General features: G+C 46.4%; 3 protein-coding genes across 6 annotated transcripts; 1 reads left to right on the forward strand and 2 right to left on the reverse strand.

Moving 5' to 3' along the window:
- Nucleotides 1–2,831: 2,831 nt before the first annotated feature.
- On the reverse strand, nt 2,832–4,394 carry LOC100717662 (protein SET). The gene has a single exon (XM_005004841.4). The coding sequence runs from the start codon at nt 4,377–4,379 to the stop codon at nt 3,516–3,518; it is 864 nt and encodes a 287-aa protein (XP_005004898.1). The 5' UTR covers nt 4,380–4,394; the 3' UTR covers nt 2,832–3,515.
- A 22,667-nt stretch (nt 4,395–27,061) lies between these two features.
- Nucleotides 27,062–37,094, forward strand: Zdhhc22 (zinc finger DHHC-type palmitoyltransferase 22). Its single transcript, XM_003472444.5, has 4 exons — nt 27,062–27,080; nt 27,362–27,495; nt 29,212–29,751; nt 34,560–37,094. The coding sequence occupies exons 3-4, from the start codon at nt 29,226–29,228 to the stop codon at nt 34,823–34,825; spliced, it is 792 nt and encodes a 263-aa protein (XP_003472492.1). The 5' UTR covers nt 27,062–27,080; nt 27,362–27,495; nt 29,212–29,225; the 3' UTR covers nt 34,826–37,094.
- A 12,012-nt stretch (nt 37,095–49,106) lies between these two features.
- Nucleotides 49,107–68,994, reverse strand: Cipc (CLOCK interacting pacemaker). Of its 4 annotated transcripts, none has more exons than XM_005004835.4 (5): nt 68,818–68,979; nt 62,393–62,472; nt 61,309–61,496; nt 55,546–55,715; nt 49,107–52,341 (listed from the first exon to the last, which is right to left on the reverse strand). In XM_005004835.4, the coding sequence occupies exons 3-5, from the start codon at nt 61,442–61,444 to the stop codon at nt 51,448–51,450; spliced, it is 1,200 nt and encodes a 399-aa protein (XP_005004892.1). In that variant the 5' UTR covers nt 61,445–61,496; nt 62,393–62,472; nt 68,818–68,979; the 3' UTR covers nt 49,107–51,447. The 4 variants fall into 4 exon arrangements, with proteins under 4 accessions (XP_005004892.1, XP_005004894.1, XP_023421888.1 ...); XM_005004837.3 differs by having other exon boundaries at nt 68,732–68,818; XM_023566120.2 differs by lacking the exon at nt 68,818–68,979 and adding an exon at nt 68,534–68,564.
- Between the last annotated feature and the right edge of the window lie 1,692 nt (nt 68,995–70,686).

The raw sequence follows: 70,686 nt of genomic DNA on the forward strand, positions 1-70,686 counted from the left end.
TTTGGTTTTCTTTTAATGTCCACAGGATCTGTAGTGATGCTCCCTCTTTCATTATTCATAGTCCTAATTTATGTCTCTTCTTTTCGTCTCTTAATTAACTTGACTGGAGATTTTTTTTTAAAGTTAATATTATTGTGAAAAAATCTACACAACATAAAATTTACTACCTTACTCATTTTTAAATGCCTAGTTCAGTGGTATTAATACATTTGTAATGTTGTACAATTGTTACAACTATCCATCTCTTTTCATTTTACGAAACTGAAATCCTATACTCATTAAACAGTAATTTTTAATGCCCTCTCCCCCTAGCCTCTGCAAGCCATCATTAAACTTTCTGGTCCTGTAATTTTAACTACTATAACTATCTCGTGTGGGTAGAATCACTGTATTTGCCTTGTTATGGCTAGTTCACTTTATTTAGCATAATGACTTAAAACATATTAGCCCGGAACTAGTCCTCAAAAAGGTTCCTGTTGCAGTGAATTGTAGTTCTCTGTCTACCTGCCTATCTGTGTCTCTAACTTGGGGGGCAGTGGTTTGCCCTGTGACCTCACTTTCCTGTGATCAAAGAAGAGCTGCTGCTTTTTTCAATTTTTTTACCTTTCTGCTGGTTAGGACAGAGTGGCCACTTCTAACCTCCTTAGATGCCAGGAACAAAACCTGGAAGACCCAGTTCCTTTTTTGGAAGTATCTGTTTCAATCTTTTACCCATTTTTTAATGGAGTATTTTTTTCTAATTGATTTGAAGGATTTTATGAAAAAGATTTTCATCAGTTATAGAGGTTACGGTCACTTGTTCCTGCTTTGTGATTTGCATTTACAATCTCTTTATGGTGCTCTTGAATAAATAAATTCTTAAAATTTCAGTTTAGTGGCTGGGGATATAGCTCAGAGGCATAAGTTCCTGCCTGGCAAGTGTGAGGTCATAAGTTGTATTCCTGATAGCAAAACAAAAAAGCAAAAACAAAACAAAAAATTTCAATTTAGTAAAATTTATCTATCTCTTCCTTGCAAATTACCACTCTTTTTTACCATGACTATACAATAGTTCCTTTCCCAGAGGACCTAAAGAAATTATCCCTTGCTACTTTTTTTGTGTGTGTGTATATGGTATTGGGGGGTTGAATCCAGGGCTTTCACATGCTTGGCAAACAGTCTATCACTGAGCTACATTCCCAGCCCTTTTTAGTTTATTTTGAGACAGGGTCTTACTAAGTTGCCTAGGCTGACTTTGAACTTGTAAGCCTCCTGCCTCAGCCTTCTGAGTAGCTAGGATTACAGGCGTGTGCCACCACACTCAGCCTCTTTCACTATCTTTTTAATGTCGTGATTTTTTTTGCATTTCATGTTTGTTATGGTTTGTATCTGGATGTCTCCCACAAACTCATGCAGCTTATAGATGGATTGAGAGGTGATTAGATTGTGGAGCTTTTTATTATATGTGGTAGTATAAACAAAAACTTCTTTAGACAAGGAGATTATACAGAAACCATTGTTCATTTTCTGTTAGTTGATTCTAAATACCCTGTAATACTGTCATTCTCTTGAATGGTTTTACATTGTTTTGATATATTTGATGCTACAGCATACGAAGTTATACTCAAAGATTTCAAGGAAAGAGACAATATGGTAACTACTTTTATGTCGGGATTATCTTGTGGTGAAACATTATTTTGCTTAAATGGTTATGTTTTGATCTGCGCTGTTTTGCTGTTAGGCCCTCTTTTATCTCAATCTCCATTTTATTATTTACTTTTTTATTTTTATCCTTTTAATTAAGGGAAAAATAAATTTAAAAAATAGCAGGATATATTATAGTAACCCACTTTGATTTACTATTAACTTGATTTGAAGCCCTGTATTGCTCTCACCATCTTGTTTTGACTGATGTTCCTCTCTTCTGTTTTGCTTGATAGTACCAGGTTCGAAAGTTTAGGCTACAGCTGTGAAGATAGTGGGATTCATTAAGACGCCCATTCTGGTTGACTATTATCTACTTTTGAAGACCTGTAATGTCTCCAATGTTTTGATTTTGTTGGTTTCGTTCTTTACTGTTTTGTTCAATTTTATTATAACTGATGATATAGGCAATTCTATTAGAGATAGTGGGAGGCACTATGGTAACCATTGTTGATCACCTTGTATTATGTTTTTACATTATCTATTATGTCCACCCTTTTGATTTGACCAACTCTGTTCTGTTATGTCACATTTGGTTTTACTCTCTTCCAAAAAAAGTAATAAGAACTGTGGGAGCAATAAAACCCAAAATGTGTAATAGTCATTGTACAAAAGAAAGGAAAAGAAAGTGCTCTAAATGATATAACTGCATGTATATTTAAGTGTATAAGATAGACAATGATATTACTGAGCTTTGTTGGATCATTGAACAGAACTGTTTGGTCTCACTGTTTGAATGTTCACTATATAAGCTTTAATTTGTAACTTAAACAAATATTTCTAAGATGACAATATGTAATCCATTAACTAGTAAAAAAAAAAAAAAAAAAGATTGTGGAGCTTATCTCTGACTTGATGTTAGGAGCTGGGGCTTGGTTTAGAGGCAAGTCACGGGGGACATGACCTGGGAAGGCATTGTGTCCCTCCCAGCTTCTGTCTTTCTTTTTTTTTTTTTTTTTTTTGTGTACACATGTAGTTTTATTGTAACAAAGCAACTTGTACACTTTGAACGTTTAAAACTGCGCATCACCTTTTCCTTTCCAGTGAAAACAAAAAAGGATTTTAAAAATAAACCAACAAAATTACATTAGAGAATGTCAATTCCAAATAAAACCCTACAGGTTCTGATTCTCCCCGAGTGGCAGGGCTCAAGTCATCATTAGGAGATAATTTTATTTTTGAAAGTGTCATCTTAAACTGCAAGGATGTCTGTTAACATCACAATTAAACATGCCAAAGGAGAAGCCATGTTGTCAAATGCCCGCTTAACCCACCCAACATCTCAAACCCACCCTCTGCTGACCTTCTATACCCCATTTTTTTTAAGTTTTTTTTAATCTTTTTTTAAACAAGAGAAAGTAGACAGGTACATGTTGGTAAATGCTAACTGTCCATATTCACATAGAGACACAGTGTAATCTCTGAGCCCAATATACAGAGAAAGGAGGAAAAAAGCTAGAATTCTATGCACTACTACACAGGGGCCTAGCCCCCTCCAGCTTCCAGCAGAGTGAAGGGAGTGGAGGGTTTTCTTTTTTCCCACAGAGCACGGTGGTGGTGTTGATTCCAAAAGTGAGTGTGGAGACAGGAGGGGATCAAAATGAATTTAGAACAGAAGGTTGTAGAGATCCTTTTCCCACTGTGTTCCGTTCAAGGTTTCACCCCACAAAGTTGAGAACCACGGTGTGTGAGAAGAGAGACCTCAAGAACAGGGTGACTGAGCACAAGAGGGGAAAAAAAGACTGTAACTTGCTCCCAGGGACTGGAGAAAATTAAAATTAAAATTTTAAAAAAAGGAAAAAACAAGAAGACTGGAATCCATCAGTGTTCAATTAGTCATCTTCTCCTTCATCCTCCTCTCCTTCCTCTCCTTCGTCGTCATCTTCATCTTCTTCACCCTCATCTTCATCTCCTTCTTCATCAATGTCTTCTAATCCTTCTTCTTCTTCATCATCATCATCATCTTCTTCTCCTTCCCCTTCCTCATCATCCATATCAGGAACCAAATAGTACTGCAATGGATTTGGCCAAATGTCATCTTTGATGACCTCTCCCAACTCATCCGCGCCTGCATCAGAATGGTCAGTAAACCAAGTAAAAAAGCTCTCAGGTTCTTCATGCTGCCTCTTCCTACTGGCTTTATTCTGTGTTTGACTTGAACGTTTCGTCAAATCCTTTCCAGATTTCCATTTGATTTCAGTGGACTTTGAAGATGGGTCACCACTCTCATTCAGATGAAATTCTTTGGAAAGAACTTTATTTTCGAAGTAAGGATTTTCATCAAAATAAAAATCTATTCTGTAACCTGATTTTATGTCTTCAAATTCTGTCACTTCAACTCTGGTCAAATAATGCAATGCTTCTTCATCTTCTTCCCCAAGCAGTGCAGACACTTGTGGATGGTTAACAAATGTTGTTACCCAAAAATTGGGGATTTTGGCGATCAGTTCTGATCTCTTTTGAAAAAATGGTTGGCGGAGTTTGTTATATTTCTGTTCTACTTTCAATATCTCCTCACTGGCTTGTTCATTAAGTCTGTCTATTTCATTTTGTACTTCATCAATGTGTTCAATTGCCTCTTGTTGTTCTTTTTCTCCCTTGGGCAGGCCCGGAGAGGCCGACGCTGCCTTGGGGCCCGGAGACTGGCGGTCCTTCTTGGTCGGAGGGGTGAGCAAAGACTGGCGCTTGGGGGCCATGACACGAGGGAAGTCCCAGCACCAGGCCCAGGGTCGTCTCCGGCCACAGGAAGCCGCTCAGGCACCGCTTCTGTCTTTCTTTGGTTTCCCAGCCACTGTGACCCAAGCAGCTTCTCCTCCACCACACCCTTCTGCCACGCACACCCACCTTGGAGCACCAACCACAGACCTTAACTGTGGGCCACAATAAATCTCTTGCCCTTTGAATCATGGCTGTTGAGTATTATGTCCCAGCCACAGGAAAGTGACCTAGACAGCATTTAAGCCTAAAATCTCTAAGCTGGGATATTTGTGGAAATGGCATAATAAGTAACCTGAAAAGTCTGTTCCCTTACTTTCAGAGCAAGAAGTGCAAAACCCAGCAGAACCAACTCCTTTGGCACTCTGGAAACTAACCAAGTGCTTCCAGCAACCAGGGGAGTCTTTCTCCAGGGAATGAAAAACAAAACACCAAAACAGCTGAATCTCAGTAAGAGAGACTTCTTTCACTTAACTGGTGTCAGCAGCATCCTACAGCCAGGTTTTGATGACAACAGCCTGTGTTCCCAGGACCATTAGTGAGGGCAAGCAGAGGTGACCTCTTTCCCAAAATTAATGCTGTTTACTTCAACTTCATTGGTGGCCAGAGGACTAGAGAAAAGGGCTTGCCTTTCACTTAACTGGGAACTCTGGGAACCAGGCAGGATTGATATTGATAGGGCGCATACATTTGTCAAAAATTTAAGGCAAATGAATTAATCACCGTCTAGGGCACTGGATAACATTTGGTGAAAACAATAGCCTGACTGAAAAGCTTTACAGAAAGATTCAGAAATGAGATGCTTTGGGAAATTAAGAATTGCTGGGCGTGGTGGCACATGCCTGTAATCCTAGCACTTGGGAAGCTGAGGCAAAGGATTGCTGTGAGTTCTAAGCCAGCCTGGGCTACACAGTGCATTCAAGGCCAGGTTGAACTACATAGCAAAACCCTGTCTGAAAACTACCCCCCCAATTATATATTATTTAGCATAATTAACAATTTCCTTGCATGACATTTTCAGATAATTCAGGAATGGTTTAAAAAAATAGAACTCTTACTCTCCCCATATCCAAAATAATTTTTAAAAGGCAAATAGTACTTTATTGAATAGAAAATGCCATATTTTTTAGCTAGTCCCCCATAAACATTTAACTCTCAAGTTTCTTCCTTTATTGTTTTTATTATAAATACTAGTGTACTGATTTTTTTCATCTTGACACACATTCTCATTTGTTTCCTCTAATAAGATTTTAATATCCTTATAATTACCTGGGTGATATAAAAATTCAGAAATTAGCTGAATATGGTGGTGTTTGCATGCAATTCCAGCACTCTTAAGAGGCTGAGGCAGGTGGGGCTGGGGATTTAGCTCAGTGGCATAAGTGCCTGCTCTGCAAGCGGGAGGTCATGAGTTCGATTCCCGGTACGGATAAAAAGGAAAAAGACCAAAAAAAAAAAAAAAAAAAAAGAGAGAGGCTGAGGCAGAACAATCATACATTTAAGCGCAGCCTGGGCAACTTAGCAACTCAGTAAGGATTTTTCTCAAAATATAAAACAAAATCCTTTTAAAAGATTTGGGGATGTAGCTCAGTGCAAAGGTTCTGGGTTCAACCCTCAGTACCACAAAAAAAAATTTTGTACTGGAAATTGAACTCATGAACTTGCACTTGCCAGGTAGGCACTGTATCACTGAGCTATTTCCCTGGCCCACAAAAAAAAATTTTTTCTCAAAAATTACAGAACTACTTTTATCTGAGACACCTGGAGCCAGTACATGGCTAACTGAAAAAGATAGTAAAGGAAGAAGTCATTTAACAAGAGAAATTTTACGAGTGATTTTAGATGATGCCGGTGTTAAGCTATTCCAGAGCTTGGAGAGGGGAATAAAATGCCCGTGTTATTTGGTAGCCCACATAGCATTGAAAACAGTATGCAGCAATGATCACACATGCACACACGTACACACGTGCATACACACACACACACACACACACACACACACACACACACGCGCGCATCATTGCTTAAATTTTTCTGCTCTATGATTACTGCCTGAGCAAGCCGGAGCTATGGGACCAGGACAGGTTGCTTGCAGGTGGTTTTTGGTGCACCTCATCCTGCAGCCCACCCATAGGAACAACCCAGTCCCATAGGAAACACATGCTTTGGAAGCAGTACCGGGAAACGCATCTTATCCCCTTCCGCAGGCTGGCTTCCTCACTTTAACTATTTTGGTCATTGTCACCATGACACAGCAGCTGCTTCTGAGGTGTCAGAGTTCTGCTTCAGCTTACTCACCAACCATGAGCCAAGCAATCTGCTGAGTGCTTTTGATGTTATTTGTGCATCCAGAAAGTCTTTCCAGGAAGATGCTGCCTCCCCTATGTTGTTAAGATTCTATTTGAAATAAAGTTTTGACATATGCCAGGTAATCTAGAGGGCAAGCCCATGTGCAGGGCTAGGCGCATGCTCACAAAGGATTCAAACAGGTCCTCAGCCCTCACCTCTGCACAACTTCAGTCTCTGTGCAAGGAGAAACTGGAGAGCAGAGCAGAGTTCTAAGCTGCCTGGATGAGTTCATAAGGCACGCCTTAGTGCACACACACACACACACACACACACACACACACAGCCTGTCTGCAAAGACTAGCAGAGTTTTGTTGCTCCTATTTTTGTTTGGTTTGGTTTGGTACTGAGGATCGAACTCATGGTCTTGCACTTTCCAGGAAGGTGCTTGTGCTAAACCTTCAGCCCTTGTTGCTCCTATTTAAGGAAATCTCCGTTCAGTCACTAGCTGATCATAAGCCTAAGAGAATACAGATGTCGGTAGCCATAGACAATAAAAATACATAGCTCAGAAATTAGTTCAGAAAAGACACTAAATACACCATAAAGACTACAAGTAGAAGAAACAATAAACTCTTAGGAGAATAAGAATCTGACTTCGTGCATTACCACATCCAGTTTCTAACAAAACATTGTAAGACGAAAAGGAAATAAAAGTATGGCTTAGAGGTAAGAAAAATGGCAATGGATAAAAACAATGAACAAAGAATCCCAAACATTGACTTACTTTTTTGTGTGGCTTTGGAGATTGAATGCAGGGCCTTTACCCTAAGCTACCTTCCCCAGGATTTTTTAAAAATAAGTTCTCATTAAGCCACTAAGTTTCCCAGGTTGGGTTCAGGCTTGTGATTCTTCTGCCTCGGCCTCCCGAGTGCTGAGAGAAGCCATATGATATCTACCTTTCTGCGTCTGTTTCACATAACATTATGCCCTCAGGATCCATCCATTTTCCTACAAATGTCTCGAATTTCTTTATGGCTGAATAAAATTCCACTGTGTATATATCCTATACTTTCTTTATCCATTCATCCATTGATGGGAATTCGGGGTTTTTTGTTTTTCTTTTTCATCTAGATTTCTTTCCAGAGCTTAGCTCTTGTGAATCATGCTGCTATGAACATGCATATGCACGTAACACTATAGTATGATGCCTTTAATTTTCATGAATTACCCAGGAAAAGTATAATGGGATCAAGTGTAATATCAATTTTTAGCTTTTTAAGGAATCTCCATATTGGGGCTGGGGACTTAGCTCAGCGGCATAAGCGCCTGCCTTGCAAGCAGGCAGTCGTGAGTTAGATCCCTGGTACCGATAAAAAGGAAAAAGACAAAAAAAAAAAAAAAAAAAAGAAATCTCCATACTGCTTCCACAGTGGTTGTATTAGTTTACCTTTAGACCAGCAATGTAGAAGGATTCGTTTTCCCCCATATCCTCACCAACGTCTTTACTGACAGTCATTCTGATTGGGGTAAGATGAAATCTCAGAGTTATTTTGATTTGCATTCCTCTATGACTAAAGATGATGAACATTTTTTCATTTTTGGTTAATATTTTTAAGATTTTGACCATTTGTACTTCTTTTTTTGAGAAATGTTTAATTTTACCCTCTTTAAAATTAAAAAAAAGATAAGTGTCTATTTAATTGATTTGTCCAGTTTTTGAATGAGTTGTTAGGAGGAGTTAAGCTTTTCCTATATTCTAATTTTTGGATATGCTTTCTTTGTATATTTATTTGCATATTCTGTCCTTTTTCTTTTCTTTTCTTTTTTCTATTCATTTCTTTCTTTTTGCATATTCTCTTATAAAAAATAGAATCACTGATTTCTTACATGAGGGCCAGGAGGAACAGGATGAAAAGTTAAAAGCATCAAAGGAAAAAGCTATCAACTAAGAATTCTATATCCAGCAAAAATTATCTCTCAAAAGCAAAAGAGAAATCAAGATATTTCCAGGTCAATAGAAGCAGGAAGAGTTGTCAGGAGTGGACATGTCCTATAGGAAATGCTCAATAAAACCCTTCAGGCTGAAAAGACAGGACACTGTAATTAGGTTCCATGTTAAAAACAAAAATGAACAGGTCTTAAATCATCTCACTTATATTATCTTTTATGAGAGGTCAGAGATTATCACATTTTGCCCCTTGAATTTTGTGTCTATTTTTCCTGAATCCTAAAATTTTTCCTCTTATCAATGATCTTCAGGAAAATTTTGGTATGATTTTCTCTCTCTCTCTCTCTCTCTCTCTCTCTCTCTCTCTCTCTCTCTCTATCTATCTCAGGAATCAAACTCAGGACCTTGTGTTTACCGAGCAGGTAATGTACTGCTGAGCTAAATCCCTGGCCCTGGTAAGATTTTCTTTGTGCTTGACATTCATTTATATTTTTGGATCTGTGAGCTTATTTTTTCATTGAATTTGGAAAACTTTTAGCCATTTTTTTCAGATATGTTCCTGTTCCACCTTCTTTCCCCAAGAGTGTAATCACACATGTACTGCTCCAGTGACTACAATTGGTCACTGGGGCGCTTAGTTTTTCAGCCTCTTTGCTTCCCTGGTTCTCCTGAGCCTCTTTAGGAGTCCCCTACATCCTGATGAAGAACACAAAGCCCTTGCCTGGTAACTCAAGGCTCTGTAAAGCTTCCATTTTTCTATCAAATTTATTCATGCAGTTGAAAAATAACAAGAGCTCCAGGGTCTCATCAGCACCAAGGTCCAGGAAAGTGGACAGCCCTCCTGGGCAGGTAGGAGAAAGTGTCAAGAAGTCCACCAGGGCTGAAGTAACTGTATTGGCAATGTTTTGGTTTTTTTCTTAAGCTGCAAGAGTGCTGGTTTTGTTGTATTTTTATATCTTTTTGTTTGCTTTACTATATTTTCTTTAAAAAACACAAGGTTATGAATCTGTACATGTTAGAATCCTTGGAAGTGGAGATGAAAGACTTGAAATAAGATATTTGAGGTAAAAAATCCGTCAGGTCTAGCTGAGGCCACCATTCCTGTTCCCCAAAGTCGTTCTCTTCCTCTTCTCTGCTGCCTGAAACAGCCCAAGACTTCCCCTGGTAAAGTGACCAAGGAAGCGGCGTGGACGCCCTTGGGCCAGCTGTGAGGTCCAGTGCTTCTAAACGGACACTGCCTGTTCTCTGAGCACATAGTAGCCCAGACTTTGGTGCCAGCATATTACCAGTATGTGGGGAAACGTGGCCGAGTAAGTGATTTCATGCTGCAGGAGCAGCTCTACTTCTCACATCCTTCCAGATCTCCTCCCAGCACACAGCCTCCCTCTGTCCCTCAAGCCCCTCACGGTGTGACCACTGGGAGCCAGCTACGCAGCTCCCTGAGGAGCAGTTCCTCACTCTCTAGCCCCTGACCAAGGCCCTTCCAGACAGCACCAACAGTACTAGTAATCACTAAGAATTATACTTTACTCCCTTTATTCTCACAAGGTAGATACTGTGATACATCTCGTGTAATCCTCAAAACATCTCCAGTCAGAGCCATTGCTATTATCATCTAAAAAGTCATACAGATGAGAAAACTGAGATTTAAGAACCTGACCAAGGTCAGAGCCAGGTATGCCTATAATCCCAGTACTAGGGAAGCTGAGGCAGGAGGATCACTACAAGTTCGAGGCCAGCCTGGGCTATGTAGTGAGTTCAAGGTCAGCCCAGACAACATGGCAAGACCCCCAAAACACAACACAACACCTGGCCAAGGTCACACCAGCCGAAAGTGGTTGGAAACCAAATTTCAACTGAAAGAGTAGCTATCAGAAGAGCATCCTCTAGAGGAATAAGAAAGAAGAAATCACTACTGATTTAAACCACATCTCCAGCCTTTTGGGGGATGGTTTGTTTGACATCAGTGTACACCAGGAACAAATGCTGAAGATTAGATTGTAGGTGAATATTCCCTTCATGAAAATGCTTATGATATGCTGTTATGTGAAAAAGACTATCAAATAATACATGGAACATGATTTCATTGTTGTAAAAGCAGAAGCACACGATCTAAACTGATCCCATTCCCATTTTGGACAGTGAGGGTCGGGATGTCACAGGGTGCCCCTGTTTGTAGCAGGGTGCTGCTCGATTCAGGTCCTACTCCCTGAAAGTTGAGGAGCAGAGCTCAAAGTGGGAAAACTGAGTGTTGAGCATCGCCCTCTGGGAAGAGAAGGGAGACTTCCTGTGGACTGTAGCACCTCCTGAAGCACTGCTCATCTGCCTGACCAACTCTGCTGCTCCCATGTCGCCAGAAGCCTTCTTTTCCTGTTGTCAAGCAGATTAGAACTGTCAGGGCCATCAGTCACAGGCAAGACCAACTGCAGGATTTGGGAATCATAAAATAAAATAAAGCATAAAATAGCACAAAATAAAACTGAATGGTCTCTGGTTGAAAATGTGCGATTTCCAGACAGCAGATTAGACCCAGCATAGGTGCCTCGGGGTGTGGGACCCCATGCACCTGCCGAGTGGCTGCTGTGCAGATGCCCTGGTTTCCTGTGGGAATGGAGTGCTCTGGCTCTGCCCTGTCTTTTCTTCTAGAGGGGTGGGCTATAAGACTTACTCACAGAGATGGGGTGCCTGTGAGGGGAAAAGATGGTGTCCCGTGCCTGAAGGAGGCAGGGATAAAGAGGAAGGGCAGAGGTGCTGGGTGTGGCGGTGATGCTGGTGGCTCCACTTTGGGTGGCCCGACAGAAGTAAGGGGTTTCCTGGGGGTCTGGTCAGCATGGGAAGGCATAGGGAAGTGATTTCAAGGGTGGATTTGTGACTGCTCTAGCTGAGGGGGTGGTGGGAGAAATCTAATCAGTGTTGCCCTCAACCCTGCAACTCAACCCTGCACCCCACTTAGAGGCCTGTGCCTGAGGGCAGTGCTGGCCAGAGAGCAGGCTGTGTGGCTCCCCTTTGGCTCCAGCTCCCACCCCGCCATTCCCACTTCCACCTCCGGTCCCGCTGCTGCCCAGCCTTGCTTGGCTCTGAGGCACACTGGGCAAGGGCTACCCTTGCATATGGTGTTTCTACTGGACTGTTCTTTAGACTGGATTAGCCTGGCTGTTTAATAACCGAAGAGGACCAGAAGGCTAGTGAGTCTCCCAGGAATACTGTGCAGAGACAGAAGAGGGGCTCTGACAAAGCATAGTCAAAGGTGGCGCCCAGAAACAAAGCAAAGCATTTCTTGCTTAAATCCTGTCAAACTCAGACTTACCCATAAGTCAGAACCTGTGAATAGAAACTCAATCGAGGGTCAGGATTTTATACTGTGGCAGTACTGAGAGAAGTGGCCTTCTCCACCCAGCCTGCCCCTGGGACTAGCCCCTGCACTGGTCACCTGCCCTGCACGACTGGCCTCCTCAAGGTCTGTCCAGCAGCTCCCATTCCAGAGCAGGGACAGTGGAGCGTTGGGGTGGGAGCCGCAGGGCCAGGAGCCAGGTGCAAATGAAAGTGGATACAAAGGGGCAAATAGGGAGCTGTCGTCTGGGGTCATCCTGGGGTTACGCTGGGGACAGGACTGGGGATGAAGGAGGCTGTCAGGGAGGGGTGCGGTGAGAAGGGGGGGATGGCAGCTGAGGCACTAGCCAGGAGCTTCTGTGTTTTGTCTGCCTGGCTTTTACACGTGTGGGGACAAAGCCTCCCTCTTCTGGGAGGGGCTCCTCTTTCCTGGACCTGAGATTTGTGGTGTGTGAGATTGTGAGTGAACATGCGTGAGTGTGTGTGTGTGTGTGTTGTGTGTGTGTGTGTGTGTGTGCACGCGCAGCACCTCTGCCTCCCTCAAGGCCCTGGTGGGAATGACTCAGCAGCACAGGCAGGCCTCTCCAGTCTGCCAGCTCTGTGCAGCCGCCGCCCCACAGCCCATCCTGCTTCTCCTCCCTGCAGCACCCACTCAGCTGCTCCAGAGGCGTGACTCTCTGACCCCAGCCACTAGGGCAGAGGTGGGCGAGGGGTTGCAGCCCCCCGCTCAGTGCTCACCCCGCCCTTTTTAGTTGCTTGTCTAAGTATGGGGTCCCCTCAGGTCTTGGTTCACCATTTCCCAGTGAGGTTGCACTCTGACTGTCCTCATTCACAGATTCATAAGTTGGGCAGGGCCACCGGGCCACCAGGCCACTGCTTATTCATGCCTAGTGCTGACAGATATGCTTGTCCACAGGGGTAAAGGGACAGGTGGGGACATTCACTAAAGGACTGCAGCAGCAGAAATAAAGAGAAACAGCTGGAAGCAACCTGTGCTCATGGGGAAGGATGTTTTATGTAAACCACGGTGCATCTGCAGGGCAGGACCCCAGGCAGCCACTGGAGAGGATAGAAGCTGGCTGTGGGTATGGTATGGAGCAGTCGTGGGAACAAACGCTGGACAGGAGCACAGAAGGCTCTGGGGTACGTGCAGTGCGTGCGGCTTGCCCACAGCCAGAGAGGCCACCATGGGGACAAAGGACAAGTGCGCTCCTGGACCTTAACTTAGGACCTATGCTGGTTTTTGACTGGTCTCAAAAAACAGGTGCTTTATGAAAACCAGGATTCCTAAACCTGCCTTTGTGATGGATGCCTGTAATCACAGCACTCTGGAAGGCTGAGGCAAGAGGATCCCAAGTCCAAGCCCAACCTCGGCAATTTAGTGACCCGGATATTGTCTCAAAATTTAAAGAATTTAAAAAGGGAGCCAGGGATTTTAGCTCAGCGGCATAAGTGCCTGCCTGGCAAGCACATGATTGTGAGTTCAATCCTGGGTACCAAAAAAAATTTTTTTTGAAAGGCTGAGGATGTAGGTCAGTGTGAAGGGCCTGAGTTCAACACACGCACATGCACACACACACGCATATGCACACTGTCCCCACCATAGTGTCTCCAAAAATAAATGAGATGAGAAAATAAACTTGTTGGAGATCATCACAGGATACAGGACAAACTCCCTGAGCCTCAACCTGTTACTCATTAAAAGCATGATTTATGTTTTCTCCTGAGGGCATCAAGGGACTTAAAAGCTACTGAGAGAGAGACACAGGGAGACAGAGAAAGATCACTTAGGCCAATAAAATGCTCAATAGGTTAAAAATGGCACAAAGCTTGGCCTTTATTTTGTGTCTGTTTCCTTTATTGCCTTAAAGTTTGGGTCAGATCCCTGCTCAGCTCTGCCTACAGATATGTTCATCATTTAAGAGATGTCTGTCTAAAAACTGCTGATACAAGTTTGATGAGCCCTATATTTATGTAACTTATCTCATCCTTCAAGATTGAGGGCACCAAGGTAAGAGAGTTAAGAAGCCTTCAAGTCCAGGCACCTAGACATCGAGCCACTTGCATTCCACCAGGAGCTTCCTGTCTCATGGAGATGGGATTGTCCTCTCAAGCTATAGAAGCCTCTCTGGAGCTGTGACACTAAGCTGAGACAAGATCCACCAAACCCCAGCCCGCCGCAGAACCCAAGACCTTGTGCCTTACCCTTTGTTTACGGCTGGGTCTCATTTGTCAGGGCTGCCCTCCTCGGTCCTCAAGCTGAAATCCCTTCCCTGTTTTCTCTCCCTTTCCAATGAAAGCTTTGCCTGCAAATTCATGCTACCGCCTCAGTTTTAATTTCCATTATCTCAGAAGCAAAGACCTATGCTAGCCAGTAACAAACACAAGTCTAGATGATGAGAGGAAGTAGTGGCGGTTGTTTGCTCCCTGGCCATGGGGACAGGAAGAAGACCCTGCACACATGGCTGAGCCAGGCTAGAAGGGGCCTGGGATGTCCCTGTGCTAACCTGCTCTAGCAGCCCTGGGACCAAGCGTAGAGGTGGAGTGGAGGTCTGGAGCAGAGCAGGCCAGGAGCCCAAGGAGCCTGGTGAACTGCAGGCATGGAGATGCGGCGTCCTTGGCGGAGCAGGGGTGGGTAAGCTCTTGCTGGGCTTGAGAGACTGGAGAGGACAGAGCTGGCATCCTGCACAGCAGGTCTTAGGCTGTAAAGCGGCTGCCTGAGGCAGTGGGGGCAGTGGTGCCCATAGTTCTGTCTCTCTAGTTACTACCTAGACCACAGGCCAGGCTCTTGGCTTGCTGATGACATTTCCAGTATGGGCAGATTTCTCTCCCTGCTCCACCCTGGGAAGAGGGGGAACAGTGATTGCTGTGCATGGCTCCTTGGCCCCTGCTGTCTCCCCACCATCTGACAGCCTGCTGGGAACTCCGTCACCAGCATTGTACCTGGAAAGGGCAGCTCGAGAAGGTGTCACGGCTTCAGAATCAGAAAGCTGCTTCCAGTCCCAGGCTGCCACTGCTAGTGCCAGGTGACTAGGGCCAACCACCAGGCAGCCCTCAGGAACCTGAGGACTTAAAAGGGGCCCAGAGAACAAGTGGGACTGAGGGGCCATGGCCCCCAAGGGTGTCTCCTGAGCATGGAGAGGGTGCTGGCAGGCAGGATGACACATTTAGCAGCAGCATAGATGTCTCCTTGCCTAACTCACCAAGGCAACCATCACCGTCCTTGCCGAGCATCTGCCGCTGTCACAGCCTCCCCCTCAGTCCCCACCCTGGCACCTTCGCTTGAGCCAGACACCACACTAGAGGGGATGGGCAGTGATGGGGGCAGAGGGCCATCTCAGAGCCAGAGTCGGTGGTGCCATAAATGGACTGGCAGGGACCATGGGCAGCCAAGAGGCTGGGATTTACAGGATTGAATATTTGCAATGACAATAGAGCATGAATGTTTATGTGCAGAGAGGAAATTATTCTACTACTGAATTAGTGTAATGCTTGTTCTGTGATGTTATGGGCTTGGGATTATTGTCCTGGTTACTTTATGCCAAGTAGGCTGCTGGGTAGAGATACTCCGTAGGCTGGAGATGGTGCCTCATAGCCAAGATGTGGTAGAGGATTCTCAAGGTTCATTAACAGTCACTCTTCTCCCCCCTTCTTCCCTAGGAATTGAACTCAAGTTTTAACTGGGAATAGAGGCACTGGAAAAAGACCTACCCCCCCCAATCATCTTTGCATCTAGTTTTGATCATGTGACTATGTTCCAGCAAATGGAAGTATGAATAACTTCCAGAGAGTGTCCTGGAGGCAGAGACACCCGTTTTCTCATGCTTCCTGTTCTACATTCTGCTGATGAGATGTTGACTTGATGGCTAGCATCTGAGCAGCCTTTTTAGACCATGAGTTGGAAGGTACATATAGAAAATGATTAAGAAGGAGGTTGAGACCCAATATCATGAAGGACCAGCCCTGTGCTGCCACTTCAATAGGAGGCTAAGAAGTACATCTGAGTTTCAGGGAACAGGGAGCTAGAGAGAGCCTGGGTCCCTCTTGACTCTGTAGCGTGGCTGTATTAGCTCTGCAAAGCCCACCTCTGGACTTCCTTTGCATGAGAGGAAACACATACCTGTCTTGGGCAAGCCATCACCTCCTCAGGCGTCTTTTCATTTTCCAGCCAGATCAAATTCCGAGTGAAAGCCAGGAGCCAGCTCCTCCAGGGTGAGTGCAGGGGAGTCTCCTAAGCTTTTCTCGCCCTGTCCCTGGACACTGCCCAGTCATGAAGGAGCATAGGAACTAGGAAAGGAGGGGTCAGGGCAAAGCCTCTTTTTCCAAAGGTTCAGAGGAATGAGATGAGTGTGATTCTAAAATGAGATGGAAGAATTGGAGGTGTAGTTCAGAGGCAGAGTACGTCCTTAGCCTGCACAAGGCTGTGGGTTCTATCCCTAGCAGCAACAAAACAAAACTGCAACCATATTAGCCACACTGGCCCCTGGAAGACTGCAGCAAGTTGAGGGGAGAGACTGGCACAAAGCATAGTCAGTGCTCAATAAACCTGCTGGCTGACTACCTGATGCCCTGTACCAGTGCACCCCTCCCTCCATGGTGCAGCCTGGCCTCCCGGGCAGGCTGGGCAGATTTGGGTTTTCTCAATGGAGAACAGTTCTCCGGGACAAGGTGCTTCATAGCCAGTGACACATGGCCATGCTTGGATAGCACAGGATCCTTACAACTCAGACAGGGGTCATGACTGAACTTTCCAGAGAAGAAAGGAAGAACCCGGAACTTGGAGGGTGCTCACTCAAGACCAGTCACTCTGCAGTGCAGGAGTGGAGACTTGAACCCAGGGTTTGAAATGAAAAACTTCACCTACCTGGAACAAAGGATGAGGATGAGGCTCTGACTCCAAGGCACCCTCTTCCTAACTGCTGAGCCCAACAGAGGCCCTTGGTATGGCCTGTGACACCCCAGGTGACAAGGGAGGGAAAAACTGTCAGGCAATCCCTCAGCAGCTTGGAGGGCCAGGAGACAGACTGACCCAGCACTGCTGATAGCCCAAACAGTGCCTTTGCGCAAACAGAACAAGAAACCGGAACTCGAGGTGCTTTACTGCCATCTACTGGATAATTGTCATAATAATAATTCAAATTTATGGTAAATGTGAAAAAATTGATACATCCCTAGAATCATAGTGTAGAACCTGAACAATATATGAAGCAGCCCTAGATGCACCTTTTCTCACCTGAGAGCATCAAAAAAGACCCGCCACACACCACAGAAGCTCCCTCGTGCCCCCCTTCTTCCTTTGTAGTCCCTGGCTCATCCAGAAGCACATGGAGCCATCTGCCTGCCCTAGTTTCACCACCTAAGGCCCAGCAGAATCCATGCATTCTTCCACCCACTCCAGGCACAAGTCCCAAACACCTACGCTAGGCCAGGTCCTTATCTGAAATTTTTCACTGATTACTAGCTGCGAGCACTTGAACATTTTCTTAAGACACTGGCTAGTCTTCAGTGTGAAAGGATAATAACCCAGCCAGCACTGTAAGACTTAAGCAAGATTATATATATAATCTTATTGACTTTCATCATAGCAAGTCAGTGGCCCACCCTCAACCTACTTTGGGCACTGTTAGATTTGAGTTGTACTAATGCACATGTGGCTGTCCACAGGGAAGACAGGCTCTGGCCTCAGAAACATTTTCCCTCAGAAACAACCAGGAAACTACAGCACAAATGCATGCATATAAAGTGCCCAGTGTGAAGCTGATCTCAGAGCACAGTAGGTATCATGGGCACTGGTCTCTCTCCTTTTCCTCCTTCAGCCCTGGCTGGACCTTGAAACTAGCTGGGGAGGTTCAGGGTCCCTTTGATTCCCATGGAGGGAGAACAGTTGCAAGTTTCATTTATGTGCAGGAAGAGGCTTGCTGACTGCCAGTGGCCAGGCCTCTAAACATCTCTATTCAGGCTCAGAGGAGGGCCATGGACCCTGGAGCTGTAGTTTCTTCATCCATAAAATGAAGTCAGTCCTATTTACTTTGTACTCATTTAGGTAATGAAAGAAGTAACTGAAGGGTTTGCAGCCATGCTGGAAACAAGCTAAACACACAACAAATTATAGCTGCAACCTCAGTGCTTGGACCCAGGGGGCGTCTGGAGCCAGCTGAGGGATTCTATTCTCTGCCATTCAACTGTCAACCAATTAGGGAACGTGCTTGAAAATGCAGGTCCCAACGCTCATGAGGAGGCAGGACTGAGCGCCTCACCCTACCTCACTCCTCTTATGGGAGGGAAGTTGGTACACACTTTCCAGAGGGTGGGGAGGCAACAGGGATCCTTTTGAACCAGGCACTCCATTTCTAGGAATTCAGCCAAGGAAATAGTCACAGGCCCCTCAGAATGTTGTGCTAGGACACTCATTGCAGTGTTGCTAACAATAGTGAGAAACTGGAAACAATCTAAAGTTAGAAACACACTCAATACACATTTTGGTTGGATGCCAGATGGTCAAGTGCTAAAATCAGTATTCAGCAGAAGCCAAGACCAACACCTCCCACCATCTTCATGCAGCGTCTTTGGTAAAGGAGTGAATTTCAGTAAAATGTTATCAGACATTGTTTGTGATGCCAATAAATAATCAGTGGGTTTCACCACTGGTGTTTGACAGTCTAATATTACAGCTCAAGAACAGCATTTTCTCAGTATTAGCAGAAACTGGATTGCATCTATGTTACATATTGTGCACAATTAATAAATCAGTGCTTACATTGACTGATACTAGTGGAACAGTGTGGCACCTCATTTTTTCTATTAATTTCTTCTTTTCTCCATATTCTGCACATTCCTTCCCATGTTGGGTTAAATATGATTTGTCACAGAAATACTGATCATAAACTATGGTTAACGTTTAAATTAAAAATTAAATAATTATTGCAGAAAAGACACACAGCCGTTAGGCCTCCCTCACTTCGAATATTCTTATCCTGTTGCTCTTGCCACTTTCTGAAGGAGTTCTGGGTCTTCTTTTGTGAGTGCCTTTTTGAGACTGTCTCAATATTCTAAACTAATTTAAAATGTTTACAGTAATTTCTGTCAATTAAAAACATTCCAGTGGGTCTTCATCCACCTCCCTCATCAGGTGTGGCATTGTGAGGCTTCTGGCTTTTCCCCAAAGAAAAATGACCGTGTGTGTAAATGTTTTGAATCCAATCAGGAGACTGAGAAACAGCCACACAGTGCAAACAAAGACACTCAGGAAAGAAGACTTCCAGAAACGCTTCAGAAAGTGGCAAGAATGGTGGGCTAAGTACGTTCAAAGAGAGGGGGAGTATTCTGAGGGGAATTTAATGGAAATGTATCTTTTACTATAATACTTTTCTTACATTGAGCATCTACTATTTTATCATATACCATATGTAAGTTTCAGGGAATTTTTCTCCTCATGAAATTATTATTATTATTATTATTATTATTATTATTGATATTATTGGTCCCAGGGATCAAACTTGACCTTGTGCTCACCAGTCAAGCACTTGAGACACTGAGCTAAATCCACAGCCCTTATGAAATTATTAAGTTGGTTAAACTGACATATTTATAAAATTTTTTATAAGATGTAAATAAAGAATTACAAATGGGCTTTTTTAAAAGCTAGTTTTAAATAGAATAAAGTACCTGAAACTTGAATTATTAAATTGGTTAAGTTGACATTTTTCTTTTATGTTTGTAAGATATAAAGAATTATGAAGGGTTTTTTTAAAAAGCTTATGGTTTAAAAAGAATAGCTGAGACTTGAAAATAATTTATTACTGGCCATCAATATGTTTCCTTCTACATCTAAACACAAGTTTTTAATAATTCTTCTGTACATAAACACAGACTAGGAGTGGCCACATTTTACCTGTGCAACAGTGAATATGCACATGTACCTTAACTGACAGCTAGAATTTCAAATACAGCATGAGAGAAGATATTTGTTGCAAGTTATCTCTAGAAGGTCACCCATATTTGGAAGTGATCATTAACATAAAGTCAGTCACTGCGCCTGCTGCACAAAGGCTACAGACCGTGGTTTGACCATGCTCCAGTCCAGGGAACCAGAGCTGATGCTGAAGTTTGAACTTGTTATTTGTCCCTTCAGAAGCCAAAACTGAAGGTGAAATCAGAGACTATATTTTGACCAGATACTAAGATCCAAGTCATACTGTGGACCTCAATTCTGCAAGAGAGAAGTATCTTAGATGTCTATTACAGTGCTGTTGCAGACATGGATGAGTAACACAGAAGGGGTGTCTATCACTGAATTTTAGCAGCTGGTTATAAAAGCATATATGTGTGTGTATATATATATATATATATACCCTGTGATTTAAAAAAAAATCACATGGAGTCTCTTTTTGTCACCCTGTTCTCTTTCATCCAGGGCCAGGTTTAGAGCTTATCCAGAGAGCAGATGGTCAGGGATGCTGACCAGAGCTGCTTCCTGTGCTTGTGTCCACATTCACAAGAGTGAAGGTCTTGACAGGACTAAGTTGTCCTTTGTAGGCCAGGCAGAGGCAGAGGCCAGTGGGAGGGAGATCAGGGGCCGGCCCGCTTTGACCAGCGTAGCAGTGGACCCTCAGTGACAGGAGTGCCAGAGGTGCAAAGCTACAAGGGTGTCCACATTCCTCCTTTCTCGTTCTCAACACACCTCACGAATCTTAGCTGGTTATGTAATATGACCTGTAAGTAAGTTGACGTGTAGCCATGGAACTAGGTTCTGGTCAGTGAGAGATAAATGCATGTGTTAAAGGCAATTTCCAGAAAATGTCCTTGAAGAAAGAAACCCCCCTTTCTCTTTTCCTTTTTGCTAGCAGGCACGTACATGTTGGCTGGACAGGAGCAACCATTCTGGACCATGAGGCAACAAGCTCGGAATGACAGAGGGATAAGATAGAGTCCAGGCCTCGTGTATCATAGAGCCTGAGCACCAATCCTAGATCAGCTCTCTTAAACTTTCTTTTTGTGAGAATAAAATAAACTTCCATCAGAGTTTAAGCCAGTGTTTTCTTAGGTTCTGTTACATGCTGTAAAACATATCATAGTTAATTATAGTAGCTGTCATTTGGACTCATGACGCCAGCTGCTCTTTTTACCTATGTTATCTTGTTTAGTCTATGAGACAGCTCCAGCTGGCTGAAACAGTGACCAGCCCTGTTCTACAGATCAGGAAGCAAACACCACAAGGTTGACTGACCTCCAGTGCAGCAGTGCTGAGATGGGGTTTTGGGAAGATGACTGGATCATGAGAGATTAATCCATGGATCAATGGGTTCACTGTGAGCCCTCTCTAGCATACTGGCCCTGTCTCCCATGTGATGCCTCAGATATACAACCAACCGTGTGCCAAAAGGCACTCACCAAATGCCTGCATCCAGACCTGTGAAAATGAACCTCTATTCTTTACAAACTACCAGCACTCAAGTATTTTGTTAGAGCAACAGAAAATGGACTCAGACAACTGATTTGCTCCAGATTGTACAATGATTGACTGGCAGAGTGGAAATCTGCCATTGGCCCCCAGAATCTGTCTTTAAATGCTCTTTGGACTCTTCTGACTCCTTCGAACCTCCTGTCTCTGCTTCCATTCCCTACGGCAAGACTGTTTTAAACTCTGCTCCCCTACCCATCCCACTCTTCATCTCCTGTACAATGCTCACTTCTCGTAATTTGTTTCACTGGGAAAAGGCTCTGACTGGCTGGGTGGTGTATACATTTGTAATCCCAGAACTCAGGAGGTTGAGGCAGGATTGCCACAAGTTTGAGTCTAGCCTGGGCTACATAGTGAGTTCAAGGCCAGCATGGAAAATATGGTGAGGTATTGTTTCAAAAAACACAAATTAAGAAGAGCCTCTGACTGACAAATATGCACTGAAGTGTAAGATGTCAGCGTCAGCATCAGCATAATATGCTATTTCCCCATAAGGAAAATAGGTTGTTTATTCCTATGTCAGTGTGAAGGATGATGTGGGAGAGAAACAGCCCATTCAGTGTGAGGACTTGAAATCAAGTCGCCTGGATTTTATGCCTGTCGTCAGCAAGTTCTGCAATCTCAGCAAACCACTGAAGCCCTCCATTTTCCCATTCTAGAAAATCACAGGGTCTGACTTTCACGAGGCAGAGAGGATCTCTGTGAGGGTGCAGTGAAAGAACCCACAGGCAGATTCCTGGGCCCCCAGTGCCTGGCACATCATAGGAGTCAAAGAGTAGGGATCTTTTGCTGAATTCTGTTTATCCGTTGCTCCCCCAAGCCTGTTCTTTAAAGGTCACGTACTGAGATAGAATTTATTATTTATTTATAATTATATTTATTTATAATTTATTGACTCAAATATTTAGAGAGGTCCCCATGTGTCAGATTCCATGCTGTCTATAGGCCACAGAAAAGAGGCTGCCAGGTGAGTCCCTGCCCATAGGACGGCTGAAGAAATGAGCATTCAGATGAGGTGATCACAGGGCGAGCGCTGTGCAGCAGGGAGGGTTCTGTGGCAGGGAGAGCTGGGGGCTGTGACAGGTGGAAAGGGCAGGTGTGACCAAGGTGACATCTTTGCAACTGAAAACTCATGAATGAACTCTGCAAGCTGGTGAAAATTCCATTTAATGGAGAGGGAATTTGAGGCTCAGCTAGGTGAAGGAGCTTGCTCAAGATTACACAGCCAGTGAATGGGGACAGAGATTCAAACCTAGGTCAGCAGACCTCAAAAAACTCAGGCCTTCTGCACTACACCCCCCACCCACTCACCTCTCTCCGGGGCCCTGAACCATCTCTGCTAGGGGGTGGGGCTCTGGACCATCTCGGCCTGCTGCTCTCTGACCACCACAACATATTCTAGCGACCTCCAAACAACGATGGGCACTGCAGTGACCTCCTCTAATGAAGATGTCAGCCCTCCGCTTCCTTCCCCGCCATCCTGGACACCTGGCATTGCCGGGCTCTCAGCAGAGACAGCTGGTCCCCTGCGCCTCCTGAGGTCCCACTGTCAGGAAGACAGAGCCGTGATGCGTGTCCAGCCCGGAGCCCTCTCTCCCCAGCCCCCTCGCTCTCCCTCGTCCTTCTCCTCCCACTCTCCTCACTTCCCGCGCTGTACTCCCTCTTTCTCCCTCCCTCTGGCTCCTGCATGATCTTAAGATGAAAGGGCCAATTAATCTTGCTGTCGCTGCAGCCACCACCACCACAGAGCTGCATGCGGGTCCGTGGGCATCGGCATCCCTACCAGGGCTGCCTAAGTGGTCCCTGGAAGCCGCAGCTAATTGGGGAAAGATTGCATTCATTCTCCCACAGCCAAAGCATTGCAAAGGGGCCTCTTCCAAACTGACCAAGATTTCCAGCCTGCTGTTTCTAGCTTGACATGTAGGCCTGGATGATGAGTGTCCTTTACTGAATCACACACACACTCTCCAGCAGCACAAACAGCAAAGAACTTGAGGGTATCTGATTAACATGGTATAGGTTTACATGTTTACTTCTTTTTTTTTTTTTTTTTTTTGTCTTTTTCGTTTTTTTATCGGTACCAGGGATCGAACTCATGACTGCCTGCTTGCAAGGCAGGCGCTTATGCCGCTGAGCTAAATCCCCAGCCCTAGGTTTACATGTTTACTTATCCTTATATATTCATTCAGTCCACCAATGTTTACTGAGCACCTACTATGTACCAGGTAGATACTATGTCTCATGGTGGACAAGTGATGTTAGAGACAATGCAGAGACGGTGGGATGGAGGAGTTTTGGAGAAAGGGAGATCACACAGGTCTTTTACTCTGGGGAAGTATACCTGTTTCCTTTATGCAAATATCATGTCCAGGAAAAGTTAAGTACCAGTGAGATCTTTGCACATGAAAGCATATTCTAAATCAGATATAGGCAAGGCTTACAAATTAACATGAGCAAACCTCTGAAATTTAGTTTTCTCATAAGAAAAATGGGCTTAATACTTCTTGTTCCAAGCAGCTTACAGGGCTGTTGAGAGACTCATGGAATGAAATTTTAATTTTGTGGAGCTACTGTGTAACCTGCAAAGCACTTTATTACATCAGAGTAATGTAATTGCTGTTAATGTGAAGGTAGAGTTGTAAATTACCACCTCCAAATAGAAATTCGGTGGTAATTCAATTTTCTTGCATTTGGTTGGCTAAAATGCAGATTATATTTACATGTTTTCCGAATCTGGGCAGGCAGGGATGGAGTCTTACTAAGCCTTCTGAGGCTCAAAGAGTACTTTACAGTTACCCATGGCTATGATTTGCGGGTGGCAGTACACAGTAACCTGTCTGAGGATGTCTCTTATGATCTTAATTTCAGAGCACCAGTTAACCCTGAGACCCCCACCTATATTCACCCTGTTTCATCTGAAACCAGAACGTGAAAATGAAACCCCTCCACCAATCTTCTTCGGTGCAGCCTTGTGTCCTGGAACCTTTTCCATCCAAACATTGGAGAGGTGTAGGGCCTGACTGACACAGGGATGGAAGGTCCTCACCTAAGACAGAAGCTGCTTGCTCCATGGAGTTTCTTCCTTTGCACATAACCTTTGTAGCAAAATGGAATGATTGCCATTTGGAAGAGGAATTAATTTTTATTCAAGCAGCATCACTAAACAGCAAGCTTTACAGGCATGCATCTCCAGGAAAATGCCCAGCAGCAGTCAGATGCCTATCTGTACCCCTGCCTCCTTGGGACCTCCTGCAGGTACAGTCCTGGCTCAACTCTGAGCATATATAACAGGACCAATGGAGAATGTGGCGTCTAAATGTTTTTCTGACACTGTTTATGGAGGATGAGATTAGTGAGAATGGGTCATGGCAGTACACAAGATCAATGGCAATCGGGGGCTAGGGATTTAGCTCAGCGGCATAAGCACCTGCCTTGCAAGCAGGCAGTCGTGAGTTCGATCCCTGGTACCGATATAAAGTTAAAAAAAAAAAAAATACAAGTAAAAAAAAGATCAATGGCAAATGCGTCCTCCCCAGACATTTGGAAGACTTCGGGGTAGAGACTTTCCTTGCAGAGAGAGACCAAAATTGATCTATTAATCAATACACTCCCACTCAGGGCAAATCAGAGGAAAGCCTAAAATGTTTCCAAGATAGGCCAGGAGCTCTCAGGTTAGTTGGAAAGAGAAGGAAGTCTTTTGGATAAAGACAAGAACCCAGAAGAGAGACAGGAGGTGAGAAAGGAGCACCATCCAATCTCCTGCTGAGACTTAAATTAATCATCTCACTTCATCATTACTACAAAGCGACACCACTGTTTCCCATTTTATGGACAAAAGCACAAACAACAGAGGGAAAATGACTCGCTCAAGTTTGCATAGCTACTAACTGACAATACAGCGTCCAGTCTTAGTCTGCTTAACTCTGGGTGGCTGGTCACAGTGACACCTCAAACTGACCTCCTTACTGATTTGGTCAGAGATGAGCACCAGTTTCAGAAGAACAAAACATAGAGCTGGGCTTCCTCTCACTCCATTCCTTAAGAAGCTGAGAGCTGTAGACCTGGCGCTTCCAGGCCCCTTTCTGTTGATAAGCCGTATTTCTAAATAAATAATTGTCCTCATCCATTTGTGTCTGCACAGCCAGATCTCCTCGCTCCTGCTGACTATTCCCTTCCCCCACTGACATCTTCCCACGTTCACTTAGCTTCTCTCTTTCTTACGCACACACACACACATACACACACACACATATCCAGACATGCACACCTTCCCACCACACACCCATATGCAAAATAAAATTAGAAATACCATCCGATTCTCAAGGTATTTAAGGAATGGAGATCTTCAATCAACATGGCCCAAACGGGGCCTCCCAAGACTGTGGGAGAGGCCAGCAGAGCTTATGAAGAAAACCGGATGGCTATGCCTGTGACACAAAGATGCTCTGGAGGGGACAAGGCCACTTGTGCTTTCTTGTGTCTGTCCTGGGACCACTGGAACTCACAGAGCTACCAGATCTTCAGAGGTCACCTACTGGCAGACTGTTCTTCTGCTTGCCTGTAAGAGCCTCCAGAATATGAAAAGATTTCCTGGCCCCTTTTTTATTTTTATGTATGCTCATAAAATGCAGAGAAAACAGCGGCTGATGATTCAAAACTGGAGGCTGAGCCGATTGGCACATGGCCCTCACTTCAAGGGATTGGGGATTGCTCTCGTTTTAATCAACCAGTTAAGAAAGCAAAAAACAATTATTTATATATTGTACTCGCCTTCACCCAGAGTGGAGCAGGGCAGTTTGGAGAGCTATGGAAACTGAGGCCATGAGATCCCCAGTGGCCGTGCAATGTTTAATGCTCCCAGACTCCCTCTGCTACCCCCTCCTCTGCACACACACCAATGGTGCTACCTTCTCATAGTACCCACCTGAGAATATTGGAGCTCTGGGAAGGGATGGAGCGAAAATAGGGAAATAGGTTGGGGCTCCAAGCCGAAGCTCCAGGTTCAAGCTCTGTGTTTGGCTGTACCCCCACTTAAGCCCTCTCTTCCTCCAAATCAAAGCTGCTTGTGGTCCAGGGTGAGGTTGGTTTGCGTGGAGGCTGAGATGTGGAACATCAATGCAAACAGCAGGTTGGAATCCCGGCTTTGTAACTCACCTGCTGTATGACCTTGGACAGGTGACTTACTTTCTCTGCATCCCAACCTTTACATCCCTAGAATGAGGCTCGTCCAGCTCCTCAGATGGGGCAGATGGGTTTAATGAAGTGAGCGTATGCTTAGCACTGTGCCTGGCACACAGGAGGGCCTGATAGGTAGTGTCAAGATAGTAACTGTCATCTAAGACCCAAATCGTGCATAGTCTGAACAGGCTCTGTTTAAGAGCTTCCTGTCTATTGCCATTTAATCCTCGGGTCTCTGTTCTACTGAGGACACTAGAATCTAGGAGCATACGTGGTGGATGTTGCACATCCAAGCCCGGGCAGACAGGCTCCGGTCCAGACTCAGCCTCTGGGTACACAGCCCTTCTGAGATGACGCTGGTCTTCGCGCGTGACCCTCAGGAAACTGAGCCACCAAACCCCAGGTTTCCTTTGGTCCAAGCCAGCAGCAAGGAAGGTTATTAGTCATGGCCAAGAAGGAGGAAGGAGGGAACGACAGGTTGATGGCTGGATCAGGGGCGAATTCCCATCTCCCAGTTGGAACCTACGCTGAAGTCAGGCGGGGCGCCCCAACCTGCGCGAGGATAGCGGAGAAGGCGGGGAGGGGGTGGGGGGCAAGTCCATGGTGCAGAGCCGGTGGCCAGAGCACCGCCCCCAGGAGCGGAGGGAGGGGTGGCGGGGCGCAGGGGGGGGGCAGCTGCCATCCCCGCTGCCTCCTGGGCCCCACTCGCTGGCGCCCAAGTGGGAGGACGGCAGCTGCCCGCTCCCTCCTCCCCACAGCCCGCTACCTGCCCAGTCCCCGAAGCGAAGCGTGAGGAGGCAGCGAGCCAAGCCGGGCCGATCCCACAACTTTGCAGCCGTGGGGAGGGTGAGAGCCGGTGTCCGGGCTTCCTCTTCTCGGCGAGCCGAGATCGGTGAGTTCGTTTCCCGATCCCTCCGTGGCGGGGGCGGCAGGGGGCGGTTTCCCGGGCCGCGGAGGCGGTGGCCGAGGCGCCGGCGGCTGCGCTGCCTGCCTGGCCCGCTCCACGGTGCGACCTCCGCGGCGGGCGCGGCGCAGCGCGGCACGGACCGCTCCACGCGACCCCTCGTGCCGCCGCCGCCGGGGCGCTGACCGCCCCCCCCAGGGCAGGGCCCCGGCAGCCGCCGCCCTCCGAGCGCCCCTCGCTCCCCCGGCCCCTGTCCTTCTCCTTCCCAAGCCGCGGCGCATCTGGAGGCTGCTCCCGCGCCCCCCTGGCGACTGGCGCGGGGAAGACACTTGCTTTGCCGGAGCCCGGGACCCAGGCTCTCGGGGTGGGCAGCGCCGCCGCAGCCTCCCTGCCTGCAGGGCCGGGGCGGTACCAAACCCTCGGCGACCACCCTCCCGCGCGCCCTGCGCCGCACCCCGGCGGCGGACAGCGGCCTGAGCTCCCCGCCAGGGCCGCGGTTCCGGGGTGGAGGGAGACCGCCACCTGCAAAGAGGGTTCCAGGGTGACCAGCCCCCCAGTCCGGACAGGGCATCCTGGTGGGGGCCCCTGCTGGGTAAACCCGCCTTCTCAAACTTTTCTCGCACCTCCGCCTGTCCTAATCCTTGGCCCCCAGAAAAGTTCTCTCCGGTGCACAGAACCTATTGCCCGGTGGCTTCCTAAGTTGGGCTGTGGGGGCGGGACGCAGGGGTGGGGGAGGCTGCCTGGGTGGGGTGCGTTGGGGGTGGATCCCTGGACACGCCGGCTGAGCTTCGCCTGGTTCTCCCAGCGTGAGCCTGCCGGCACTGAAAGGGTTTCAGCGCCATGGGGATTGTTTGGGTTTCTCCCGCCAGGAGGGCGAGAGGCAGGCGTGAAGGGTGGATTTTTAATTCCACCACCCTAAGGGAAAATGCTGTTTGCAAAGACACAGCCAGGACAGCCAGCGTCAGAGGCACGGTCTGAGCAGGACTCGCTGGCACAGCATTCTGCCTGCGCCCCCACCCCACCTGGTGCCTAAGCATCAGCGAACGTATTGATTATTTTAATTGATCTTTTAAAATAAAAAGCCAGGTGGCGGCGGCTGCGTGTGTGTACATACAGTCACGATATGCACAAACACATATCCCTAGGCAGGCACAGATTACACGTACAGAGTCACACACAAAGAAACACACAAACACCCAACGGGTCCATACACTCATAACCCTCCAAAGAGCCTGGGTGAGGTTCCTGAAATTGCTCGAGATGAAGGTTAGTGGGCGGAGGAAGGGGAGACAAAGGAGGTCTTCCAGGAAGTCAAATGGCCCTACCCATTCCCAAGTCGCTTTCTCCTAGGGAAATCTGAAGCAGCGTGCGGCCCTATCTTTCACCCTCCACCCCAAGCTCCCAGCCCCTGCAGACCACGAATAAATTTCTCTCCCTGCATGTGACTCTAGAAGTCCTGAGCACCCAAGTTGCTCCAAATCTGAGGGAGGTAGGGCGGCTGCCGCCTCAGGGACTCTTTCCACCCCAGCTCAGATTACGGATTAGGGACGTTTTTAGGAGTGACCTGAGGGGCAGAGATTGAGGGGTATAGAATTGGGTGCAGCCCTCGCACCGCCTGGGTTGTCAGGGGTTGGGGAGAAGCGCACGATGGCGCCTCCTGGCTGCTCGGGTAACGCAAGTTTCCCTCTCCCCTGCGCCCCTCAGGAATGTAATCAAGGATGCTGGCCCTGAGGCTGCTCAACGTGGTGGCCCCCGCCTACTTCCTGTGCATCTCCCTGGTCACCTTCGTGCTGCAGCTCTTTCTCTTCCTGCCCAGCATGCGTGAGGACCCCGCGGCCACCCGTCTCTTGTCGCCAGCCCTCCTGCATGGGGCGCTCTTCCTGTTTCTCTCTGCCAACGCTTTGGGCAATTACGTCCTGGTCATCCAGAACTCTCCGGATGACCTGGGGGCCTGCCAGGGGTCGTCGGCCAGGAGGGCTTTGTGTCCCCCGCCCAGCACCCACTTCTGCCGAGTGTGCGCCCGAGTCACACTGAGGCACGATCACCACTGTTTCTTCACCGGCAACTGCATCGGCAGCAGGAACATGCGCAACTTCGTCCTCTTCTGCCTCTACACCTCCCTTGCCTGCCTCTACTCCATGGTGGCTGGTGTGGCCTACATCTCCGCTGTCCTCTCCATCTCCTTCGCCCATCCCCTGGCCTTCCTCACCCTCCTGCCCACCTCCATCAGCCAGTTCTTCTCCGGTGAGTGGGCCTGGACAGGCGGGTTCAGCAAATAAGACCTCCTTTTGCAATTCTAAGACTTGCTAGAGTTAGCAAATAAAAACGCAGAATGCCCATATACATTAAAATTCAGATAAATTTTAGTATAATTATGTCTCAACATGATACATGCTAAGAAAACATACGGTGACCCATCTGAAATTGGAATTAATTGAACATACTATATTTAACTGACAATAGGCCCTTTCCCCTCACCTATCATAGTGTTTACCCATAGAACTGGGGTGGCCAGGCAGTAACTGCTGTATGCCAGGCACACCCCCATGCAGCCTATGGTGTAACTGTCCCTTGCCTGGACCTTGTGCTTTCCTCCCCAGGATTGCCCACCAGAGTCTTGCCATACAACTGTAGCCATCCTCCTGCCTCCACTGGTTTGACCCCCCCATACTTTCTGCGGTTTGAGCAGGGGCATCCTGGTTGGAGACCAGGCTGTTTAACTGTTACCTATCTGCAATGCAGAGCTTGTATCTGGGCTGGGAGATGACCCTCTGAAGCGCCCTAACACCTGCAGGAGCCAGGCACGTGGGTCTTCACACTGGTGCTCAGCCGGGCACCCTGGTGGGGACTAGATTTGAAATAGGATGCCACAAGGAATGAGCTCTGCTATCTAGCCCTGGAGACTCTGCTCCTGGTGGCAGTTCTTACTATTTTACTTGGCTTTGAAACTGGACCCTACTTTGTTTCCTTCTACTCCCTTCTCCCCCTGGCCATTGACTATGACTACTTTGGTTGCAGAGTTGATGTGTGTATGGCACTGGTACCCCATTTCTCAGGTGAAGAATGCAATGGTCTTCCCAGTGTTGCAAGACTACCAGGTAGCTGTCTCTGGCATGTCTCTAGGTCCATAAACCATAACCTAGTACTCTTCTTCAGCAACATCGGGGGTAGAACGTGTTCCTAACTACATTGACCGAGCCAGAGATTTAGTTCAGTGGCATAATCGCCTGCCTGGCAAGCTCAGGGTCCTGAGTTCGATCCCTGGTACCAATAAATAAATAAATAAATTAATTAATTAATTAACCATTCAGGAACCATGAAAGACAGGGCACAGCCACTTTCACTGAGAGCCCAATGTGTCTTAATGCACCAGGACTGCCCTGGGCTGGCCATTTATAAACTTCTATTCTACTATGGGAGAAGCCACCCTTTCAGTCTCTGTTGTGGCTACAACCCAGTTCTTCCTAGGCATAGAATTGTTGTGCCATTTGCCTGCAGGAACAGGGAGGCCCCAGTCACAAGGGATGTCTGGAAAGCTGGTGGCTGAGCTGGGCTCAGAACCCAGAACTCTTGGGCCTTCTGGATCTCCATGCTGGCATAGGAGGCTGCCAGGACCAAAATACCCAGGCTAGGGGAGGGTAGGTGGGCGGGCTGGGGGTAGAGTGTGAGCATGGGCAGGTGGAGGGGTGAGGAGAGCCAAAGAACCTGATCACACATCTTTTTCCAAGTACTTTCACTAGCCATAAAAATGGCTAGTTCCAGAAAGAGGATCTCGAAATGGTTTGATTTGAGATAAGTCTGGGCTGGCGGCCTATCCATATGTGCTAGGGAGATCGGAAAGAAAGAAGGCACCTCTTGCTCTGCTCTGATGGCAGAACAGAGCCAGTCAGGGCTCACCCTGCAGCCCAAACCCTTGTTCAAGTGGAAGGATGAATTCCTCTGTCCTTCATCTGCTCCCCACACCCACTAGGAAAAAGAGATGAAGACTTTTATCTCTAGCTCTTCCATCTCATCTTCTTCCTTGGCTGATGTTACACCCTCCCTGCCCCAGCGCTTCCTTTCCTCTCCAGTCTGGTCCCCGACACATACTCTCCTGTTCATCTTCCTCCTTTCCAACTCCTCTTCTCTGACTGCCAGTCCAAACTGCTGAGAGCACACCCTCTCCCGCTTAGAGGACAGGGGAGCAGGTAGGAGCCAGAAGGCACAAGTTACTTAATAGCACTTGCACTGTCCCTAGCTCTTGTCCTGATCCTGAGCACAGAACGGCTGTGAATAGGTCCCTGAGAGCTAAAGGCGAGAGGGTTCTTTCATGTGAAGGTAGCTGCTGACCCTAAGCCCTCAGCTAATGGCAAAGAAGGACAGAGTTACAAGATAGGTTTTAGAAGCTGTCACTTCTTTTAGCTTTGTGGACCCAGACAGGTTGTGTCACCAACTGAAATCATTCTTATCTGGATAATGGAGATGACACCACTTGACAAATGCTAGGCCATTTGATAAGTGCCACTGGGAAGTCCAATAGGAGGGAAAGGGTACTGATGTTCACTGAGCACCTGTTATGTGTCACCCACTGGGCATGTCTCATTCCATCCCACACTCAGGACGAGTCTGTGAAGCAGGTATCATTTTTAAACACTCAGGAACTAAAGATTCGGCCAGGTTAAGCTGCATCAAAGCCACACAGTTCAAGACTTGGGGTGATTGCCCCCAAAGCTCAGTCTCTCCCCTGTACCCCACTGCCTCTCTGATACTCCTTTGTGATGAACGAGCCACTTTAGGAGGACAGCTTCTTGCCCTTGGATGTATTAAAGAATATGTTGGGTGACGATCTGTCAAAAGTGATACAGATAGTTGGTGAGAGGCAAGGAACAGGGAGATGAGATGATGCAATCTTTCAGGCCTTATGGGAAAATTCTATGGGTTTTTTTTAAGATGCAGAACTATTATTAAATAGTTAAGAGGAGCTGAAGCAACCAGGTTAGGTAACTTCAAACACTTTGAGAGAAAGCAGATCCTCAGAATAGACTTTTGTAGCTGCTTCACAGGGCCAGGAAAAGGCCACAAGGTCTTTTCCTCATGCCTTGATTTAGTGCCAGAAAAAAGCCCACAGGAAGCAGCTTCCATCGCCCAGGCTTGTTCCTGGGGCTGAGTTGCAGGGCAGGCCTAAGCTTGACAGCTCTGATGTTCGCACAGCCCAGTTCCAGGGCCATCTCTGCCCATCAGCACTGCTCAAGCCCAAAGGGCACATGGCCCCAGGATGCTCCTTGGTGTATGTAGCCGCCCTAACTAATCTGTGCTGACAAGGGAGAAGTGGGTCAGGGGATGGCACAGCCCAATGGAGCCCTATCCCACTGCTATCTCTGTCAGTAGAGAGGCTGCTGTAAATGCCAGCTGAAGCGAGCTTTCTATCTCCTGGGCAACTGGACCTGGTTGTTTGCAACTCTGCAAAGAAAACCCTGCTATCAAAGCTCCCCGGGATGAGGGAAGAGGAGACTGCTAATAGCAAACCTGAATCAAATCCCATCCTGCCCTGCTGCTGAGCCCACCACTCTCCAGCAGACCAGACTGGTGTTAAAAGCATTTTAGGGGCCTGAAAATTGGAATCTGAGGAGACCTGAGAAGAGATGGGCTGGGGAAAAGGTTGGTCAGAGAAGAGAGGAAGATGGTTGAATTTTCAGGGGAGAACAGGTTGTAAGGTGGTATCCCTGGAGCAGCTACCCTCACTGGAGAAGCTGGTATTTGGGTTGCCGTACAGGGAACAAAGAGCTAGGGCTTTTGAGTTCTCTCCTGGGTCCACTGCCCTGGCAGGGGCAAGCCAAAGCAGGTGTCTTTGCTACAGCTGCCAAAGCTGCAGCCAGCCAGGAGGCCAAGCTCTGGAAAAGAAGAGAAATCCTGATGGCCTTAGGAGTCAAATGTGAACACTTTTTGGGTGTATTGCCCTCCTCTGGAATGACTTTCTTTTTTTTTCTTTTTTTTTCTTTTTTTTGTCTTTTTCATTTTTATCGGTACCAGGGATCGAACTCATGACTGCCTGCTTGCAAGGCAGGCGCTTATGCCGCTGAGCTAAATCCCCAGTCCCTAGAATGACTTTCATCAGGAAAGCTGCACCAAGTATGAACCAGAAAGCTGACTACGTCTTAGATCTTTGCCTTGTGTCCTGCACACCTATGGAACTGTCATTATGATACCCATTTTGCAGATGATCAGACTCTAACTTGGGGTGGTTAAAAACCTTTTGCAAGTCCTGACAGCCAGGAGATTCTAACCTAGTTTGGACAGACTCTCCTCCCAAACTCTGAGGAAGTGTGTGGGATTGCTTACTAAAATCAATAGCAAGAAATGTTCAGTTTAGATAAACTTAGTGGGAGGTGTGGTGCCGCTCTCAGGGCTGACCCGATGACCTCAGGGGCCTCTTCCAGCCCTGGTGAGTGTCTGGTGCTGCATGTGACTTGGTAACGGTAACGTTAATGCCTGGGTTTTTCTAAGTTGGTGTGCTCAGCCGCCCTTGAGGCTGACTGAACTCAAGACTTGCTCTTCCTGATGACTAAGTCCTGTTCTCCATCATGCTGTCACTTTCCAGAGTCGTCCCCAGACAGTGCTCACAGCCCCATGGGGAGAAGTGCTCCAGTCCAACAGTGCCTCTTTAGGGCCCTCAAATCACCTCTTGCTCCTCCCCAGTAAACCCCCGGCTCTCTCTTCCAGCCGAGAGAGAGGCAGAGAGGGAGTTCTGCCCCCATGGAAATGGACAGCGTCTAGCCTGGAGCAGGGAGGCTGCAGGCTCTCCTTGCTTGCTGAGCTCATCAAGCCTCCTCCCCCCACCCCACCCCCCTCCCCACCCCCCAGTGCTGCCCTCTCGCCTCAGGAGCCATCAGCACTAAGGAAAACTTAGGGTAACTATTTCATCCTTCCTCTCCCTCGCTGCAGCCTGAAACTGCTACAGAATGTGGCTTCAGCCTCATGACTCTCCCTCCCTCCCAGCGGAAAGCGCCAGCCCGGTGGCATTTCTGTACGTGGCCTGGGTGTAAAGCGGTTCTGGTGTTTCCCTCCCCCCGCAGGAGCTGTCCTCGGTTCTGACATGTTCGTCATCCTCATGCTCTACCTCTGGTTTGCCGTGGGCCTGGCCTGCGCCGGCTTCTGCTGCCACCAGCTGCTGCTGATCCTCCGGGGCCAGACACGCCACCAGGTTCGAAAGGGGGTGGCAGTGAGGGCCCAGCCCTGGCGCAAGAACTTACAGGAGGTCTTCGGGAAGAGGTGGCTGCTGGGCCTGTTGGTCCCCATGTTCAATGTCGGAAGTGAGGGCTCTAAGCCGCAGGACAAGTAGTAGGCAGGTGCTGAGTCATTTCCCTCTCTGAGTCTCAGTTTCTCCTGAACATAAGGCCATAACACTCTGGTTACCACCCCTGACCCACTACAGCCTGGGGCCAGGAGAGTCACACACCCAGCCCTGGTCTTCCACCCCGCATGGAAGAACTTCATGTAAGATGGGGAGGACAGTTGGCCACCCGGGCCTGGCTAGTCTCAGCAGCCAGTTGGGTGGCTTCTGCTCTTGTCTCTTCTCCCTGGGAAGCCTTCTTCCCCTCTTCGCGGCCCTCCCACTTCCTGCCACCTCTTGTGTAGTCCCTGCTGTGTGCTGGCACACTTCCCCTCATGTGGAGAGTGAGCAGTGGATTCTCCCTGCTGCTGAGGCTCCCCAGCACCTGGAGGCTGGCAAATGCTTAACATCACCACGTGTGAGAGGCAGCCAAGTCCCTCTGCCACGGAAGGTTCTTGTCCCTCTGAGGGACTGTGGGTACTGAGGGGGAAAAGAGCCCAGGAGCTTGCTGCCCACCCACCAGGTTCAAGGTCCTTTCTCTGGACATGGCAGCCAGTGGCTGGCATTTCCAGATGCTATTCCCTGTCCAGCCAGGCTTCACTGGCCCTGGCTGGACACCTCCTTTCCCTGGCTCTCTTCCAACTTTTCTCTTTGGTTTCCAGCCTCTGGATTTTTGCCAGATGTTGGGAAGGAAAGAATGAAAAGAGAGGGAAAGGGGAGCCACCCAAAAGTGAGGGAGGCGTGTGACTGTAATGCTGGGCAACTGTACAGAAGACTGTGTGTGTGTGTGTGTGCGAGAGAGAGAGAGAGAGAGAGAGAGAGAGAGAGAGAGAGAGACAGAGAGAGACAGAGAGAGGGAGGGAGGGAGAGAGAGAGCGAGCCTGCCTTGGCATTCTAGAAGCTAAAGCTGTTCAGTGCTTCAGTGGCTACCTGGGAGGTAATGAGTGCTCCACCACTGGAAATATTTCACAGGATCTTGGCACTTGTTTGCCAGGCATGCTGTGCAAGGGATTTTGTACAAGGTTGTTCCAGAAGTGTGGAGATTCCTTCCCACTCTAAGACTGTGGTGTCCTCTTATGCTGCTGGGCCTGGGGGCAGATCTGCAGAGATGACTGTGGGTTATTTGTGTTCATGGAGAGTAGGGTGGCCATGGGAGGGGTGTGAAAATTGTGATGCAAATGTTTGAGCCCAACCCCAGTTACTAAGGAGAGGACTACCTAGATGTCAATAGTAGTTGAAAGGGGGGATTTAACTCAGCAGCATAAGTGCCTGCCTGGTAAGCACTAGGTTGTGAGTTCAATCCCCAGTACCAAAAAAAAAAAAAAAAAAAAAAAAAAAGTAGTTGAAAGGGCTGGGATTGGGGACAGGGAGACAGAAGAGTGTTGGGATTGGGTGGGGGAAGACGTGGGGAGGGAAAAGCCAGATCGTGCTCAACTCAAAGACAGGAGGTGGGGGAGTGAAGGCTAGAGGCGGGAATGACCAGAACACAAGAGAGCACTTGCCAGACCGTCCCTGCTTCCCTGGCTGGCTCTGGATGGATGCACTGCTATGTGTACTGGGACCCAGAGAAGCAGCCTGTGAGGGGGTGGGACAATGCAAGTGCCCCTCCCGACTGGGTCGGAGGCCAATCTGACTTCCATACAAGCAGCTGGGCTGCAGCCTTCACCCTGAATCGTCCAGTGGATGGGCACAGTGACTCCAACCGCACAACACCATCAATTCTTGGGTAGAGATCAGGTGGACTTCACCCAGGTCCTGTCTTCAATTCCCTCCAGAGGGCCGATGCTGTGATGGTTTAACTGCTCACACTTCCCCCTCCTTCCCATGTCCACTCTTTCAGTCATCCATTTGTTCATTCTACATATATTTATCAAGTACCAACTATGTGCTAAGTTTCAGGCACTAGAAATACAGTGGTGAACAGGACAATGAGATCCCTGCCATCAGGAGCATCTTTCCACTGGCCCCTGTGTGCACTGAATCCTATCCTTCGACAAATGATCATTCTGCCTTCTTGGTGGTTCCTCACTTGGAGAGGAAGGATGTGGCAGGGAGGGCTGATGGGGACCCCACGCTTGCTCAGTGGAAGAGCTTGGAGGCCAGTTCTGCCATGTCCAGAGACTGCACCATGAGGTCTGACATGGTGGGGCAGGGGAGGATACTAGTCCCTAGGGGTGACTGCAGAGGAGGTTCCCAGCTGTGAGACTTGGGTACCATTTGTGCACATGGCCCTGTATGTACTGTTGATGAAAAAAATCAATAAAATGTGTGGTTTTAATTGGATTTGATAATTATATGGGCATGATGGTTGGTAGCAAGGCTGGTGGGACCAGAACACGCATTGTGTCCATCAGACACCTCTCTTCAGAGATTTCAGATAAGTATTAAAAATACTTCTGTCCAAGTTGGTAAATAACCATGGCCCAGATTCCCTAAGGGACTCTTCCTTGGCCCAGATTCCTCCTTGGGGACCCCTCCACAGTCCAGCAGTGAGATCCAGGGCGAGGCTTCAGCCCTGCCCCAGTGTCCACTGTGATTGGCAGAGCTGGGGCGGGAAGTGGTAAGTATGTGAATAACTGTCCTGGTCCAGAATGCTGAGGTCTGTGGACCTGTGAAGACCAGGGATGGGAACTTTCCCCTCGCTCCTCCCCAACTCACCTTCCCGTGTCAGAGGGCAGGTGGGGAAGGCAAGAAAGGAGAGAGTCCATCTGTTCTTTCCTCACAGCTAGGGCTGACTGTCCCTGGAGTTCAGCCAGGGCCTCCTGGCCTTTCAGCCCCTATGACATTGGGAAGATTTGAGTTACCAGCCCTGGCAGCAGCCAGGGAGGCTTGGAGTCCTGCAGGGAGTGGTCCTGAGTGGTGGACATGGATGATAATGTAGCCCAAAGATGTGCAGGACTGGCTGGATTCAGCAGGATAGTGCTGGTTCTGCTTGAGCTGTCAAGGAAACTCCAACCAGGTCAGTGGTATGATGGTCCACAATCCCCAAACATACATCAAGAGGTGACAGCAAGGAAGCCCCACATGTGCTGAAGAGCTAGACAAAGGGAACTGTGGCCAAGCCTTGTCATGGTCTGGAGCATGGGCTGTCCACTCCACAGCCATCTTTTTACACCATTATATTCTGACCTAGCAGAGACTACACACGTAATAGGCACTTGATAACTACTAACTAAATGAATGCACAGAGGTGGCTTTGTTGGCTTCACATCATCATCTCCTGTGGGCACAGCACTGTGCACTACACATTGTGGAGAAAGAAAGGACAAGCTACCTCTGTCCCCAAGAAGCTCTCACTGGGGAGAGGTCATTAGGGTGACCTCAAAGGACAGGCTGTCAGGACCACGGGGTAGGAGGAAGATCATGAAGCTGGCGTTCAGAGACACCCAAAGCATTTGTCTCTGTCAGCTGGCCCCTCAGTTAACAGTCAGTGGTGTCATTCCTCACTGATCACTCTGTCAGTGGAGGAAAGGGCGCAGGAGACATCTGCAGGCCACATTTGGCAGCACAGCTCTCTGATCCCCGAAGCAAGTAGAGTCACCTGCCTGTGGAAGCAGAAGTCATGTGTCCTCTTGCCTCTACTCCAAGTGCCTCGATGTCCTCAACTAGAAATGGGTTACTCTTTGGCCAAGTCCTGGTATTAAATTAGGCAAAGTATGAACGGCCTACAAGAGGCTTCAGAAACCCAAGTGGCTTTGGAAAGACAGGAACTTTAAGGAGCCTTAAATCCATGTCCCTTCTACAAGTCAGTCCTTAGGTCTTGGGGCCACTCTCCTTTCCTATAATCATGATTACTCTTGTCAATGCTCAGGCATTTGAGCCCCAAATACCCTGGCTCTGTTTCATATTCTGTGCACTCCAATTGGCCTTGTTACTCATGAGAGTCCTCCACCCCCACTCCCTCCTTCCTGCCCCTGGAGACACTCACAGGAATGCCTGAGGAATGACCACCATCCAGGGAGAAAAGGAGAGCTGGTCAGAGAGGACACTCTTGCTTTATCTGAGTGCCTCAGTGGGGAGGCAGAGCCTACCACCTTCCCACCAACCAGGGTGAGCCTCCTGGTGGGGGTAGAAGGTACCTGGGGGTGAATCAACAGCTGCTGCTGCGGCTCTGCTTCTGCCTCTGTCCACTCATTCCTCAAACATCCATGATGCTGACACCACACCAGGCATAATGCCAAGAGCCTCCGAGAGCTCGCAGGGAAGAGGACAAACTGGGGATAGTTGTGATTCCATGGAATGAGTGTGCTGATGGGAGGCCAGGGCGTGACAGAAGCCTAGAGGAGCCCTCTCCCCGCCATGGGTGGACTGGAAGACTTCCCAGAGGGGGCCACATCTGGGTCAGGCAGGATGAATAGGAGCAGGCCAGGCAGACAGGCAGGGCTGCAGGAGGGAGGAGAGGAGGAAGGGATGTGCAGAGGCAGTGGTGCCCATGATTCCCGGGGCTTGCAAGTCTGCATTTGGGAGTGAGGGTGTGAGGAGACATCCTGCACCCATGGCAGGAGATTGTGTTCTCAGGTCACACTCAAGGGTCCTGCCTCCTCCTTCTCCTCACTTCTTCTCTTTTCTTTTTTTAGTATGAGGGATTGAACCTGGAGTTTCATGCTTGCTAAGCAAGTGTTCTGCTATGACGCTATATCCCATGCCTTAATTGATTGACTGATTCATTCATTCATTTTGAGACATGGTCTTGCTAAATTGCCCACATTGGTCTTGAAGTACCCATCCTCCTGCCTCAGTCTCCCGAGCAGCCAAGATTAAATGACTGTGTCACCACCTCTGGCCTTCTGATTACTTCTAGCTCAGCTCCACTCATTGTCCCATTCAGTCCCATTTGGGTGGGTCAAATGTGAACTGATTTCTAAGTGACTCTCAGGGTCCTCTGGGTTGGAGACTGTTCCTGAGAAAATCAGCCCAAAGCATCACGGATCTGTGTCTCGGTGAATTTGTAGAGAGCCCTGTGGGTGCTGCCAGCCTCTTGCCTTCTACAGAACTTCAGCGAGCAGTGCTGGAGGAGGCCTTCCCTCCAAGATGGGAGCAGGGGAAAGGCCAGAACCCTGCCATGGAGGGCGTGCTCAGCATCCTCTCAACTGGTCCTTGGTGGCTCCCTGCGCGCAGTGAGTGTCCTGTCCATACCTAGTGGCCCCATCTGCTCACCTCCTCCCATAGCTGAGGAGGGTCCCTCCAGACCCCTCTAAGTCATGTCTCTCCAGAGAGCCTTTCTTCAGGAGACCCAACTCCCCCTGGGGAATCTTCCACCCCAAATCCTCCTACGCCAGGAGCTCCCCATCATCCTAACTCCTTTCCTCTTGTGGGTTTGGACCCCAATTGTACCATACCTTTTAGGGGGCAGGAATGCATGGTGGGATCCTTTATTCCTCAGTACCTAGCATGGCAGCAGGGCACAGACACAACTGTACTACTGGCTATAGTGACTGACAGTTGCTCAGCACTCACAACATTCCAGGCCCTTGTCACACACACTTATTTGTACTAATTCTTTCCTCATAACCACCTAGTAAGGTGCACTGTATCATCACCCCTAATTTCCAACTAAAAAAAGAGGCAGAGGACTGGGTGTGGTGGCACACACCTGTAATACCAGTGCTTGGGAGGCTGAGGCAGGAGGATTGCTGCAAATTCATGGCCAGCTTGAGCTACATAGTGGGTTCATGGCCATCCTAGACTGCACAGTGAAACCCTGACTCAAAACAAAACACGACACCACAGGTGCAGAGAGGTTCTATAATTTGCCCAGAGCCTTATAGGTAGTAAATGAAACAGCTGGGCTTCACACTCAGGCTGCCTGCCCCAGAGTCTGTCCTTTCAGTGCGGACATTAGACTGTCTCTGTGTTTCGGTCTATTGTAGACATTCAATAAAGTCCCTACTGAAATGTAACATGCAGTCATGTTTTGATTGAGTGATTGATTGACTCATTTATCCAACCCATGCACTGAACACCTACTATGTATCAGGTAGTGCGGGCACCAAGGACAGAGTTAGACTCAGCATTTGCACACAGAGCTGACAGTTGCAGAAGCCTCTAGGTAAAGGCGGCTGTGTTATTTACTACCCAAACTGGGGGCTGGGGACACATTGCCCTGGGCAGAATGTAGAGGTAAAAACAGCCCATCCTGGGGACCCTTCCCCATGGCTCAGGGATGAACACCTGGCTTTTTCTGGACTGCATCTGCCCAGGCAGCATCAGGGCACTGCAGGAAGAGACCAGGCAGTGCTAGGGGTCTCTACATCCACTCTGGAGAGACCAACATGGAGGGGCCGGAGGGGAGGCACATCTGCACCAGCTTATTTATGACACTGGGAAAGTGCGGCCTCCCATGGGTCCGTATGCCAGTGTTTCCTTCCAAGACCACAGTGGTGTGGAGATATGCAGGAGCAAGCCAGGTGCTGACCTGGAACTCCAGCAGAAAAAGCGGGAAAGAGCTTGCTGCTAAACACCTTGAGATGAGGGGCCCTCTGCTCCTGCCTGGCGGCTGATTGGAAGGGCCAACAGGTGGGAGAGGATGATGTCAGGGGGCAGGGGATGGTGGCACCTCAGGCATGTGCACTGTGGGAAAGGAGGCCCTGCGGGAGGGTGGAGTGCGTCACCTGGTGACTTTCTGTTGTGTGGACAGGAGGAAAAGAGGGAGCATAGAGCGGTAGGAGCCAGGCCCGCTGTGGGCTGAACTGAGCAGGGGCGCTCACACGTCCCCAGCCAGTAAGTGGCACCTTGGAAAGATTGTTGCATGGTGACTCAGGAATGCGCAGTGGTTCCGAGGCGTTAGGATATCCCTCAGTTGGGCAGGCTGGTTCTACTTCGGGAGAGCTGAGTTCTAATCCTGACTGTGCCTTGGGTGTGCTTTGTGACCCGCATTGCCTTATCCAGCTCACACACTGCCGCCCTGTGTATCGGACAGCAGGGAGCCAGCAGGACTGTGGCTGAAAGGGTGGCTTCAGAGTGGAAAGGCAGGAGAAAGGAAATGACACCAATTTGGCTCTGATGGATGGGAGCTGCAGGGAGAGGGCGATCTTGAGCTTGTTCTAAGCTGTTAAGTTTCACGCTTATGGTTCAGGTGCCAAGAGAAGAGGCAGCCTGAGCTAGGAAGCCGGGTGCGCTGGCAGCTGAGGTCCAGAAATGCCTCGTCCTTGCGGGGTCATTAATTCCCAAAACAGCAGGGGCAGGATGCAACGGCCCACGGAGAAGGGATTTAATCAGCAACGCTTTCAGGAGAGAAAATTAAATTACAAAAAACAATGGTTCGCTCCTAGGACCAAGAACCCCGGATCCACACTCCTCCAAACTGTTCGCTACAGGACTGCATTTTCATCACTGGCGCCCAGAGCCGCGGGACTAGGGGGCGCCGGACCCTTGCTCCGCGCAGCAGTGCTTCAGGACGGCCAGGAGGCGGCGCTGTCGCCCGGCGCTCCAAGGCCTGGAGTGAGGCTCGAGGGAGACGGGGCGAGCTGACCCAGTCTCGGGACTGGCTGACAATGGGCTCAGGCAGGGGGTGGGCGTGACATCCGCGAGCCAGACTCGCGCTGCCAACAGCAGTCCGATGTGAGACCTAACTTCAGTAGCATGAGAACAGCCTGCTCCAAGGAGCAGGCGTCTGGACAGCCTGACCCCATCTCGGCCCTTGTGCCTTTCCATTGGGAGAGCAAGCTCGCAGCAGGAGTCCTCAACGCTCCCCACCTTGCTTCTCCTCGCCGCCCACTTCTTTCTACCTCCTTTTCTCCTGCTGCCTGGGGGCTTTGTAATTTGTAACGGAAGCAACTGTTCTGGAGCTCCAACTAGCCTAGGTCTGGTGAGCTCCCTGAATCCAGCCCTGCGCGGTGTGACTCTCAGTCACTGTCCTGCTTGCAGAGGAAGTGAGCTCAGAGAGGCTGAGGAAGTCGCCCAGGAGCACAGAGCTGCTAAGTGAGGATGCTGAGGTCACGTGACCTTGGCCTCTCGCTCTTTCCCAATGGGTGAGCACCTGTTTTTATCCTCTGTCCCTAGCACAGAGCCTCTTGCTGTCCCCATAAGAACCTGCAGAATGAGTGGCAATAGGGTCTTTGCTGAGGGGTGTAAGGACTAAATGAGACAGTGCGTTGTAAAACATGTGTTTGCACTGGACCACGGAATGCTTTTAGTCAAAGCTGGTGCCCATGTTTCTCAAACTTCCCAGTGCTGGAATTATAAAATCTGGTTGAAACACTGCAGAACCTGTGACTGCCTTTCTCACTGGTCATGGTGCTAACTAGGGGCACTATGCTAGCTAGTCTCTAAGCCCCTCCCACGCCCGCCCAAGGTCCTGTCCCACTCTCAGGGCTGGGGAGCTGCTGTCTTGGTTCCCACTCTGTACACTTGCAGACTCGCCAGGTATAGGTGTAGAGGGCAGACTGTGTGGGAGACAAGGCTGAGTCACCAGCCAGGAGGCTGGGCCAGCTGTGAGATTAAGAATCCTGGCTTGGACAAGGTGGACAACCAATACTCCTGACTTCTCCATAGCTTCCTGCTTCCTGTATTCCTCTAAAGAGGGGTGAGGCCTGGGACAGGCAGGGAGAGCAAGCTTGACAGGTGTTCTGCTGGGCGTGCATGCAGGAGGGGCTCTGTTCTAGGTGCAGCTGGATGCCAAGGCAGGCAGGGACCTGGCTAATTGCTGGTCACTGCCTGTAAGTACAAAGTGGAAGGCCGGCTTTGGGTGGAGGCCTGTTAGCTCATTGCTCCAACGGCACTTTTACCTGCAGTAATAATTTTATGATCACTCTTCACCGAGCACTCACTGTACAGGGGCACTAATCGACACTTCAAGGAGTAGCCTTGTAGTGTTGACAGGGAGTAACCCAACAAATGCAGAAGCAAGGCCCAGAGAGCTTAGGTAACTTGCTAGGCTCACACAGAAACCAGCTCAAAACCTGAAGCCATGATAGCTCCATCTCACCGTCACACTCACGCTACTCATGCTCTTTCCTTTGGCTGAAACACTATTCCCCTGCCTGTCCATTTGCTCTGCCATATGCCAAGGCTGCTTGCATTCCTCTCTAAGACTTGGATAGCTCCTGCAGCTCTGGCCTGGAACTTGCCTTAGGCACCAGGCACAGCCTTGAATTATTACTTTTCCTGTGGGTCATGGCTCTTGGTTCAGATGCCAGGAGTCCAAGGCTGGAGACCCCAGGTATCTCTCTGTATGTCCTATAGGGGCTGCCAGGGCTGGGACTAGGGTGAAGCAAGAGGGGCAGGATCCTCTGAATGACTCTGCTGGCACTCATTGGAGAAAGCCCAGGGAAAGCAGGTAGCTCTGTTGTGGCTGAGCTCGGAAGTCTGGAGGTAAGCTTCTGGGCAGGACAATACACTTCTGAGAACACCTACTGTGCCTGGGTGGACAGCTGATGTGCTGTGCCTATTGCTACACTTCTGTTCTCAATACTCTGACAATAAAGACTCTTGAATCAGAGGGTGCAAAGCTCTGACCACTGAGCTAAGAGGAGTCATCACCCTAACTTGTGGGGTACAAGATCTAATGAGAACCATCAAAATGACAGATGACTGATAGCCACTGGTATTCCTCATGAGACAAGGAGAGAGCTTGTGTGTTGACAGTGACCATGCAATACTCTATAGTGCCTGGCCCCAAAATCATGTTAACAATATACTTGTCACCCTGATGTGGCAATGACAATGCTTTAGTTAGCTAAGCTTCAGGAACCATTAGAAGTTTCAAAAGTAGAAACGATTAGGCTTTGAGATTACAAATATTTAGGAAGAAGATGAGGAGGAAGGAACAATGAGTAATGAGGACCATATCTGAACATGAGGACATGAGGACCAAGATATTTAAAGGTTCTCAAAGTGGGATTTAATCAGGGCTGTTTGGTGCCTGCTCACCTTTGAACTGAGGGATCCTAGAATCCTTTATTCCCTTGAATTAAGAAAAAAATCGGTGTGGCAGACACAATTACCATCCAATGTGTGCTCACCCATATTTCCTAATCTTCCTATGGTGGGACCAGGAGGCCAGTCCTTGCAGAGGCTGAGCAAAAGGGAAATCAGTGATCTAACCTGCCTAGTACAATCAGCAGTTAGTAATTTACTACCTAGGGGCTTCACAGTACAACTAATGCTTGTAAAATGCTTCAAGAATAAAATAATCACAGAGTGGAAGGCACAATACTATACTTCTAAATACACCTTAACTAGACAAGCACCGGCTTGAATATCCTTGTAAGTTACCAGCCCCAGGGGCTGGGGATTTAGCTCAGTGGCATAAGTGCCTGCCTTGCAAGCAGGCAGTCGTGAGTTCGATCCCTGGTACCGATAAAAACCAAAAAGCCAAAAAAAAAAAAGTTATCCAGCCCCTCTCAGGCTGCTGGAGTGCAAGGGACCATTACTGAAAACATGCTTCCTCAGCCACATCTGCTACTGTGTTGGGTTGTGGGCATTCTGGGCGGTTGGGTGTGGCAGACCCAGCCCTTCCTCTGTGTCGTGCCTCAGTGAACATTCATTCGCACTTTCTGGGCTGTGTAGTGAGGAGGCCGCCCAAAAGGCTTCTGGAGAACAGAGGGAAGCAAAATTAAACATTCACTGGGGATGCTGAGCAGGAACCCAAGCCAGGTTTTCCTGCATGTGTTAAAGATGATGCAGGACCTGTTGAAGATGACTTTTTTTTATCTGTGTATACCATTTCCAGCTTCTTTTCTTCCCCTGACTCTGGGATGAAGGAAGCAAGGGAATTTCACCCCAAGTATGGTGCCCTGGTATGCTGATTATTCTAAGTTAAGACCCTTGGAGACTAGCAGACACTGGAGAGGTTTTACTCTGATATCCCCTAATCCATCTAAAGCCCAGACCTGGGCTTGGTCTCTCTTTTCTCTGAGAGTTCACTAATTGGCCTCAGATGGTAAAAAGGGAAACTAAGGAACGTCACCACACCTTAACAGACTTTGCCATAAGCTACTCTCCTTCCAAAGAAAATCATTTTTGAATGACTTTCTCTTAGTGTCCACTCATTCTTTTTTTTTATGTCTTTTTCGTTTTTATCGGTACCAGGGATCGAACTCACAACTGCCTGCTTGCAAGGCAGGCGCTTATGCCGCTGAGCTAAATCCCCAGCCCAACTCATTCATTTTTTAAAAAGCACTTATTACTACTTGAGCTTGCCTCTATCTTCCCATTTCCCAGTCTCCTACAAGGAAGGGCATGCGACCCTCTGAGTCTTATGGGGTTAGTAAGAATCACACTCCTGTGATTTTCCCCTTATACATGTTAATAAATTAGATGCCCTTTCTCCTGACTGATCTATTATCAGTTCACTCCAGGGGACCTTCAGAGGTAAGAGAAACTCTCCCTGCCTCTCCCAGTGCAGTTTCTACTTTGTAGGAGAGGTAAGTGCAGGTGATTTCAATCCAGCTCTCTGACGAGACAGTATGGTTTGTCATCTAGAAGTAGTGAATCCTGATTTGTCTTTTTTTTTTTTTTTTTAACTGTCAGCCCCAAAAGAAGAGGGGCAGGTCCCAGGCCAAGCCCTCAGCAGGCTAAGTGTGCAGGCTGATCTCTGAGGAGGCCTCTAGCTTTCCTGTCTTGGGCCATTCACCAGAATGAAGGAGCATCCTTCCAGGGCTAGTGCAGTTTCTGAGACAAAGTGAATCTCTATGAAAATGAAAGGCAGCTATTTGTACTCACAGGCTTTCAGGCCACTCTGCAGAGCCTGCTGGGAACACCAGTCATTCACTGACGGGGCTCTCACGTGGGCTGCCTTGGGATCCTACTTTCGGTTTTTATTCCCCTTCATTTCCTAACAGCTTCCACCCACTCGCTCTGTTCACTTCGTACTCCACAGGCTTTGCTCCCTTTCTTGCTCATCTCCTCCAGCTGCTGTAATTTGAGGCAGGAGTCATGCAGACTGTTCTTTCAAGCAATTCTCTAATGTCTTGCATAACCGTCCTTCATAGAGGGAGGCCACGTTTTGTAAGAATGGAGGAGGGAGAGGAAAAAACCAAAGCAGTCATACATAGAGCCACCAATATCTTCTTCCAGAAAGTCAGGCAAAGTGAAACCACTGCGGGTTGGCATTTGCTCTCTTCCTGTTAACTGTACGAAATGTTGGCGAAAGACAGTCTTAATTATCCCGAGAAAATGACAGCCTTTCAGAGGCTGCATGGTCTCCCCTGAATTTCATTCCAGGGTTTGTGTGCTGGAGATTGCTTTGCTCTGCAGAGCAATTTTGAAACTTCTTTGGGACATCATTCTCCTGCACTGCACACTGAGCTCAGGATGTCAAGTGTACAGCAAAGATTCTCTCTCCTCTTAGTAAGGGAAACTGAGGTAACAGAGATAAGGACTGCAAGAGCCAGGCCGTATAGCAATTCTGATTATGCTTCATCAGGCAGGTGGCCCTTTCTCATCTCTAATGTGCCTTCCCATGTAGGTGGAAGGTGACACCCAAGCATTGGGGCCACAAGAGACACTTCAGTGTGGTCTCTATGGACAGCAGAAGCAGTGTTATCTATCGACCTGACGGCACAGGAAGAAACTGCACTTCTGCCTGCAGGAGAGAAGTCTGAGGGGAAATAAAAAGCTAATTGCACACTCTACAAAAGATAAAACAGTCAGTCCCCTTTATCTCAGATAAAAGGAAAGGACTGTTTGCAGATGACTGACCAGCAAAGGACAAGATGTGACTCAATCACAAATTATTCTCCTTTTGGCTAATAAACATTCTTTGAAAATTGTTTGAAAGCAGTTTTTTTTTTTTAAACTTGGGAATTAATGAATCCATGTTGACTGTAAGTAGGTGTTTATAAGAAAGGCAAAACCAATGCAGACCAGAAAATGCTTGTCCCATCGATACCTATTACAAGCTAAAACTCCCACAGAAAGAACACTGTAATGTAAAACCATCTTACTGGAGCAGCACAGGAAACCTTTTCTAAACATCCCAATTTTTTCTTTTTAAAGTTAATGTACTGTCAGGGATACAGCTCAGTGGCAAAGCCTTGCCTGCCTGACAATTCAAGGTCCTGCGTTCAATTCCCAGTATAAATAAATAAACTAAATTAAATGAACATAGTTTATGGCTTAACGGTAAATAGCAATAGATGTTAAAGTTAGTGCTGGCAAGAACCTGAGAGATAATCAGTTATTATTCAGCTGAGAGCAGTGACATCTGGAGAGGCTGGCCTGGCCCAAGCCACCAGTTAATAAGTAATAAACACGACATGTAAATGCAGGCCTGTAGACACCTGCATCAGACTACGGCCTGTGGTGATGGCATCAGCAATGTGGCTTAGACAGTCCTGTTTACAAAAGGCAGACCTAGGCAGGCAGGTACTTCCTCATCCAGGAAACACTGAGAGCTATGAACTTGAGTAACTGGGCTCTCCCGAGCCTCACCGGATCTGCTTTTGGGGTTCTTCACTTCTCGGGACTCACTTCTTAGGAAGAATGGTTCTCCCATTGGGAGGGGCCTTCCTAGCCATCTTTACCCCATTATTCTTTCATTTTAGTTTCCTTAACAGCCATAAATTTGAAAGTCACTTAGTTCCATAGGACAAAAATAATACTATGAGACTTAGACCATGGCAATACTATAAACCTTCTTAGGAGAATAACTATATTCCCAGCATCTTAAAAACCCCAGGAAGGGGGCCTTTGGATTTAGCTCAGTGGCATAAGCGCCTGCCTTGCAAGCACACAGTTGTGAGTTCCATCCCTGGTACCGATAAAAAAAAAAAAAAAAATTAAAAACAAAAAAAAACCAGGAAGGGGATTGTGAGTGGCCTGGGAAGCAGGAAGGGCTCCACATCTCCCTGTTAAGAGTCTCCAGGTGAACCTTGTGGGGGCAGCTTTAGGAAGCACAAAGGGAGGCGCTGAGACACACTTCTAAGGACCATTTGTAGGAAGAACAGCACTCAATGTGGCTACTGTTCATCTTGCTATACAACTGTAGTAGTTTTACCATTTAAATATTCCACTTGTGAAATAGGTTAGAAGAAAGAAATCTCGGCTGTAGTCCCTCATTCCTCCCAGCCTCCACGGTGCTGGGAAAAGATGAACTACTATATATTTGGTACTGGGAATCAAACAGCTTCATGCACGCCAGCAGGTGCCGTGTCACTTAGCTAGCTTGACCCGATATTCTTTTTAAGTTCACACAAGAAAGTCTGAACAATGAATTTCCACATACTCAGTATCCAATCCCAGTATTTCCAAATAGCACAAGTATCTATGTTTGAAAGTTACGTCAATTCAAATATTTACTCTATAATCACGTGGTACTTTTTAACAGTTAACAAGCAAATAGGCCAAATAGCTTTCAAGTAAGTGACTTTTATTTTTCTCTGACATTTCACAGTCATTTTCTACGTAACTTCATACCTTCTCAGAAGAATTCACATTTGGTTAGTTTCTAGCCTAGAGAACTTATAGCTGGAAAACCACTTCAGAATATGCACAAGAGTTACTTTTCTGCTAAAGAATCTTAGTAGAGAAAAAAAAAAAAAGACAATACTATAATCAATAAAAAGCAATGAGTATAATAAATTACAAATGTCATTAGACTCCATTCCCATAACTAATTCAACCAGCTTATTCTAGATGTTTCAATATTGCCAATAAAATCTGCCAAAAGTTCTAACAGTTTGAGCTAAAATTAGCTTCTACCTTCATAAAACAGTAGACCTGCCCCAGCACTCCATACCAAATTACATCATGCATTCCTAAGCCCATTGCTACTTACAGACTTGTGCAACCAGTGATCTTCCTGGTCAACACTGAAGCTCCTCCATTTGCTGATCAGGCTTCTGACCTTGGGGTCTCTCCTTTTAAAATCTAGCTTCTCTACTGAGGTTCCTTGACTTCCAGCTTCACCAGGGAAAGAATACCCATGCTAATAATCTAGAGACTCCCAGCTTCAGTACAAGATCAGAAAGAAGCCAGAGGGTCCCCCTCTCCCTGCCACTCAGCAGTGAGAATAATGGTTTTCATCATCTTTTAGTGACCTAGGAAGAAGAGTCCAAGAGGCTTACTGCTCTTCTGAGGGTTTTCCGAATGAAATACATTTGGTTCTCAGCAAGCGTTTTCAGATTGACACTCAGTACGACTCATGACTAGTGCCCAGGCTGTTCTACATGCACCTGTCACTAGTAACTTTGCTGCCAGCCGTATTTCTGCCAAAAAGGATGCTTCCTAGCATGGTGCAGAGTAGAGCGGCTATAGCACCATACAGATTGAAGGAAGGTAAAGGGAATGGGCTGAGAGAAAAAATATTACAAGGAGCTAAGTCTGCTTAGAGACACATTTGTTCTGATTTTGGAAACTCGTTCAGAAAAGCGAACAGCAGGTAACAATTCTGTGTTGATTAAAGGAACTGAGCACTTTACTGAGTTATTTCTGAACCAGTCATATCTAAATTGTATGTTTGTGAACACAGTACAATCAGAACTCTTAAGATTTCTAAGCTATGTTAGAATTACAACTACCCAGTAAAATGATGCTTTAACTTCTGGGTTTAGTAAAAGCTCAACATTTTTTTTGTAAGAGCAGGGCATGGTGGTGCACACCTGTAATCCCAGCATTCAGGAGGCTGAGGCAGGAGGAGTGCTGTGAGTTTTGAGGCCAGCCTGGGCTAGTGAGTTTAAGGTCAGCAGTCTGAACTACACAGAGAAGCCCTGTCTCAAAAAAAAAAAAAAAAAAAAAAAAAAAAAAAAAAAATCCAACATTTTGTGGCCTTATTCTCATAACCTCAGGATGATTTTATTGATTATAAAAACAAAGGAAAACACCCAGCTATAGTGGCGGCAGGAGGGCAACTCATATCATACCTTTAGGAACCACTGAAGCTACCCTTGAGCTTTTCAGACAAAAACCATTTTCATTGTTTGAACAAAGTGTGTTACCAGAATCGTTCAGCTGCTAACGAAGACATGAAAGCATTTTCTATTTTTATTTTTTTTTTGGTCTCTCAATCAATATAATAAACCATCACCTACAATTCCAGATGGTCGTGAATCCATTCCATATCTTAGAAATATGAAGTATTTTGCCTACTTAAGTGAAATCTGGCTTGTGATCAAAGCATCTGAGTCAAGTGGTATTACCCTTTTCCTTGACTTTCAAGTTTAAGAAAACAAAGCTTTATGTAATTAACTGCTTGCACCCACATATGACCTGTGCCCAAAGCATGTCAGACCTTGCCCAGCTGGCACGGTGCCTTGTGCAACACAGATATTCCTCCTATTTAACTCAAGGAGAGACCTATGGAAGAACCCTCATGTCATCTACTCCTGGCTTCACAAGTGTCACTGTCTGCTCATCCACGTTACCCTTAATCCAGTTACCAAATGGGATGGGAGTGGGTGACAAGAGGGCCCCACACCATCTTCTTTCCTGCTCTGCACCATGATCCAGAGTAGAGCACCTGCAGACTAAGGAAAAAGGACTCAAGAACACTGGAATCAGAGGTCTTCACTGGAAAATAGACCTACGGAATCTGTGCACAGACCGCAATCTGAGACAGCAGCCAAGGGTTGGCACGTGGCTTCAGAAGTGAGTTCAGAAGGAAAAACCGTTATGGAGGCTTTGGGAAACAGGCTTTGGGAAAAGGAAAGAGTTAAAAGGACCACTCAATGACTGGAAAATATGCTTCTGTGCTATATGTCTGAGTGGTCAGAGAATAATTCTGGATCACTGCCAGGATGGCTGGACCCAGACATGAGAGATGCCTGCAGCTTGGCCCAGGCCTGAGGAGCCCTGCTCTTGGCAGCCTCTATGAACAGCTGGGTTTGCTCTTTTAGCTGGTCTAGTTCCACCTGAGTTGCCTGGTTCTGACGAATCAACTCCTTGGTTTTCAATGTGATCTCCAGCAAGCCGGATTTGTGGAGGACTACTAAAGTATTCTGGAAGCGCCTGTGTTTGCTCTGTCGCTGCTCGGAAAAGATGTCTGGGCTGCGGCAGAGGTGCTCTGCAGCCCACAGAGATGAGCTATAATTGGCTGACAGCGGAGAAAGGGGAGAGCTGCTCTCCAAGCCATGCAAAGTACTGTCCGAGGCACAGACAGGACTGGCAGGGGAAGCAAAGGTTAGACTTGGTGCTTTCGCCACATGGCTGCTGGACACAGGCTGGAGAGTCTGTGGACTTCCACCTGCCACCAGGGAGGGCACACCCTGCAGAGCAGAGTCCTCGGCTAGTTTGGCACTGAGTGGGGCTGGAGTAGGGGGTCTGGAGGGTACAGTGCCAGTCTTGGTCGGCTCACTGGAAGACAAGCCGGGACCCAGTCTCTTGGTGCAGACTTTCTTCTGTGTTCTGCTCGCTCCTCTTTCTTCCACGCAGAGGGACAGGCCCCTTTTGCCTGGGTGTGGGGCTATTTTGGTGTACGAATTCAGAATAGGCAAGTAGTTTCTGGAGTCTGACTTTTTTTCAGTGGCGTGACATGGGCTGACAGGAGATGGTACAGGAGGATGAAGGACGAAGAGCTGTGGCTGTGCTGAGATCACTTCAAAGGAGGGTTGGACAGTCCAAGACTGGAGCTGCGAGGAGCTGCTGCCCTGCAAACAACGGAAGAAAGCAGCTGCTCATTCGGGATGGAGGAGGGCCACTTCTGCCAAGGACCAAGGTGCACACGCAGATGTGCATCACTGGCTCTAGCACAGTGCTTCCTGCACCAGGAAGTGCTTCCTTGTCAAGACTGTGATTGAGGAAGCAGCTTGGCAATCCATCTGCATCTGACATCACACTTTTTTTAAACTTTCCTTAAGGAAACACTTGAGGATATATCTTATTTTTATTCAAGTTTTATCACTCAGAAAAAAAACCATAGGTAGATGAACTAAAGATACAGTTTGTTTTTTGAGACAGGGTCTCAATATATATTTCAGGCTGGCCTGGAACTTGCTGTGATCTTCCTGCCTCAGTTTCCTACACACTGGTGTTACAGACATTCACTACTATGCCCAGCCTAAGGGATGATATAATTAAGATCACAACAGAGGCAGTACATCTACAGATAGTACAATTTCCATGCAAATCTTAAGACTATGTGACTTTTACACCAAATTTATGTTCTAATTATGCCTGAAATTTCTTACTAAAAACAGCTTTTGATCAGAAAGTTTACCTTATCAGGAGTCTGTGGGTCCCTGTTTTTAAGACAGTGAAACTGAATACCCACCAATCCACTCTGCCACGTGTTGGTGCTGTCTATTGGCCGGCATGTATGCAATGTTCTACATGGGTTACTTCAGTTAACTCTGTAACAGCCCCATTAGGTATTACCATTTCCCTCCACGAGTAGAAACTAAGGCTTAGAGTTGAAATACCTTGCTTCAAGTCACCAAGTTACTGAGTGATGCATCTTGTATGACCCTAAAATCCACCCTAAATAAAAGCTATGGCCTTTATTATAGTGTTCAATTACAATTTTCATTTTAATGAAGGTACTGATTCAGACTATTGTCTCTAAAGTCTGAAGGTCAGTCCAGCTCGAACCCAGTCCCGAAGTGCTGAGTGCAGATGCAGCCAGGCAGAGAGCACCTGACAGATTTTGCTCCTTAGTGTGCCACTAAGGAATCGTATCACGGACCATCTTCCCACACATGCCATTCTGCTTATACTTCAGCTTCCTGGATTCCAGCTAGGCCAGGAACATCAGATTCACTGTAATTCCCCTCCTGTGCAAACCCACTCTGAAGCCCTCTTCACAGTCAAATGCATCTGGGATGTATAAGTGCAAACAATGCTGGCCTAGAAGCCACTACTTAATCAGAGAGGACCCAAAATCTGGGCTCTTTGAAGCAGAAAGCCACCCAACAGAATTCAGTCAGGAAAAAAATTTCAAGCTACCTTCAAATTCTCATATGTTGCTTTCTCAAATGATTTTACTGATTTGTTTTTCCTAGTGCTGCTGTTCATTTATTCTAGTCATTAGATTTTACAAATTGAGGGAATATGGAATAAAATTTTAGACATGGACAGGATCGCAGAATCATTTTTTATGTTCAAGATGAAGAAACAGAAGCCTATGATGGAAAATCATGTGTAAGATTATACTGTCGGGCTGGGATTTAGCTCAGCGGCATAAGCACCTGCCTTGCAAGCAGGCAGTCGTGAGTTCAATCTCCAGTACCGATAAAAAGGAAAAAGACAAAAAAAAAAAAAAAAAAAAAAAAAAAAGATTATACTGTCTAGCAGCAGAACTGGAGTCAAATCTTTGAAAGAAAAATTCCTAAAATCAAGCAGCAGAAATCACGATATTACACACTATGAAAGTAATTTTTAAAATGTATTATTTTAATTTTAGGACATGTAGATTCTAGCATATTTAAAAAATAAAACTAGACTACTCCTCCATGAGGCCAGCCTGTCCCCACGCCTCCTGTCTCCCAGTCAAACCCAGCAGTCCTGCCAGTGGGCCTCTGAAGAATGCAGCTCTGCTAGAAGAGCCCACACATTCCTGTGTGTAGGCTGCTGCATCTCCAGGGCTGCCAGCCCACCCCGCAACAAAGACAGCTTATCGACAAGCCGCAAAAGAAAGGGTGGCAAGGGAGCCAGAGCAAGGCAGGGAGAAAACAGCAGAGGGAAGGTCACCCAGAAGCACCTGGTAGCACTGGCAGGCCGAGACACTCTCATTTGGGCTTCATTTCCTGTCTTCATTCTCTCTTCAATAAGGAGAGCTGAGGTTCCAGCTGAGCTGTGATTTACCAAGCAAAAAATCTAATTCTTTTTCAGAATTCACCAGGCTATGTTGCTAAAGTCTGTGTTCCTCAGAAATAATCAGGTTATGGTAAGACATTAGGTTTCCTGTCTTGCTACAGCCAGGTCCTGCTAACCTCTATCACATGACAGGAAGGTCAACATTAAAGCAGGATTTCAAATTTTTGCTATCTTTAAGTAACCTCATCAATGTACCCATGTACAAATTATGACATACTTGGGGGTAAGATAAGATTAAATGTTTTTAAATTAAATCAATCTTTTCCATTTCTTGGGCTTGTCTATTCTAATTTAACCAAGTTTATATAATTCTCAAACACTGGAGTTTAGGTTTTCACTCAAATATTCTTTCATATCTAGACAATAATCACACAACATGCAGAGTTATATAACAAAGTCCAGAACAGAGTATTTTTCAACTCTGCAACAAGCTGCGTAAACTACTGGTAAAGCTGAAGAGCTGCCACCATGTCACTGATGACATGGTTTTGACTTGATGACTATGAAAATATTCCAAATGTCACATAAGACTCATGGAAATTGCCTCTAATTCTGAAACAAATAAATGTCTTACATGTCTAAAATTCCCAGTGCAATTCAAATGAAAGAGATTCTTTGGTTTCTACTCTCAACTCTGCTATATATTAGAATGTTTATCACCAAAAGTAATGACATTTCAGCTCATTTCCTTTATATATAGCTAAAACACTTCAGGTTCCCTTTGGACAAATCATGAATACTGAAAAAATATGGTCTAAAAAAATGAAGACATATATGGTGTCTCTATGCTTTTGAGTGAAGGGTGCCAGTGAAGGGTGCCAGGGTCTCATGCACTGAGCTAACAACCCCAGCCCAAATACTTCTTTTTAAAATTGTGTCAGTAGTTGAAAGGTAATACCTTGTCCCTAGGATAGAAAATATGCATTAGTGTGGTTCTAGTATTAGTGATATAGTATCTCTTTAGCAGAGAGGGAGAGTCGATATACAGGAAGCTCAGCAACTTTCACCTGCAGACTGTGGGCCGTATTAGTCCTCCTCACCTGCTTGACCAGCACATTCTTCATGACAACCATCGGGGACAGTGCGGGGAAGGCATTGTTTGCAGCCCTGGAGTTCTGCCTCAGCCTGTCTTCTCTGCTCCAGCTTAAGGCGCTCAGCATGTCCTCGGACTCCATCTGCTCTGCGGAGCTCAGACATTCTGAGCTCCCATCTGGTGGGCAGAAGAATAGTCAGTTCACTTAGGCTCTGGGCTAGGGTCTCTTCACCTGGCTCCTAAGGAGCCATGGGCTCTCTAAAATGGAAAGGAACATATGTGATATGTTTTTGTGAATTTTTCCAAGGTCTTTAGCTTTCACTGGGTATTAAATGGGATCCCTTCCACTCCAAAACATTTAAGAATCACTGTTCTGCCTGGCTTCCTACCTCTTCCCTCCCCGACTTTTTTTGAGACAGGGTCTCACTATGCATTTCAGGATGGCCTTGAACTCACCATGTAGCCCCAGGCTGGCCTCAAACTCACTCTGTTGAGTGTACGCCACCACACCCAACCCCTCTCTTACAGATAAAAACTCCTGCTAATTAGAGTTCCTGTGAAAGTTATCATCTCCAGTTTACAGGACAAATGAGTTGAAGATTTCAAAGTTAGTTGATTACTATGCTTTCAAAAATCTGTTGTTGAGAAGGGAGAAGAGAATAGGCCCCCAGGTAGCATTAAGACTGAAAGTCTTCCAGGCAACAAAAGAATGATAAAATAAAACCAATCTATTAACTCTCAAAACTTACACTTATGCTGAAATTAAAATAGCTTCTTCCTGAACCCCACCCCAACCCTCAATACTGGGACTGAACCCAGGGTCTCCCACACTAAATCATATCCCCAGCCCTTTTACCTTTTTGGGTTTTTTTGTTTTGTTTTAATCTGAGGCAATGTCTCACTAAGGCACTAAGTTGCCCAGGCTGGGCTTAAACTTGCAGTCCTCCCAGCTCCTAATTGAATTTTCCAAGTATAAAACTGTGGATAAATTTCAGCCAAAGTTTACATGCTTCTTTTCAATTTCTAGTACCAAAAAAAAAATAAATAACATAAAATAAATTTAAACAAATAAATAAATAAATGCTTCTTTGTTGCACCTTCCATCCTGCTAAGCACCTCTTTTGCTAATGTCCTGAGCACATGGGTGTGCCTACTAGGGACCCTACATAATAACGGTGCTCAGAAGATGGTCTCCAATGCAAAAAAATGAAGGTGTCCTTAGGTAAATGTCATATAAAAAGGAGGTAGTTAGGTACTTATTGGAGGAAACCAACAAAAGACATTTGGACTCTGCTATTGAGGAGTCTGGGAAAATCCTTAATGCTCATTAAAAATCTCAGAGCTAGGGGCTGGGGATTTAGCTTAGCAGCACACATGCCTGCTTGACAAGCATGAGGTTGTGAGTTCAAATCCCTGGTACCTCCCTTTCAAAAAAAAGAATCTCAGAGTTAGTGATGAAGCAAACGATTCAAAAACTTGAGTCATGCTTGTAACTTGGTGAAACCCTGTCTCAAACTTTAAAAAAAATTTAAGGAATGAAGGTATAACTCAGCATGAAGGCTCTGGGTTCAGTCTCTAGTACTGGGGGAAAAAAATCTCAGAGTAATCTTAAGGAAGCAAGACTAGAATGTAAATATAATTTAAATGAATGTACCTATCAACAATTGAATTCTCCACAGCTTGACAAAGACTGTGTGATCAGAAAGACATTTATCAACAGAGCTATGATTCAGAATCCCCATAAAAAATGATTTAAAAAAATTATAGCTGCTGGGGTCCTCACCTTGATCTAAATGAATTAATTTACCAAGTGTCTGGGTAAGTATATTTTCAAAAGTACAAATAACCCACATATGTGCCACTAGTTAAGAACTATCCAGCTAAAAACAAATAATTCCAGTGACAACTGAGGACCTGGATCTTGGTTTCTAAACTCCCTTCTGCACATAAAGGAAACCAGGGTCCTTGGAGAAAAAGCTATTACAACCCTTTGGTTGGGAAGGTACCAGACAAGCCTGAACAGCTTGTTCTCAAAAGTAAGGAAGTAGGGGCTGGGGATTTAGCTCAGCGGCATAAGCACCTGCCTTGAAAGCAGGCAGTCGTGAGTTCGATCCCTGGTACCGATAAAAACGAAAAAAAAAAAAAAAAAAAAAAGGAAAAAGACAAAAAAAAAAAAAAAAAAAGTAAGGAAGTAACCAACACTAATAGGGACACACCAAAAAGACATAAGGGGCACCTCGATGAGACTTCCACTAGCCAAATTTTGGACAATTTGAGTGTCAGAAATAATGTTAATGGATTTAACAAAATGAATTACAAAACCATTCCATGAATGCACAGTGATACACAACAAGGGAATAGAAGAGGGAAAGTATTATCTTTTACAGAAAGTGTCAGGTAATTATGGATAAAGAATGACAGAAGAGTACAACTTTAAAACACCAATACAGCAGCCGATTCAGGCAAGAATGATGAATAGATAGTACAACCACTGGTCAAGAGTTGGGTGGGAAGCAGAATAGTCATACAATCTCAAGTATCACTCTACAAGTTACTTATTTATTACAGAAAAAAGATTATTTTTACAATAAAATCTAGTGCACATCATCTCAACCAGTGATAAACTCGAGCATCACCAAGAATAATTAGGAGTCTAGTTATGTGTTACACTGGAAAGAGTACACCATCAGCAATATAGTATTTTGGTCAGAAATACTTACTCTCATTCCAATAGTGGGGAAAGTACCAGAAAATCCAGTGTGAAACACTATGGAACAACAGGCTTCACTTTCTCAAAGATATCAAGGAGTATGTTAAGAAGTATGTTAAGAAGTACTGCACAGTCAGGGAGGAAGAGAAGAAGATAGATGGGGAAATTAATAAATAACAGCTAAAAAAAAAAAAGACTAAAAAAGGCAGGACAACTAAATGCAACGCATAAACTTTCACTGTGTCCAATCCAAAACAGACATTATTGGGACAATGGCAGAAATCTCAATATAGCCTATAGCTAATAATAACCGTACCAGTTATCCCTGGGGCCAGGGATACAGCTCAGTGGCTCAGCACCTACTTGGCAAGTGCAAAGTCGTAAGTTCGATCCCCAGTACCAGAAAAAAAAAGTATTAACTTTCTTGGATGTCATAAAGAAAAATGTCCTTCTTTTGGGGAGGTCCATACTTAAGTATTACAGATGAAATATGAAGTATCTGAAACGTACTTTCAAATAGTTCAGCCAGTGTGGGTGTGTGTGCACATGCATGTAGAGAGAGAAAAAAAAGCATGCATGGCAAAATGAAAACACAGAGTGCTATTTTCTTTTTCTTCTGATATTACCAGGATTGAACTCAGGACATTTACATTGAGCCATACTCCCAGCCCTTTTTTATTTTTACTTTGAGCAAGGTTCTCACTACACTGTTAACTTGCTCAGTTTGGAATCAAACTTGTAATTGGCTGCCTCAGCCTCCCAGAGTGGTGGTGGAATTACCAGTGTGCACCTCAACACTTGAAAGAAAATATCTCTCATGGGAGTGTTTATTATTTCTAGTAGAGATTGAAATTTTCCAAATACAAAGTTGGGAAAATAATTTAAATGAAAAACACTATTTTGGTTTTATGAATTTCATCATGCTTCAAGGTAAAAGGAACAACTTGGGCAGTAACAAACTCACTGGCACCAGGCTCAGGAGTGGCTGGAGGCATCCGCTGGGGCCTTTCTGGGATGTAAATGAGTTTGATTCTTTATCATACCATCCTATGTGTGAACAGTGCAGTACTTCTTAACATAAATGGCCTGACAAAAAGCTGAAGTTGTTGGAACAAGTACCAAACTGTCAACAATACTGGCAGTGATAGACGGCAGGACTATGGGCAACGTGTACCTTCTTCTTCAACTGCCCTATGATTCTAAAATTCTACAATGCACAAATATTACCTTTACAACAGGAAACAAAAATAAAAAGCAAACATAATATTTAAAGAAAAAAGAAACACTGTGGCTGCTGTGTTTCCCAAACCTGTCTGATCACAGGACAGAGGCACTTGTTTTGGAAACCCCCACTCCAGGCCTCCCTCAGCCTCTTGGTATCAGACTGTCCAGGAGAGGGTCTGGGCATCAGCATCTAGAATGAAGCTGTGGGTAGACTTACAATGAGATGGAGATAAGAAATCCAAAGTGCCACCTTCCCCAGGCAGCCCACTAATTCCTCTTATTCTAATCCCTTGGTCAGGTGCTGTTTCTATTTGAGTAACAGCCTATAATTTGGCTTCTCATTCAGCATGCCTACAAGGTGAAAATACATCAGTCTAAGGATAGGAGAGTTTTAGTTTCTGTAACACCTGTCTTTCTCACTAATGATGAATGAATCAATAAAATTGATCGATTTGCTCTGTGAACCTAATATAAATCTTTTCCTTCAGAAAGTTCCAGTCTTAGGCTACTGACTCAACTTAAATCCCCTGGCATCAACGCGGCATCCCTTAGGCCAAAAATGTTGACATTAGTTTAACATTTCAGAGTAGCTCAAACCCCTACCCTCAAATCTAGGGGGGAAAAAAAAGCCTCTGCACAAAATTAAGAGTTTCAAGGGGGGAATTAGCTAGCCCTTTTGGGTTAGGTTTAAGATACAGCAGTAATGAAAGCTATTCTACTTTCTTGTGTCAGTGGATACTCAGTTTTAGAGTTGAGCCAGATGACTCATAGTCCAAACACAAACAGCACAGAAACTGGGAGGGAAAGACTGCTACAGGGAGGCAACTTTTAGGCACAGTAAATTAGTTTCTTAGCAAAAAACTATACAGCCATGTGCTACATACTGATGGTTTGGGCAGTGATGGTCTGCATGTTGGATAATGACAATATCAGATAGCCTAGGTGTGTAGTAGGCTGCACCACCTAGGTTTGTGTAAGCACACTCTGTAGAATTCACAAAATGACAAGCATCACCTAAGGACAATTTTCTCAAAACTTATCCCCCTTAATAATTGATGCATGAGCTGAGGACTTAATTCAGTGACATAAGCACCTCCCTGGCAAGCGCAAGGTCATAAGTTCAATCCACAGTACAAAACAAAAATAAAAATAAAAATAATTGATGTATTGGGGCTGGGGATTTAGCTCAGCAGCATAAGCACCTGCCTTACAAGCAGGCAGTTCGATCCCCAGTACTGATAAAAAAAAAAGAGAGAGAGAAAGAGAGAAAAATAATTGATGTATGACTGTACTACTTTTAACTGGAAGCTTTCAAATTTGTTTCATGATGACAAAACACCACGGTAGTTTTTCCTCACAAAATAACTATTCCCATGGAAAAGGAGCTAATACAACAGAATTATAAATATTTGAGTATTTTTTCTAGTAACCACTTACAATAGTTAGGGATGTAAGGTTTTTTAGTCAAGGTTCTAAACTGAAAAAAAGATGTCAAATCATTCTTTCGGAGCAAACCCTATTCACTTTGATGGATAACCTACTATATGGCATCAGAATCACCATTCTGAGAGATGCGATAGAGGTGGGCATGATGGCACATACGTGTAATCCCAGGAGGCTGAGGCAGAAAGATCACCGAGACTGCCAGTCTGAGCTACATAGTGAATTCAAGATCAGCCTAAACTACACAGCAAGACACTATCTTAAAAAATGAAAGCACAGCTTATTTATCTTGTGGGTGAAAATCTCCCACCCGTATCACACAGTAAGTTTTTGGAAGGAAATTTGTTAGGCAACTCATTCTTTACAATATAGAAAGGATAAGTTATTTTTAACCTGAAAATCCAGAGTCCTTATCTGACTCGGCAGCCACTGCACCAAGTTGATGAGCCGCTTTCTTCATCTCCGTGGCTCTGCCTGGCTTGGCTGAGAGTCTTCTGGGGCTCTCTCTGGATGGGATTTTCTTCTCCATGTTTTACTGGGCTGGAGGAGGGTTCATCAGTACTCTTTGCCTCTGGGTTGCCCTATGAGAAACGAAAGTTACCTAAAAAGACATTGCCTGGGGAGCTGAAACAGGTGATTCAAACGATGACTGAAGGAAGGAAAAAGAACATGGCCTTGCCCACTTCATTTTTATTTTCTCAAGTCTCAACTGACAACGGCTTCAAGTTTACTAAACAAAATGGTTTTCACTCAGAAGGAGTTTCACAATCTTTTTGTTGCCTTCCAATTGCATTATAGATTCAAGGCACACAAACCACATTCAGTAGAAGCTTTGTGAACTGCTAACAAAGGCACATCTGATTAGACGTTCTGGAATGGGTAACCAAATCGGGCGGCCCTTCTGCCTCAGGAGGGGACAGGTAACATCCACCAAGACTTGCTCTCCTGGTACAGAGCTGCAGGCTTGTGACCTACTGTCACCTCCCACAGTTTAGATCTCTAACACAGAGATCAGTCCTTTGGATAAAGGACTGAACAGAGTACAGACTTTTTCTAGAAGGATAACTGAGACACTTCTAGGTAAATGGATATACCTTGAGAACATACTCTTAAGTCAAGTGAATCTGACACGTGCATAAATACCGCATTATTTCTCTGGTTTGAGAAACTGAAAGTGTAAATAAGGACCAAAATGTACAACAGATATTGTGACAAAGGAACAAAACGGTCAAATGGGAAGAGGGACCCGTAGGGGGCTATAGGGAAAAGAAAAAAAATGAGAAAAGAAGGAAAAAGGGAAACAAAGCTTCTGTAAATAGGGAGAGAAAAGTTGAAGGGAAGGTACAGGAACGGGGGAAAAAAAGAATCCAGATGTATCATGCACAGGTTCAAATTTCCTATGATGAATGTGATCATTCATTACATACACCTAAAATGTAGCAATCTGTTTCATTAAAAATGTTTATCAAGTGCTTACTATAAATCAGGCCGGCTTTGTGCTAGGACTGGGACACTGAGAGGGACAGACATGTTCACTTCCTTCTTGGAGCTTATGATCTAGAAAAAGAGATGCACAGTAAGCAAGTGATCACATCATACTATTTTGACCGGTGCTATGGAGGGGGAAGGGAGTACTGAGGTAGCGCCATGTCACGGAGACTTGGAGAGTGTGGAGTCAGCAGGAGTTAGCCAGGTGAAAGGCAACAGGCTGAGTATACAGGTGTTGTCCAGGCACTGTGAAGGCCCTAAAGGAGCAGGCACACTCAGACAGCATGGCCAGGGAAGTTAGAGCACAATACACAGAAAGAGACAGCTTTACAGTGATACTAGGGGATGGGGAGACAGGTAGTGCCTGGGGATCCATTTGGAAAGACTTTGGGTATTATGAGCAGGAGAAATTCAAAAGAATGTGAATCAGAAGTGTTGACATGGATGTGTGTGTGTGTGTGTGTGGTGCTGGGGATGGAATCAGGCCTCACTTGCTAGGCAAGTGTTCCACCACTGAGCTACTGTGCATCCCAAATGTGCATTTTAAGGTGAAGATGAGCAAAAGTGGCACTATGATCACATGGACACTACTACTGCAGTCCAGATGAATTGCAGTAGTGGCCCTAGAATGTGGAGATGGAAACACAGAAACTGACCTGAAGGGACATGGTTATTATACTGGTGTGTGGGTGTGTATACCATTTCTAAACCCAAAAACATAGAAGGGAGCTGGGTGTGGTGGCAGGTACCACGAGGCTAGTTCAGTGTGCTTCCTAGAGATTGAAGTGACTGTGGGTCATCCAGTAAAGATGCTGGGTAGGAAGTCACTAGACTAGAGCCCAGGGGAGAAGCCTATGTTTGCCTCAGAAACTTACAACTGGTCCAGCTTCCAGACTTGGGCTGACAGGGCAAAAAATCTGGAGGACCACCTGGACAGCTCTCCTTGAAGAAGAGCATCTGGCCCTACCTCTGTGTGTTGGTATGTACAGAGCTGACCAGGACACTTTCGTATCCAGTCAATTGCCTAAGAATGCAAACGAGCCTAGCTGAGGTGAAGATGTGTTGTCTTTAATGCAATGTGACAGGTCATTGATGCCCCACTCACAGTTCCCAAGTAGGGTGTGTAACCAGGCTGAGAGCCATCAAGCTGTAGGTTGAGAATGAGCCTTAAGGGAGTATGACTTCTCAGGGCTTAAAAATTACACATTAAAAAAAAAATTACACATTAAAATTGAAGCACCAACCCCAGAACACCAATACTGTGCCAATCTGTGACATGCAGATTACTCTTTCTCCATCTCTCTCTCTCTGCATATTGCAGAGATGATTTCAGGCCTCCTATCTAGCCCAGCTCACAACACTTTAGTAACTTCCTGCCACTCTCACAGTTGCTCAACCCAGAGCCACTCCCCTCTTGAGGAATGAATAAAACCCAGGTTTGGCCCTGGGCGGAGGCCTTTGTTCTGGTTAGCCATTATTCTGGCCTGGACTTAGGACCCCCTTACCTCCTGCAACTACAAATATGCCTTAGTGTCTTTATTTTCACTGTATGTTGTATTGGAAGTGGTAGACTGTAATTAACTTATTAGAATTCCAGTAATTTTTCCATGGGATTATAAATGTGGACTTTTCTGGACCCAGACAAGGTCCAAAAGGGCTTTCTATAAAAAAGAGGCAAATCACTCCTGGAACAGCTGGCAGAGGCTGCGAACATTCCAGGTGCTGTTCCCTCTACCAAGTATCTTAACAAATGAGTCCCCCAGGAACAGCCAGTTTTACAAGACTGGATTGGTAAGAACACCGAGGATACTGCAGGGATGAAGGAAATAGGGAGCCAACAGGGAAACACTGATAATGAAAACAGGTAGGGCAGCAAAGCCTGGGACGTTTTCATGTATAATCCATGCATGGCTCTGTCCTATTGTCCTTCTGAGTGGAAACACCAGGTCCCGGCCAAACAGCGCTGTATATGGAATACAGTGCTGAACGTTTCTGTTAATACAACAGACCTGAACATTTCTGCTAATCTAGTGAGGAACTCCAGAGGAAAAATTCACAATAAAATTAAATGGAAGATGAGGATGCTTTTGAGCATCTTTGAAAAGATCCTTGAGCAACACTCTTTGTTCATACTTTTGCATACAGTTGAAGTGGACTAAAGGGAACACAAACAGGTCTGAATGAGAGTGAATTCTAAACACAATTCAAGGAAAAATTATTTTGTCCCTTAACTAACTCATGAAGGTGACTGGCTTCATTCAATTCATGTCAAATCAAACACTCAGGTCACAGGCCTAATCCTATTCATATAAAAGATAAACAGTGGGACAGTCACATTTGCAGAGTGCTACGAAAAAGAAATGACAACTATGATGTTTGAAAGCATGGAAAAGCCAGTTTAAAAAGCAGACTAAAATGAAAAACTATATCTCTAATTAAATCAAGAACCTTTTGAATGAAACCCAACAAATGTGCATAGTGTAATTTTCTTAAAATAATACTGTTCAAAAGTCAATAAAAGGAACTGGGGATTTAGCTCAGCGGCATAAGTGCCTGCCTTGCAAGCAGGCAGTCATGAGTTTGATCCCTGGTACCGATAAAAAAAAAAAAAAAAAAAAAAAAAAAAAGTCAATAGAAACCCTCTTCAAAATGGAAGTAGATGAAGCTCAGGATGGGCATCCAGACTAAAGCAGGTCTGACCTAATTAAGAAAGCAGTTTGTATTAGTTGTAACTAATTAAGAACTTGACAGTTTCACATCATCTTATTAAACATGGATTACTCTGCAGTACTTTAGAGAGAGCATTCCAATTTATTCTTTTATAATCCTCATGACCAGGGAGGATGGTCTTGCTATTGTTAAGTGTGGTCATCAGGTGTGGTGGCACACTCCTGTAATCCAGCACTCATGAGGCTGAGGCAGGAGGACTGCCACAACTTGGGCTGGGCTACATAGTGAGAACTTATTGAAAACTAAATACAAGTTTGGTAGTGCACTGTAATCCCAGCACTTAAGAGACTGAGGCAAGAGGATCACAGCAAGTTCGAAGCCAGCTCAGGCTACACAGGTAGTTCAAAGCCAGCCTAAATTCTATAGCAAGATCCTGTCTCAAAAAAACAAAACAAAATAATATTAATAATATTTTTTAAAAATAAAAGCTACTCTGAAACCTGATGGATTCAATCAATCAATAAGTGTGGCCAATAAAAGCTATAGAAAATACAAAGGAATTTATTTGGCTCATTGAGAATTTGAAGAAAATATTAATCATAAAATCAAAATAATTAAAGTGACAAATTGGGCTGGGGATTTAGCTCAGCAGCATGAGTGCCTGCCTTGCATATGCTCAGTTGTGAGTTAGATCCCAGTACCAAAAAAAAAAAGAAAAAGAAAAAAAAGAAAGTGACAAAGTAGGGGCTGGGGATTTAGCATTGTGGCATAAGCACCTGCCTTGCAAGCAGGCGGTCGTGAGTTCGATCCCCGGTACCGATAAAAAGAAAAAAAAAAAAAAAAAGAAAGTGACAAAGTGACTAAAAGAACAGATGCTAATATTTTAGACCCTGGGAGTTGGGTAGCACTTGCAAACAAATAATTAACATAATTAACTTTAGAATGGCAAACTATTTGGATGTGAAAAATAAAAATATGAAAAGTGGGGCTGGAAAAACTAAAAAACTAAAAAATAAAAAAATGAAAGCCACTCTTCTGAATAAAGTTCTCCTTAGGGAGCACGGCACCTCAGCTTCCCAGCGAAGAAGATTCATATGGGAGGGAGCACAAAGAGCTGCATTCCTCCCCCTGTCCTTTGAGAGGGAGTAGGCTGCCAGGGTCAGTTAAGCCATTAACAGCCCACGCCAGGGTCCACAGCACCAAAGAAGCCCTGGACAGACTAGCTGGGCCAGCAGCTACCACCAGCACTTCTCAAACATAGGGCAACACAAACAATAAAGGCTCAATACCTCAAGAAGTTGCTGGAGTTTTTCTTTCCTTGGTATTTATTTGACAAGACAGTTAAATGTTACAAGCACACAAGGTATTGAAGGTGCTAAGTGTGTAAACTTGTACGACTTTCTCATCTTTTGGCTTCTGGCACAGCCTGGAAGCTACCAACACTGCTTTATAAGCATCCCTGATCCCAGGTTCCTTACTCTGCACTAGAAAGACTAAGTTTCCAAACATTCAAAATTGGTCCCAACTAGGCCTCTAGTGTATGTTCTTGTGTTGGGTTTTTTTTTTTTTTAATAATGAGGATCAAACTCACAACTTCATGCTGGCCAGGCAGGCACTCATGCCACTGAGCTAAATCCCTGGGCCCTCCAGTGTACATGTTATACACTGTTCACAAAGTTCCCAGACAGGAGGTACACAGTAAAAAATAAAAATAAATTAAAAAAAAAATAAAACAAGGTCCTCCTGCTTTGTAGTTCATGCTGGCCCCAAACTCTACATAGTCCAAGAATTCCTCCTGCCTCAGTCTCCCAAGTGCTGGGATTACAGGCGTGCACAGCACTTCAATTTTTGTACTTCTTACGCTAATGTCTAATTATCTGTCTCCTCGACCTCAAAGGTTGTTTTTGTTCTTAATCTTGGCTTCTTCAGCTCCCAACAATGGGAGTTAATCAAGAGAATAAATTTCAGGGGGCTGGGGAATTAGCTCAGCGGCATAAGCGCCTGCCTTGCAAGCAGGCAGTTGTGAGTTCAATCCCTGGTACCGATAAAAAGGAAAAAGACAAAAAAAAAAAAAAAAAAAAAAAAAAGAGAATAAATTTCAACAAATCTCTGTTCTGTCCCTGACAGCCATAGTTTAGCTGTCATCAAAATACCTTGACCATCTTGAAGGTAAAAATTTTGCATTTCCAAACACCATGGTCAATTCCAGATCCAGCTTCCAGGTCTGGTTCAATGCTGGAAATAAGTATTTAATCTACCCCTTAAAACCTTATAGGCAAATCCATCAACCATACTGAAGGTTGGCAGGATCCAAAATCTCAGTGAACATTTACGTTTCTGATCAAAAGACACCCAAGAGTTACAAGCAAAGGATCTGAAATGCAGCTTTCAGCTCTCTCCTTTTATAGATACTTGGCAACATTCCTGAGAGCTCACGCTCCCTTTAAAATGCATCACGTGTATAACATGCGTGCACAGAGAGGTGAGAGGTGAAAGCCCAAGCAGAGGTTTAAATAAATTGACAAGGCAATAGCAAATAACAAATTCATCAACTACAAAACTGTAAGTAATCCGAGAATCGTAACTATATTACTGGATTTTCTCTGAAGTCATTTTCTTCTGGTCTGCATATTCAGAGACAGCATTCTGGGAGAGTATCTGTATTTTAATACACAGGTGAAAAAACTACCAAATCTCTGAATATCCATCTTCCCCTTCACATTCATTCTCATCTTCAAATCTGGTTGAAGATTCTTGTCAAAGATCCTAAATCGTGATTCCATATAGTTTCCTATGTTTGAAACCAGGTATGGTGTTCTTCATGTCACCAAAGGGACTACAGAACTTTCTCAAATCTTGGCTGCCAAGTTCACAGTAACAGCGCCCACCTATCTATTCCCACCAGCCCACACTGCATCTGTGCCAAACAGCATGTGCTCCCTCCAGGCACCCACCAGCCTGCCAGCTCAGCAGGGCAGAACTGGGCAGACCCTAGGACTGCCCAGGGCAAACGCCCAGGCAGGCAATGTGCACTGCCAGGTCTTGGGCAACAGCAAAGAGCTGGGCTCTGGCCTGGGACCTGGGCTCTGATCAGAATAACCCTATCCCATAATCACCCATAGCCACTAACTGCTTAGCACTGCCCACCGTTTCTTCCACATCCCTAACCCTGGTAGCACTCCCGGCAAACTGGCCACCCTGGAAATACAACCAGCAAAGTGGAGGTTATTTCTGTCTTTGGAAAAGATAGCACACCTGCGCCAACAGCCAGACAACAAGTATCTGCAAGCCTGGGACCCTCACCCCGGCGACACTTTCGCGCCTACGCACCTGCCCCCTCCCCGGCCTCTGCTCCAAGCCCCCAGACCCTAGCTCTCTCCCCGCACAGACGGCGGCGGGCAGTGGCCCCCAGCAAAAGACCGGGACCTGTCTGCCCCTACGACTCACCCCGCAGACTTACACAAGCCCCCGCCATTCGCGACCCCTCCTGGCCCGCGATTCTCTTTCCCACGCGGGCTCGCCCCTCACCAAGAACCACGCAGACGGCGCAACGGGTGGTGCGAGCCTCAGCTCCTACCATTTGGCCTCCGCCCCCCGAAAGTCCCGGTTCTCCTCCTTGTCTACCTCGCTCCCTCCCTTACTCTGTCCCCTACTCCACCTGCTTTTCCGACGCCCTGGCCCAAACCCTCCCGGATCGCGCCACCCCGGTTCTCTTTCCAGCTAGCCGAGCCTTCCCTTTCTCACCTAGGGCCAGGGTCGGGGCGCCACGACCTGCCCCTCAGGTCAAGCGGCGCATGCGCGAGCCAGGCCTTTCGGCTCCATGACAACCCAGTCCTTGCCTGGGTCTCCAGTTAGTCGCCTGGCCTCCCGCCCATTTCTCCTCCCCCCGCCTCCGCGACTGCATTACGCGCCACGTGACAAGGTTCGGCCCGCCAGGTACCATGGAGACTGCGCGCTGTTCTCCTAGAGGAGCCCTTAGAGACACCCCTCCCCACCCCTTTCCCCGCCTCCGCCGGAAGGCGAGGCCGCGTGCGGCGGGGACGGCGCCTGGAGGCCGGCGCTCTCTCTGCGGAAAGCGGACTCTGTGGTTGCTTCTGGAGCCCGGCCGCCATTTTTGGGGGGGGTTTCGAGCAGTGGGCATGGTGGTGACGGTCTCGAGGCGGGGTTTCGAGGGGCGGGCTCGGCCAGTTTACAGTGCACACGACGGAGCGTGTGATTCGTTTAGGGTGATGAGGGAGGCTGCTTTCAGGGTGTGTAGCTGCGGGAAGCTTTTTTAGTGGCAACCGGAACCGGCGTGGGAGGCCTCCCCGCGTGGGAGAAGAAAGGGAGGGGCGGGGGTTGGGCGGCCCGGCGCTCACGTGTTCGCCACGCCTGTCTCATGGTCTGCGTTCGCGTCAACCCTTGCTATCAAGCTGCGCGGGGCCGGACCGCGATGACTGTTTCACTTATGTGGTTTCGCGTCACTGGCTGTTTGGCTCGTTTTGTCTGGCCCCACGCTCCTTAGGTGTTGGGTTGATGTGGCTACTGCAGCTCATGCCAGGCGCCGAGCCGCGAAGTTTCCCATGAACAAGAGTGTGGCAGCTAATGAAAAAAGGGGGTCGAAATCAAAGGATGCGTTTGATCAGTGAGGGTTACTTTGCGAAGAGAGAACACGTCAGTGAATTTAAAAGATTGCTCACAGCCTGGCCCAGTGGCACTGGCTTGTAATCCCAGCACTTTGGAAGACTGAAGCAGTAGGATCACAAGTTCAAGACCAGCCTAAGCGATTCAGGGAGACTTCGTTGCAAAAATTTAAAAAGAGCTGGAGTTGTAGCTCAAATCTGAAGGCCTTTGGTTTAACCCTCAGTAAAGGGCTGACAGTGACAGGGTCTGGAGCTGTGCTGTCCAATACAATAGTCGCCGAGGACCTATTAATGAGAGCCGGAGATTGAGCTCAGTGTGCAGCACCTGCTTGGCAACCAGAGGTCAGAGTTAGAGTCCCAATACCAAAAAAGAAAAAATTCCCTTTAATTGCTGTGGAAGAAGTTTAAGAGCTCAGTAACTACATATGGTTAATGGCTGTTGTGTTGGACAGTAAGGATTATGGCACATTATGTCTCCGCATTGCAGACAGTTAAACTGCAGGGCTGATCTAGATGATGAGGAATTGTCCTGTGTTACTAATCCAATGTGAAAGTGCCACTAGATCATACCTAATCATGTTGGTCCTTCAGACACATTAATACTAATGTATTTCTGGATATGAGCAATGTACTTATTAGTATAAACTCTACCAACAAATAATAGTTGACTGCCTACAGCATGTAAGGCTGTTGCTTTGGAGACAGAATGAAAATGATAGTTAACCATTATCAAACGGTAAAAGACAGGCAGCTTTACATACATTCTCTGATGAGGCCTCAACAGATTTGTGGTACAGGTGCTGTAATTCCCAATCTGTAAGAGAACTGAGCGTCTGCCCAGGATGACAGCTACTAAGCCAGTGCTCTTACCTGCAAAGACGTGACTAAACCCGCCTTTGCCTTTGAACAGCTTAAAATCTGACATGGGAAATAGCACATGCTGTAATAAGCAATATGAGGGAGGATATGATAAGTGTCAGAAGATTCTGAA

Source organism: Cavia porcellus, unplaced genomic scaffold (genome assembly GCF_034190915.1).
Source record: "Cavia porcellus strain 051 isolate PalLab524CR breed Dunkin Hartley unplaced genomic scaffold, mCavPor4.1 scaffold_31, whole genome shotgun sequence".
Lineage (NCBI taxonomy): Eukaryota > Metazoa > Chordata > Mammalia > Rodentia > Caviidae > Cavia > Cavia porcellus.

Coding starts and splice junctions, on each gene's coding strand:
- LOC100717662 (XM_005004841.4), bottom strand. CDS start 4,379: ATGGCCCCCAAGCGCCAGTCTTTGCTCACCCCTCCGACCAAGAAGGAC.
- Zdhhc22 (XM_003472444.5), top strand. CDS start 29,226: ATGCTGGCCCTGAGGCTGCTCAACGTGGTGGCCCCCGCCTACTTCCTG. Junction 29,752..34,559: donor CATCAGCCAGTTCTTCTCCG/GTGAGTGGGCCT, acceptor CTCCCCCCGCAG/GAGCTGTCCTCGGTTCTGAC.
- Cipc (XM_003472443.5), bottom strand. CDS start 61,444: ATGGAGAAGAAAATCCCATCCAGAGAGAGCCCCAGAAGACTCTCAGCC. Junction 55,716..61,308: donor TAAGGACTCTGGATTTTCAG/GTTAAAAATAAC, acceptor TCTGCCCACCAG/ATGGGAGCTCAGAATGTCTG. Junction 52,342..55,545: donor AGAATGTGCTGGTCAAGCAG/GTGAGGAGGACT, acceptor CGTTGTTTGCAG/GGCAGCAGCTCCTCGCAGCT.